The sequence below is a fragment of the Lucilia sericata genome, unplaced genomic scaffold, assembly GCF_015586225.1.
Source record: "Lucilia sericata isolate MDLA Ls3-8-SP2 unplaced genomic scaffold, ASM1558622v1 Contig001972F_arrow, whole genome shotgun sequence".
NCBI classification, from domain to species: Eukaryota; Metazoa; Arthropoda; class Insecta; order Diptera; family Calliphoridae; genus Lucilia; species Lucilia sericata.
Genome location: NW_023995843.1, coordinates 1 through 60,000, shown reverse-complemented (window position 1 = coordinate 60,000; position 60,000 = coordinate 1). Strand labels below are relative to the sequence as shown.

The following is a 60,000-nucleotide window of genomic DNA, read 5'->3' as shown; positions in this document are numbered from 1 at the left end:
TTCTTCTTCTTAATATCAACATGACATTGCAATTTCTTATGTTTAAAGAAAGCTTTTTAAAAACCTTGAGTTTTAAATGTCAAAGTATCTACTGGGAATCAACTTTTTAAATACATTTGCCTATTTTAATTTATTATTATTTGCTGCACTTTTATATAAAATAGAAGAAAAAAATCGAACAAAGTTCTAGTTATAAAAAAATATATATTTTTCTTTAAATTAAACATAGACTATAAATAGGAAATTTTCGCTATCAATACGTATGAGTAGTTAGATATTTACTGAGTCAAAAGAAAACAACAATCATACATGTGATTCATGCCAAACAAATATATGACGTATTTGTTTATGAAAATTATGAAATCATAAGAAATTTTTTGATTTTTATCATAGGGTGACCTTTAAATTCTCATTTTCATTCCGTTGGAATTGAAATTAATCTCATTAAGTTGAAGCTAACTACCCTATACATTACTTGAAGGCATTAAACTGGCAATTGGCCCTAAGTTAGATTACTTAGTCAGCGTAATGTAAGCACTTGACTTCTAATTTTATGACAGAAAACTTAATAAACAAAATACTGATCGTTAAATCAGTTTTAAAGTAACATTTCTTCATCGTTCAGTTCAAAATGGGTTAATTTACGGAAAAATTGCAAATAGCAACAAAATAATCCAACACAATATGATCTAATCACAAACAAATTATGCATGACTGCAAAAATTACTATGACTACTTATTAGCTGACTCCGTATGAAGATGCTTATGGCGATCATCATCATCATTATTATTATTATCATTATATTAAAGTTGATTATGATTTTGATTACGTTTGATGACCCACATATATATGTACATAAATGTTGTTATTTTTTTTCTTTACGCATTTATTTTTTTGTATATTATTCAATTAAAATTTTCCTCTTATTTTCGTTGAACCCAAAATATAAAAAAATTTTCCATTTCAATGAATCAACGATTTTTTTTTTCAACATTCTCTCTTAATTGTGTTAAAAAGAAGAGGGACAGAGGGAAAATAAACGTTATTTGCAGTATTGTATGTAACTAATGTTATTCATTTTAAATTTACGAACATATAGACATAATTTAATTTATTAATAATTTGTTCAGAAAGAGGTTACTTAAGTCCATTTATATAAAAATTTTACGTTTTTTTCTTTGTTAAATGTTTAGATACAAAGTTTAGAAACAGAATTAAGCAAAGATGGATATTTTTCTATATAAATATGTAGTATAACAGTTTTGAATATTGAAATTTTCTTATATAAAGTTTTTTTTTTCAGGGATATGTTCCACTATAAGAGTTTTTATATAGAAATATTTTGTATAACAGTTATTTTATAAAGGAAAGTTTTTGTATAACAGTTTTTTCTATTCAAATTTTCAGTATAACAGTTTTGGAATGGAATTTTTCGGTATACATTTTTGTATAACAGTTTTTTTTTGAAGAAAATATACAGTATAACAGTTTTTTAAGGAGAGAATATTTTGTATAACAGTTATTTTCTATGGAAAAGTTTTGGTATAACAATTTTTTTTATAGAATTCATCTGTATAACAGTTTTTTTTCTATTCAAATTGTCAGTATAACACTTTTTCTATAGAATTTTTTCGGTGCAACAGTTTAGTATAACAGTTTTTTAAGAAAATTTTCAGTATAACAGTTCTTTAAACAGAGAATATTTTGTATAACATTTATTTTCTATAGAAATGTTTTTGTATAACAGTTTTTTGTATTAAAAATTTCAGTATAACACTTTCTATAAAATTTATTCGGTTTAAATTTTTGTATACCATTTTTTTGTAAAAAAAAAAAATTCAGTATATCAATTTTTAAGCAGAGAGTATTTTGTATAACAGTTATTTTCTATACAAAAGATTTTGTATAAGAATTTTTTGTACAATTCTTCTGTATAACAGTTTTTTCTATTAAAAATTTCAGTATAACACTTTTCCTATATAATCCCTTTGGTTTAAATTCTTGTATAACAGTTCTTTTAAAGAAAATATTCAGTATAACAGTTTTTAAGAGAAGAATATATTGTATAACAGTTATTTTCTAAAGAAATGTTTTTGTAACAGTTTTATAGGAATATGTTTTTTCAGGAATATGTTCCAATATAACAGTTTTCCTATGGAATTTTTCGGTTTAAATTTTTGTATAACAGTTCTTTTTTAAAGAAAGCATTCCGTATAACAGTTTTTTAAGCAGAGAATATTTTGTATAACAGTTATATCTATAGAAATGTTTTTATATAACAGTTTTTAAGAACATTTTCAGTATAACAGTTTTTTAAGAAGAGAATATTTTGTATAACAGTTATTTGCTATAGAATTCTTTTGTATAACAGTTTAGTATAACAGTTTTTTTGTAAGGAAAGTTTTCAGTATAACAGTTTATTAAGCAGAGAGCATTTTGTATAACAGTTATTTTCTATAGAAACGATTTTGTATAAGATTTTTTTATAGAATTCTTCTGTATTACAGTTTGTTCTATTAAAATATTCATTATAACAGTTTTCTTATAGAATTTTTTTAGTTTTAAATATTTGTATAACAGTTTTTTGCAAAAACAATATTCTATATAACAGTTTTTTAAGCAGTTTTTTTTTCTATAGAAAAAATTTTTTATAACAATTTGTTCATAGAATTCTTATGTATAACAGTTTTTCTATTAAAATTTTTTGTATAACAGTTATTTTTTCAAAATATTACAGTTTTTATGCCTAAAACTAGACTGTATAACAGTTTTTTCTATAGAAAATTTCTTTATAAAAGTTCTTTTCTATAGAAATTTCTTTGCATAACCGATTTTTCTACAGTTCAGTTTTGTATAATAGATTCTACATAAAACTTTTCACATAACAGTTTCATTCTGTAGAAAAGTTTCAGTATAACAGTATTATTTCCAGTATAACAGTTTCTGGTATAGAAAAGTTTCTAAAAATAGTGTAAAACTTGTTTTCTTTTGTATAACAGTTTTCCTGCTAGAAATGTTTCAGTATGGAAGTTTTTTTTTTATCTGTATAACAGTTTTTTCAATATTCTGTAGGTATAACTGTTTTTCCTGTAGAATTTGTTCTACTTTACAGTATTTTGCTTAATTAGTTTCAGTATAATAGGTTTTTACATATATATTTCCAGTATAACAGTTTCTGATATAGAAAAGTTTCTATACAATAGTGTAGAAACTGTTTTCTTTTGTATAACAGTTTTTTTGCTAGAAATGGTTTCAGTATGAAAGTTTTTTGTCTGTATAACAGTTTTTTCAATCTTCTGTTAAGTGTTTTTCCTGTATAATTTTTTCTATTTTATAGTATTTTCCTTAAGTAAGTTTCAGTATAACAGTCTTTAATATAAAGAACAGTCTGTATAACAGTTTTTTCTGTAAAAATAGAAATTTTTCTGTATAAGAGATTTCTAATGGGTATTTCTCTGTATAAACAGATTTCCCTAATTATATTATCAGTTTTCTTTCTTTAGACCATTTTCTGCATAAAAGTTTTGATAACAGTAGTTCTTTAAAATTTTTGTTTAGAAAGATTTGAAGGGCGAAAACTAATCATGAATTCTATGTAAAAAATCATGTTGTCATTTATATATAAATACAGTTATTTATGCTTTTATATATTCACAAACATAAATTTATGTTGCGCACATGTTTCGTTACAATTTTTTCATTATTTTCGTTTATTTCGTTTTATGTTGCTTCTGTTTTTTTTTTCTTTACTTTTTAGTTGCTATTTCAATTATTTCTCCTTGTCTTTTTTTTTCATTTTATAATAAATAAAACTAAATTACGTTTTAACTATTTAAAAATAAATAAAACAAACTAATAACAATATCAAATAGTTTTCAATACGTGTTTAGTTAATTAATAAAAAACACAAAATCATTCTTTTTTTTCTTTACAAAGTTGTTGGTTTTTTAGAAAAGCTTTGTTGCTGTATAGCTACAACAGCAACAACAACATAATTTATTTCGTAACAACAATAAATAAACGTCAAGATAATAATATCAATAAATATTAATAAGAAGAAGAAGAAGACGACAAGAGGCAAACAATAAAATAAAAATGATCACAAAAAACAGCTGATTGAGAATATAAATAAAACGTTATTAACACATATCCACATACACTTCCCCGTTTACATTTATACTTCCATATGTCTATTATGTATGTAGGTACAAATGTGTGCTTTATTTGTTTTCATTTTCAATTTTTTTTTCTTCTCTGTTATTATTTTTATCTATTCACTTTTTTCTCCCATCTCCTACTAGTCTAGCAAAAACCTACATACATTCACACTTGTATTAATTTTTTAAAATATAACACTTTGTATTTGCTTGAGTGTGGGGTTTTATTTGATTTCATTGTTGTTGTTCTCCTTATATCAGAGAGTGTTAATAACAATACAAAAAAAAGTATCCAAACATGTGAATTTGTTGCTGTTAAAAAAAGAAGAGTGTGGTTAATGAAGCGTTTATTTTATTTACTTTTTAGGTTAAAATGTTAAAAAAATTGTCATTCAAATATATATTTTTCTTTACTCAACGTTCTTTATGACAGTTTTTTCCTATAGAAACCCTCGATGTAACAGTTTTTTTGTAGACAATTTTTCGGTGTACCATTTTTTTCTTAAAGAAATCTTTAGTATAATTATCCTTTCTTAAGAAGAAATCCTGTATAACAGTGTTTTCTAAAAAAAATCTTGTAAATAACAGTTGTTTTATCTAAATTTTTAGTATTGCAGTTTTTCTATAGAAATTCCTTAGTATACAGTTTTTTTCTATAGAAATATTATACAAAATAGTTTTTTCCTTTGAAAATGTTTTGTATTACGGGTTTTCTATAGAAATCTTCTTTATAGGGTTCTATAGTTGAAACAAAAAGTCGACTTTTCGACTTTTTTCATTTAGTTAAAAGTCGACTTTTCGACTTTTTGCATTTTATGAAAAGTCGATTTTTCGACTTTTCGACTATTTTCATTTAAATAAAAGTCGACTTTTCGACTATAAGTATTTTATAAATAGTCGACTTTTCGACTTTTTTCGACTTTTTTTGACTTTTCGACTTTTTCGACTTTTTTCGACTTTTTCCGACTTTTTTTCGACTTTTCGATTTTTTCGACTTTTTGACTATTTTCGACTTCTTTCTACTTTTTTCCGACTATTTTTTGACTTTTTTCGAGTTTTTTCCGACTATTTTAGAGTTTTTTGACTTTTTTTCCACTTTTTTAAAATTTTTGACTATTTTGACTTGTTTCTTTCTTCTACAATTTTCGATTTTTCGACTTTTTCCCGACTTTTCGACTTTTTACGACTTCTCGACTTTTTTCGACTTTCTTCGACTTTTTTCGACTTTATTCGACTTTTTTCGACTTATCGACTTTCAGACTTTTCGACTTTTATTCACAAAGTCGACTTTTCGACTTTTTTCACAGACGATAGTCGAGTTATCGACTTTTTTGGAACAAAATAGTCGACTTCGACTTTTCGACTTTTTTCGACAAAAAGTCGATTGTTCGATTATTCGAAAGTCGATTTATAGAACCCTACTTCTTTATATCTAATTTTTCTTAAGGCAAATATCTGTATAACAGTTTTTCTGTGGGAATGTTCTGTGTAACAGTAATTTTTTCTACAAAAAATGTCCTGTATAACAGTTTTTTTCTTTAGAAACAAATTTTATTTAAATGTTTTGTTGACAACACTTTTTGCCTGTTCCCATTTTTAACAAAGTAGCGATTTTTTTGTACTTCTCTTGTAAATATTTGTTGCTGTTGTTGTTGTGGTTCTTTGCTTTTTGAATTAAGTACACAGACAACTTTTAAAACCTTGAAACATTTTGTTGTTGCTGTTTTTTTAACATAACAAAAACCAAAAAGTAGAACATTTCTTTTTTCTCTGGTCATGTCAACAATGTTATTATTGTAAATGTTGCGAGAGTGCAGTATGTTGAAGTGAGTGTGTGTGTATATGCTTTCAGTGCTTATCTTTTGTTCATTTTACTTTTATTACATTATTATATTACCTTTACCCTATACTCAGCATTAAAGCACTTATAAGTTGACTTTATCATGTTTCATAAAATTATCACGTTTTTTTCTTCTTTTAGGAAAATGTGTATAATTTTCCCATTAGTGTGTAGTTTTTTCCTAGTGTTCATTTCTTTTTTACATTGGTTCTTATACTACCTGTGTCCGTCTAATGGGATTTGTTGTAGAGATTTTTATTTCCTTTTATATTTTTTGTTTGTTTTTATTTTGTGGGCAAAATTATCTCCAAGGTTGTAGAATCTACAATGTAGATATTTTGTGTGTGTTTTACCAAATGTGTTTCTTATGATTATAGAATTGTTTTTAAATTTCAATAAAGATTAAGACCACGTGAAATGTTTTTTTATTATTTATTACATAAAATTGTAAAAAAGTATATTTTATTAATACAGTGGACGTCCAATAGTACGTATACTCTTTATTACGAATATCCAATAATACGAATGGCAAAATTGTTGCATTGTCTACTCTATAGTACGAATAAAGTCACAATTTTTTCTGTTCGATAGTACGAATAGCGCATTTTTTATGGGAATTTTGCTTTTATTTACGTATGAATGAAGTTTTTATTATGTTTTTATTTTATTATTTCGGTATCATTCACCTTAAGCTCAGTAATTTTGAAGTTTTTTTGTATTTATTACAAGTGTTTTGTATTTTTAAAAATCCTATACACACAATTTACTGCATGTATATTTACAAATCAACAATTATTTAGTGTTATTAATTTATTTTATTGGAATTTTGATGACCCAAGAGAAGAATTAAATTGGATGATAACGCCAATGAGGAAAGTATTTTATTAGTTCCCGACAATAACTCTGCTGAGAACAATATTGAAGCCTCAAAAGTGCTGTTATTGAAAAAGCTGTAAGAATCATTTTACAATGTAATAAACATCGATAATAAATGATGGATTTTTTAATAAGTAAAATGATATTTATATACATATGTATGTATGAACTGTTAATTTTGAAAGTAGTGTGACTCCACATTCCAAACAATGGGTTTAAGGATAACTATTCTAATTTTAAGAGAAAATTATAAATTAGAGAATTGTGGTATATTCCATTCAAGTTTCTAATAAAAGTTTTATGTAATCTGAACATTTTTATACATTTTAGAACGCATATGTAAATTGCAAATTGTCTTTGGCACACATCTTTTTAAAAACATTAAAATTTAAAACCTTCTACATATATCTCATTCATCAACCATTGGACTCACGATACTTTCAAAATTAACAATTCATATACGTAAATATGTCCCTTTTATGCCTGTTTATGTACAAGAAATTTATTTAAAATAATACACATTTATTATATTTTGTTCCGTTATGTAATTTTTCATGAAAAATAAAACAAAAATAAATAAAATCCAATATTTTATGTGTATTATTTGAATTTAAACATACAAAATGTGTTGTTCAATAATACGAATTTTTCGGTATTACGAAAGGGCCTGACACTATATAATTCGTACTAGTGGACGTCCACTGTATGTAATTAATATGTAATTAAAAAAATTTAAAAAAGAAAAACAACTTATTAATGAAAAATAATAGAAAGCTCATTTTTAAAGTTTTCATAAAAAAACTGTTATATCGATCTTTTCAAAGAATACAGGAAATGTTTCTTAAAAAATGTTATATAGAATGTAGACTAAACTATAGACTAGACTATATACTAGACTAAAGACTAGACTAAAGACTAGACTATAGACTAGACTATAGACTAGACTATAGACTAGACTACAGACTAGACTATAGACTAGACTATAGACTAGACTATAGACTAGACTATAGACTAGACTATAGACTAGACTATAGACTAGACTATAGACTAGACTATAGACTAGACTATAGACTAGACTATAGACTAGACTATAGACTAGACTATAGACTAGACTATAGACTAGACTATAGACTAGACTATAGACTAGACTATAAACTAGACTATAGACTAGACAATAGACTAGACTATAGACTAGACTATAGACTAGACAATAGACTAGACAATAGACTAGACTATAGACTAGACTATAGACTAGACTATAGACTAGACTATAGACTAGACTATAGACTAGACTATAGACTAGACTATAGACTAGACTATAGACTAGACTATAGACTAGATTATAGACTAGACTATAGACTAGACTAGATATAGATATAGACTAGACTATAGACTAGACTATAGACTAGACTATAGACTAGACTATAGACTAGACTATAGACTAGACTATAGACTAGACTATAGACTAGACTATAGACTAGACTATAGACTAGACTATAGACTAGACTATAGACTAGACTATAGACTAGACTATAGACTAGACTATAGACTAGACTATAGACTAGACTATAGACTAGACTATAGACTAGACTATAGACTAGACTATAGACTAGACTATAGACTAGACTATAGACTAGACTATAGACTAGACTATAGACTAGACTATAGACTAGACTATAGACTAGACTATAGACTAGACTATAGACTAGACTATAGACTAGACTATAGACTAGACTATAGACTAGACTATAGACTAGACTATAGACTAGACTATAGACTAGACTATAGACTAGACTATAGACTAGACTATAGACTAGACTATAACTAGACTATACACTAGACTATAGACTAGACTATAGACTAGATAGACTAGACTATAGACTAGACTATAGACTAGACTATATACTAGACTATATACTCGACTCTAAACTAGACTCTATACTGGACTATAGACTAGACTATAGACAAGACTAAAGACTAGACTATAGACTAGACTGTAGACTAGACTATAGACTACACTATAGACTAGACTATAGACTAGACGATAGACTAGACTATAGACTAGACTAGACTATAGACTAGACTAGACTATAGACTAGACTAGACTATAGACTAGATTATAGACTAGACTATAGACAAGACTATAGACTAGACTATATACTAGACTATATACTAGACTATAGACTGGACTATATACTAGACTATATACTAGACTATATACTAAACTATATACTAGACTATATACTAGACTATATACTAGACTATATACTAAACTATATACTAGACTATAAACTAGACTATACACTAGACTATAGACTAGACTATAGACAAGACTAAAGACTAGACTATAGAATAGAATATAGACTAGACTGTAGACTAGACTATATACTAGACTAAGCTATAAACTAGACTATAGACTCTAATATAGACTGGACTATAGACTACACACCATAGACTGGACTAGACTATAGACTTGACTATAGACTAGACTATAGACTAGGCTATACACTAGACTATAGACTAAGCTATACAATAGACTACAGACTTGACTAGCTACATTATAGCAGAAACCAAAGATCTAGTATTTAGAAACGTTTATATGTATGTAAGTAGTAAAGTATGTATAAAAAGTACAATAAAAGTACAATAGAAATACAAATGTTCCATGCCTGGTACAAAATATCCCCTAAATTACAACCAATTGTAATTACATTACCTTTGTATAGAGTACTCTTTTAATTCGTTAATATTTCTTCTAAAGAAAACCTGTTATTTTCATTAAAATAAATTTGTACAACAAACAAATACCTACGAGTAGTTTTCTAAAAACAATTTTCTCTGATTACTTTGCTTTTGAATAACCAATTCAAAAACAGCACTTTAACGTTGCTGGGGTCTATTTTTTTTTTGTTTTTGCCTTTTTAAAACAAATTTATGCAGTTGGTTTTGGGGATTTTACTTTATGTTTTTATTATTTTTGTTATTTACAAGCTGAGTGGGTATGTAACTAATGTAAAAAATAATAATATTTTCATTCTTTATTGTATACAAAAAATAACAACAAAATATCTACATTAAATTATATACAAAAAAGGAAAATGATAACACACACACATACATATTAATATTTGTAAACTTGAGTGTGTTTATCTGCAAAAACAATAAACCATATGATTTTCTTTCTTGTTTACAGCAACATTTTCTTGAGAGAAAGATTAAAAGAGATTATATACATAAATGTTTATATATTAATCAGTATATGTACAGCAACATGTTGCTTAGAATATGACAACACTATAAACTGCAAGAAGAAAAACCTAAATAAATAAACAATATTGTTGTTATAGTTGTTGTTGCTAACATAAAATTTTACGAGCTAAGTGATAAGTGTTTTTTTTCAGTTTGTTGTTGGCAACAACATAAGAGCATAAAATCAAGAGGAAAAGAGAAGTGATATGATTAAAAAATAAGAAACTACGTAGTAGTTTTTAAATTTAGCAAAGGGTATGTTTATTTATTTATATTATGTTTTGTAAGGTTGTTGTTTTTGTTATGAAACCCTCATATGTTTTTTATTATGATTTCTTTATTGTTGTTTTCAGCTTTTTCTATGAAATTATTAGATAGGTATTAAGTTATGCGTTTGCGTGTATTTATGTGGAATGTTTTAAAAAAGTATCTAAAAACGTTGTTAAATATAGTATATAATTTATCTAGTATATAATATAATGTTGAAAATAGTATCTATTATACATATACTAGTTTTATTGCTATATGCAAGTACTATATGATATAAATATTAAACAATGTTGACAATTGCGTAATTTGATAAAAGCTTAATTTTGAAAAGAAATGGGAAATGTATAAAAAGTGGTAGATAGATAGATAGATGGATAGATAGATAGATAGATAGATAGATAGATAGATAGATAGATAGATAGATAGATAGATAGATAGATAGATTAGATCGATAGATAGATAGATAGATAGATAGATAGATAGATAGATCGATAGATAGATAGATCGATAGATAGATCTCGCTCGCTCGCTCGCCTCTTTCGCTCCTCGCTCCTCGCTCGACTCGCTCGCTCGCTCGCTCGCATAGCTCGCTCGCTCGCTCTCGCTCGCTCGCTCGCTCGCTCGCTCGCTCGCTCGCTCGCTCGCTCGCTCGCTCGCTCGCTCGCTCGCTCGCTCGCTCGCTCGCTCGCTCGCTCGCTCGCTCGCTCGCTCGCTCGCTCGCTCGCTCGCTCGCTCGCTCGCTTCGCTCGCTCGCTCGCTCGCTACGCTCGCTCGCTCCTCGCTCCCTCGCTCGCTCGCTCGCTCGCTCGCTCGCTCGCTCGCTCGCTCGCTCGCTCGCTCGCTCGCTCGCTCGCTCGCTGCTCGCTCGCTTGCCCGCTCGCCCCCACTTGGCCCTCGTCTTCCCCCTTTCCGGCCGTGCTTCCGCGTCCCCCCCCTTCCCCTTCTTTCCTTCCCTTTGTCCCGGCTATTGGGGTTGTACACGCTTAGGTTGGCTCTTTATCACCTGCATCTTTAATATAATGCCACCAAAGAGAAACACATGCCAAAGAAACCGAAATAACTTACATATTTAATATTACCCCCCAAAAATGGTGATTTTTTAAATTTTATGACACGTTACCACGAAATCCAGATGTGCTGCATAAATTCTGAGTTCAGATTCGGATTCAGAACTACGCAATCCTTTAAAAATGTCCCTGTTGATTTAAGAATTACTGATTTATTAACGATGTAACCCCTTCAGTTAATATTTTCCTATAAAAACAGCTGTTAAAAAAACCACTACAATTGTTAACACCCATATTGACGTAGTCGGCGTTTTGGTTGTTAGTGTAGTTTGTTATTTTCTGTTATTTTCGTATACTGGTCGCTCAGCTGTTTAGAAAGTCATGGTACTGGCACACCATCAATGTATAGTATACATTTATGTATGTACATTTGTATGTGCGAATGTACGTAAATATGTATATTTAATGTAGATTTGTTATAGCGTATTCTCCTCCGTCACACACCTCTTTTATTTGTACATACAAATGTACATAAAAATGTTGATAGGTATGTAAGTAATGTTCGTTTGTTTTTGTATGTAGATAGAGATATAAACTTTTTATACATATTTAGACTGGTTGACTGCCTGGTTGTTGTTGATTTTTTTTTTCTTGTATACAAAATTTTTGTATTTGCTTTTGGTTGTTGTTGCTGTTGCTTTTGGCTTTACAGTCAGTCAGCAGTTTTCAGTCACCGAGGCATTAGTTTTCTTTCCATATTCATCAGTCGTTTTAATAGCAACGTGAGTGTTCACAACATCATCCAACAATACCAAGTAGTCGTCCGAGTAGAAACAGGAACAAAAATTAATATAAAAATCATCTATCTCCTACGAGTACTTGGAACGGTACGCGGACGCGGAGTGTAAAAAATTTAGTTTATTTTTTTTTGAAGTAATTGTAGACCAACTAAACAAAAATAAACAAATGTAAGAAATAAAAAATCACTATCATCATTAAAATGTAGAGGAGCAGAGAGAGAATGTATACATATGTTGCTGTGGGTTTCTCTCTCTCTCTGTTTATCACTCTGTTTAAATGAGAAGAAGCAGAATTAGTAGCAAAGTGTTTGTGTGTGTATGATGATGATGGACTCTGTCCTGTCTGTTATTATATTTATTTTATAATAATAAAACAGATATAAAGAAAAAAAGTGCAATTGAGTTGTGTGTATTTTAAAACAGTGAGTGAGTGTGTTTATTTTTAATAATATAAAAAAAAATGAATAAAAGAAAATTACACACATTCACACAAACCTATAAAAAAAGCTCGTGTTTATGATGATAAAAGTTTTGATAATGAAGTTTCTTTCAAAATGCTTAATATAGAAGAGAAACATTAACTGTTGTTGTTGTTGCTTCTTTATAACATTAATAAGGAAGTGTGATAAAAATAATAAAATCAATTTATTTGTTAACAAAAAAAAATAAGTTTTAAAAGAAAATTTAATGTGTTTTAAATAAAAGAAAATTTCGAGTTGTTATTTGTTCAGGAATGAACAAAAAACTGCGAAAAAACTTGTTTAATAATCACGTTTCAATGACAGTTGCTATTAAAAATAACCTATAAAATTATTAAAATAAAAAAAAAATACAATAAAGATAAATGTTTCTAAGAAAAAGGGTTTTGTCAAGGCGATTTTATAAGTTGAAGTACAAAACTAATCCTATACTAGCTCAAGTCCAAGACAAATACAGAAAATTGGGGCAAATTCGAGTTTGACAGCCTTGAAATAAATTCTCTTGAAGTAAAGAAAACAATCAGCTGTCAAAATGACTTTACCTGAAGATAACATTTCAACAGCTGATTGTGTTTTGAAAGTATAGAATTTTAAGAAAATATCGGATTTTCATTTAGAATTCTAATTTGTGCTAAAATATGGCATTTTTTAAGAAAATTTGGATTTTGTGGTAAAAAATTAGATTTTCAATGAAAATTTTAATTTTTACTGAAAATTTGGGGGTTTCTCCTGTACACAATAAAAGTGAATTAAATTCATCCAGATCGCTTCCTCTAAAATCAATAAATATAAAAATTGTTTAATATAATAAGTTATTTATTTTGTTTACATTATTATTGTTGTCTTTTAGCCTGCAGCGCAATTATTTATTTGCAAACAAATCACTAAAATAACAAATTAAAATAAACTATTTCAAATTAAAAAAAAAATCGAAAAGAAAATATAAATTAAAAAAAACGCAATTAGTAAATGAGTGAAATAATTACAACAAACACAATAGTGACAATTGGAACAAATCCAATGTTTTTAAAAACTATTGTAAAACAACAACTCAACATTTGCAACATTAATTATAATTATACAACAACAAAACAGATAAACACAGTAAAAAATGAAAATATTACAATAATTTCCCTCTTCAAGTTTAAAACAAATTATTGAAAATTAAAAGGATTAAAAAAAAAACTTTGTTTTAAGTTTACTTTGGAATTTGAGAACTCACTTCTTTCTCTCTCTCTCATTCTCTCTTAAGTGATTTTTAAGTGAGTGTGACCTCAACGTTAATTATCACCGAGAAAAAGGAGCAAAGCGTAATGAAAACAGCAGCATGTAAGTTTGAAAAAAAAACTCATCAATTTGACACACATTTTTCTAGTTTTTATAAAAATTTCAATAAGACTGATAGATAGACAGACCCCTTGTTAGAATTTTATATTATTTTTAGGGTTTTGAGCAGGAATGGAAAATTCAATACTATTGAACTTTTTTAAAACATATTTAATACTTTTATTGATTAGTCTATAGTGTAGCCTATAGCCTAGTCCATAGTCTAGTCTTTCTGTAGACTATAGACTAGTCTACATACTAATCTATAGTCTGGTCTATAAAATAGTCTATGTTCCAGTCTATTCTATAGTCTAGTATATGGACTTGTCTATAGTCTAGTCTATAGTCTAATTAATAATCTAGTTAAAAGTCTAGCTAATTGTCTGGTAAATAGTGTAGGCTATAGTCTAATATATAGTCTAGTCTATAGATTAGTCTATAGACTACAGATTAGACTATAGACTAGAAAATATACTAGACTATAGATTCGACTATTAACTAGACTATAGACTATAGTCTATGTTCCAGTCTATTTTATAGTCAAGTCTATAGACTTGTCTATAGTCTAGTTAATAGCCTAGTAATAGTCTAGTTAATAGTCTAGTAATAGTCTGGTCTATAGTCTAGTCTATAGTCGAATATACAGTCAAATCTATAGTCTAATCTAGTCTAGTCTATAGACTATATACTAGACTATAGATTAAACTATTAACTAGACTATAGTCTAGTCTATAATCTAGTCTATAGTCTAGTCTATAATCTAGTTTATAGTCTTGTCTATAGTCCATAGTCTAATCTATAGTCTAGTCTATAGTCTAGTCTATAGTCTAGTCTATAGTGTAGTCTATAGTCTAGTCTATAGTCTAGTCTATAGTCTAGTCTATAGTCTAGTCTATAGTCTAGTCTATAGTCTAGTCTATAGTCTAGTCTATAGTCTAGTCTATAGTCTAGTCTATAGTCTAGTCTATAGTCTAGTCTATATCTAGTCTATAGTCTAGTCTATAGTCTAGTCTATAGTCTAGTCTATAGTCTAGTCTATAGTCTAGTCTATAGTCTAGTCTATAGTCTAGTCTATAGTCTAGTCTATAGTCTAGTCTGTAGTCTAGTCTATAGTCTAGTCTATAGTCTAGTCTATAGTCTAGTCTATAGTCTAGTCTATAGTCTAGTCTATAGTCCTAGTCTATAGTCTAGTCTATAGTCTAGTCTATAGTCTAGTCTAGTCTAGTCTAGTCTATAGTCTAGTCTATAGTCTAGTCTATAGTCTAGTCTATAGTCTAGTCTATAGTCTAGTCTATAGTCTAGTCTATAGTCTAGTCTATAGTCTAGTCTATAGTCTAGTCTATAGTCTAGTCTATAGTCTAGTCTATAGTCTAGTCTATAGTCTAGTCTATAGTCTAGTCCTATAGTCTAGTCTATAGTCTAGTCTATAGTCTAGTCTATAGTCTAGTCTATTAGTCTAGTATAGTCTATAGTCTAGTCTATAGTCTAGTCTATAGTCTAGTCTATAGTCTAGTCTATAGTCTAGTCTAGTCTATAGTCTAGTCTATAGTCTAGTCTATAGTCTAGTCTATAGTCTAGTCTATAGTCTAGTCTATAGTCTAGTCTATAGTCTAGTCTATAGTCTAGTCTATAGTCTAGTCTATAGTCTAGTCTATAGTCTAGTCTATAGTCTAGTCTATAGTCTAGTCTATAGTCTAGTCTATAGTCTAGTCTATAGTCTAGTCTATAGTCTAGTCTAGTCTAGTCTATAGTCTAGTCTATAGTCTTAGTCTATAGTCTAGTCTATAGTCTAGGCTATAGTCTAGTCTATAGTCTAGGCTGTAGTCTAGTCTATAGTCTAGTCTATAGGTTCGTCTATATTCTAGTCTATAGTCAGTCTATAGTCTAGTCTATAGTCTAGTCTATAGTCTAGTCTAGTCTATAGTCTAGTCTAGTCTATAGTCTAGTCTATAGTCTAGTCTATAGTCTAGTCTACAGCTAGTCTATAGTCTAATCTCTAGTCTATAGTCTAGTCTAGTCTATAGTCTAGTCCATAGTCTAGTAGTCGAAAAGTTTGTTTTTAATGAAAAAGTTTTCTTTTTTAAACAGTTGTTAGTTCCATGCCTGGTGTAGAGGCACTAAAAATTCTCTATCTATTCGCTTATTTAATAAATATTATTTATGTGATAAACTATTTAGTCAATATATAGTTTTTTTATATTTATTTTACATGTGTTTTTATCTATTTTTTTTTTCTTTCTTTATTTTCATTACATCAAACGTGTCGTTTAAATATTGAACATGAACATGCCAAGTGCTTGTTTTTTCTATTTTTTTAAAAATTATATCATTAATTTCTCTTGATTTCTCTAAAAAGAAAAACTAAAATATTCTTTTAATTCTGTTATGATTTTCTCTACTTTTATTTTTGTTTATTTTTATATCACACTTACACTCTCTCTCTCTCGTTTTTCATTTACTTGCATATGTTCGTTTGTACATCAGTCTATCTTTTGTTTATTATTATTATTTTTTTTATTTCGTATTTTGGTTTCGATCAGTTGTTTTTTGTTTATATTTTTTTCCACTTTATTTATGTTTTATCGTGTTAGTGTGTATGTATGTATTTTAGCTAAATACGTGTTATTATTTTACTCATTATAGCACTGACTCTCTCCTCTTTGTATTAGTTCTGTTTATTTCTCTTTCTTTACTCCAGCCTGTCGCCCTCCTCCTCCCCCTTCCTCTTTTATAGTGGTTTAGTATGTTATGGTTTTTTTATTTTATTTTGTTTTCATTTAATCAGTCAGTGCAATGCCTTTCTTGGTCATACACATGTATCTATTTTTGTACATACATATTTACATTTGTATGTAGTACATACGTATGTACATACTTATGTTTTATAGTGTATATAATGACAAAGTAACTGGTTAGTAGTTTTAACCCATTATGAAATGTTAGATGAATAAAAAATGTAATTTATGTTATTTAAGAGATAAAATAGGGACTCAAAACCTATTCTCGTGTTTAGTTTTATGGGTGCAGAGCATACCTAGTTATACCTAGTTGTTACACGAAAATGAATAAAAAATTCTTTAGACCAATAAAGGAACTCTGTAACAAACCCTAGAGAGAACAGACTTAAAACTTGTTCTGTATTTTGGCGTCCCTCACCTTAAAGAACAGCTCGTAAACCGATTTCTCTAGCTCCTTGGAGTCCGTTCTTAGGCGTCCCTCACCCCCAAAGAACAGTTGAAAACCCAATTTTTCTAGTTCCATACAGCCTGATACCATGTTGTTTGGTAAAGGGATCAGTTTAAGACTTAAACCAATCTTATGTATAGCCATTCTTAGTGATAAACTTGTTGAAAAAAACCGGATCTGGATTGATTCAAGTGAGAATTTATGAATAGTTTTTTTGAGTGTATTAATAAACCTCTATCTGATTTAAGTTCCAATCTAATCCAAATGGTGGATTGGATTGGTGTGGATCGATCATTTAACAGGTAATAGTCCCTAGCTCGGTATGGGTTTGTTCTTTATATAATATTTTCGTTCTGACAACCATAAGTTTCTTTTGCTCTAGTTTATGATATTTTCTTGAGTATTTTGAGGGTCCCTATTAGGGGTTAATATTTGAGAAAAGCTTATAAACACCTAAACACATCTTAATTAACATAATAGATATTTGAATTAAAAATCACATGTCTACTCTCCAAAATATGCAGTTGAAGACATGATGATGGAACTAAAGTAGCTTTAGGGGATGTACATTTGGATATGGATTAGATCGAGTTCTCATATAAAAATTTTTAGCGAAAATCAGTTGATAATCTTAATGATTAGCTAATTTCGTCAATATCTTTATTAATCATTTATATACATATATGCTGGTTATACATTTTATTTCTTAATCTCTTATCATTTTCGTTCCATTTTATCTCTTCTCCTTAAACATTATTCTGTCATTAAATGAGTCAAATAATAAAAAGGAAATGATATTTTTAAAATGTGAAATTTTTTCTTTATAAAAGTATATGCAATGGATAAATTTAATTAAATTAGGTTGGGGCTTTTATTTAATGGTCAATTTACAATGTAAATTGTAGTTTATTTGTGGCATTCAACAGAATCATAAGAAATTTTTAATAGAAATTATGAAATTATATTTTATATACACCCGCATGTTTTGAATAAATGTTCTTAAATGAAAGCAATAATTTTATAAATTTGTATAATTTGTTTTATTAAAAAAATTGCGTCACTCTCTCTTTGTCTAAAGATTAGTTTTATACACATTTTTTAAAATACGGTAACCGTTAAATTATTATTAATGACGATGTTGATGATGTATTTTTTAAGCTTTTTATGTATTCAGAAAAAGAGAAATATGTATGTATGCATAATTTAAAAGTCAAGGAACTAAAAGTATTTTTTTGGTGTTTAACTCGCCCAAATTTAAAAACTCTTTGTTTTCGGTGATTTTCAATTTAAAAAACGGTTATTTATATTCAAAATGTTTTGTTCCATTTGTGTTCTTAAATGATGACACATATTATTTTCTAAATGTATGTAGGTCTTATAAGTAGGAATTGTATATTCATTTAATTTTATTTTGTGCCAATAATCCAAATGATTAATTTGCTTTGTTTGACCACAGAACCAGATTTCTTATTTGAAATAATATTTGAAATATCTCAAAATATCTTAGAATTGTGATTATACCTCCTCAAAGTTTTTATAATAATAATATTTTTTGTTTACGTCTCTTAATATTTAAACCCAAAATTTTGAATATTAATATTTTAGAATTCCAAAAATAAAGATATAAATTATTCGGAAATAAAAGAAGTACCTATACTTTGTGCGATTTACCCTAATACTAATTTCTATTTTTCTTTATCTTTATAATTTCAGAATGTTTCAATTTATACTGACAATGGTTGTTATATAACCCAGTTGGCCGTTTAATTGCAGGCAGCAAGTTTACAACAAAAGATTGTGGTGAGTAGAAATTATTAAATGATTCTGATACAGAATGTCTAGATAGATAGATAGATAGATAGATAGATAGATAGATAGATATAGATAGATAGATAGATAGATGAGATAGATAGATAGATAGATAGTGATAGATAGATAGATAAATTGATAGATTGATATAGATAGATAGATAGCTCGATAGCTAGATAGATAGATCGCTCGAGATCTCGCTCGCTCGCTCGCTAGCTCGATCGCTCGCTCGCTCGCTCGCTAGCTCCTCGCTAGCTCGCTCTCGCTCGCTCGCTCCTCGCTCGCTTCGCTCGCTCGCTCGCTCGCTCTCTCGCTCGCTCGCTCGCTCGCTCGCTCCTCGCTCTCTCGCCGCTCGCTCGCTCGCTCGCTCGCTCGCTTCGCTCGCTCGCTCGCTCGCTCGCTCGCTCGCTCTCTCGCTCGCTCGCTGCTGCTCGCTCGCTCGCTCGCTCGCTCTCTCGCTCGCTCGCTCGCTCGCTCTCTCGCTCGCTGCTCGCTCGCTCGCTCGCTCGCTCGCTCGCTCGCTCGCTCGCTCGCTCGCTCGCTCGCTCGCTCGCTCGCTCGCTCGCTCGCTCGCTCGCTCGCTCGCTCGCTCGCTGCTCGCTCGCTCGCTCGCTCGCTCGCTCGCTCGCTCTCTCGCTCGGTCGCTCGCTTCGCTCGCTCGCTCGCTCGCTCGCTCGCTCGCTCGCTCGCTCGCTCGCTCGCTCGCTCGCTCGCTCGCTCGCTCGCTCGCTCGCTCGCGCTCGCCTCTCTCAGCTCGCTACGCCGATCGCTCGCTCGCTCGCTCCCGTCGCTCAGCTCGCCGCTCGCTCGCTCAGCATTCGTCCTCGCTCGCTCGCTCCGCCTCGCTCCTCGCTGTGGCCCCACCCGCCTTGTCCTTTACCTCCAAACCCATTTCTCCCCCCTCCTTTTCCCTCCCCCTTTTTTCCCCCCTTCCTCCCTCGCCACTGTCCCTCCGCCCTTCCCTCCCCTTGCCTTCTCTTTCACCCTCACTTTTCCTCCTACTTTTCCTTATCTCTCTTCCATCTTTCCCCTCTCCCTCTTACCCTCCCTTTGCTCTCCCACAGTACTCTCGTGAAAACATAAATAAAAAAACTCAATGTATTTGCAAAATTCTCAATGTTTTTGTTATTGTGATTTTCCCATATTTTTTTCCCCCATTCTCGCTCAAAGTAATGAGATTTTCTCAATATGTATATGCGTAGGTATGGAAGTGTTGCTGTAACTTGAACATAAACACACACACACACTTACAAATTTATGTTGTTCTAGTTTGTGTATGCAGGTCAAGACTTTAAACGGAAAGTAAAGTAACGAAATACAAAATCAACAACAACAACAATATTAAACATTGTAAATATGTATGTATACTATGTATATAAACAACAACCTTGTTTCAACATAAATGTTGCTTGGCAACATGCAATTGTATGTATGAACGAATAAAACAACAACTGAAAATGTCAGCAACATGTTGTTTTTTACATAAAAAAATGAACATTACGTAGCTACTGCATAACAGGGTTGGAAAACTATAAAAAAATAATTTATGGCCTTATTAGGCTGTAGACTAGACTAGACTATAGACTAGACTATAGACTAGACTATAGACTAGACTATAGACTAGACTATAGACTAGACTATAGACTAGACTATAGACTAGACTATAGACTAGACTATAGACTAGACTATAGACTAGACTATAGACTAGACTATAGACTAGACTATGACTAGACTAGACTAGACTAGACTATAGACTAGACTATAGACTAGTCTATAGACTAGACTATAGACTAGACTATAGACTAGACTATAGACTAGACTATATATAGACTAGACTATAGACTAGACTATAGACTACACTATAGACTAGAGTATAGACTACACTATAGACTAAACTATAGACTAGACTATAGACTAAACTATAGACTAGACTATAGACTAGTCTATAGCCTAGACTATAGACTAGTCTATAGCCTAGACTATAGACTAGACTATAGACTAGACTATAGACTAGACTATAGACTAGACTATAGACTAGACTATAGACTAGACTATAGACTAGACTAAACTATAGACTATAAACTAGACTATAGACTATAAACTAGACTATAGACTAGACTATAGACTAGGCTATAAACTAGACTATAGACTAGGCTATAAACTAGACTATAGACTAGGCTATAGACAAGACTAGACTAGACTACAGACTAGACTATAGACTAGACTATAGACTAGACTATAGACTAGACTATAGACTAGACTAGAGACTAGACTATAAGACTAGACTAATAGACTAGACTATAGTACTAGACTATAGACTAGACTATGACTAGACTATAGACTAGACTATAGACTAGACTATAGACTAGACTATAGACTGAGACCTATAGACTAAGACTATAGACTAGACTATAGACTAGAACCTATAGACTAGACTATAGACTAGACTATAGACTAGACTATAGACGAGACTATAGACTAGACCTATAGACTAGACTATAGACTAGACTATAGACTATCCTATAGACTAGACTATAGACTAACCTATAGACGAGACTATAGACTAACATAGACTAGACTATAGACGAGCCTATAGACTAGACTATAGACTAGGACCTATAGACTAGACTATAGACTAAGACTAGAGACTAGACTATAGACTAGACTATAGACTAGACTATATACTAGACTATATACTAGACTATAGACCTAGACTATAGAATAGACTATAGACTAGACTATAGACTAGACTATAGAAGACTATAACTATACCTATATATAGACGAGACATAGACTAGACTGTAGACTAGACTCTAGACTATGATATAGACTAGACTATAGACTAGAACTAAGACTAGACTATAGACTAGATCTACTAGACTATCGTACTACTAAACTAGACTATAGACCTAGGACTATACTAGACCTAGACTAACTATGAGACTAGACTATAGACTAGACTATAGACTAGACTAATATAGACTAGACTATAGACTAGACTGTAGACTAGACTATAGACTAGACTATAGACTAGACTATAGACTAGACTATAGACTAGACTATAGACTAGACTATAGACTAGACTATAGACTAGACTATAGACTAGACTATAGACTAGACTATAGACTAGACTATAGACTAGACTATAGACTAGACTATAGACTAGACTATAGACTAGACTATAGACTAGACTATAGACTAGACTATAGACTAGACTATAGACTAGACTATAGACTAGACTATAGACTAGACTATAGACTAGACTATAGACTAGACTATAGACTAGACTATAGACTAGACTATAGACTAGACTATAGACTAGACTATAGACTAGACTATAGACTAGACTATAGACTAGACTATAGACTAGACTATAGACTACACTATAGACTAGAGTATAGACTACACTATAGACTAAACTATAGACTAGACTATAGACTAAACTATAGACTAGACTATAGACTAGTCTATAGCCTAGACTATAGACTAGTCTATAGCCTAGACTATAGACTAGACTATAGACTAGACTATAGACTAGACTATAGACTAGACTATAGACTAGACTATAGACTAGACTATAGACTAGACTATAGACTAGACTATAGACTAGACTGTAGACTAGACTATAGACTAGACTATAGACTAGACTATAGACTATAACTAGACTATAGACTAGACTATAGACTAGGCTATAAACTAGACTATAGACTAGGCTATAAACTAGACTATAGACTAGGCTATAGACAAGACTATAGACTATAGACTAGACTATAGACTAGACTACAGACTAGATTATAGACTAGACTACAGACTAGATTATAGACTAGACTATAGACTAGACTATAGACTAGACTATAGACTAGACTATAGACTAGACTATAGACTAGACTATAGACTAGACTATAGACTAGACTATAGACTAACTATAGACTAGACTATAGACTAGACTAGACTATAGACTAGACTATAGACTAGACTATAGACTAGACTATAGACTAGACTATAGACTAGACTATAGACTAGACTATAGACTAGACTATAGACTAGACTATAGACTAGACTATAGACTAGACTATAGACTAGACTATAGACTAGACTATAGACTAGACTATAGACTAGACTATAGACTAGACTATAGACTAGACTATAGACTAGACTATAGACTAGACTATAGACTAGACTATAGACTAGACTATAGACTAGACTATAGACTAGACTATAGACTAGACTATAGACTAGACTATAGACTAGACTATAGACTAGACTATAGACTAGACTATAGACTAGACTATAGACTAGACTATAGACTAGACTATAGACTAGACTATAGACTAGACTATAGACTAGACTATAGACTAGACTATAGACTAGACTAGACTAGACTATAGACTAGACTATAGACTAGACTATAGACTAGACTATAGACTAGACTATAGACTAGACTATAGACTAGACTATAGACTAGACTATAGACTAGACTATAGACTAGACTATAGACTAGACTATAGACTAGACTATAGACTAGACTACTATAGACTAGAGCTATAGACTACACTATAGACTAAACTATAGACTAGACTATAGACTAAACTATAGACTAGACTATAGACTAGCTATAGCCTAGACTATAGACTAGTCTATAGCCTAGACTATAGACTAGTCTATAGCCTAGACTATAGACTAGACTATAGACTAGACTATAGACTAGACTATAGACTAGACTATAGACTAGACTATAGACTAGACTATAGACTAGACTATAGACTAGACTATAGACTAGACTAAACTATAGACTATAAACTAGACTATAGACTATAAACTAGACTATAGACTAGACTATAGACTAGGCTATAAACTAGACTATAGACTAGGCTATAAACTAGACTATAGACTAGGCTATAGACAAGACTATAGACTAGACTATAGACTAGACTATAGACTAGACTACAGACTAGATTATAGACTAGACTACGGACTAGATTATAGACTAGACTATAGACTAGACTATAGACTATACTATAGACTATACTATAGACTATACTAGAGACTATACTATAGACTAGACTATACACTAGACTATAGCCTATACTATAGACTAAACTATACACTAGACTATAGACTAGGCTATACATTAGATTATACACTAGACTATACACTAGACTATATACTATACATCAGACTATAGACTACACTATAGTTCAAAGTCCTGTTTTTACGTTTAACGTTTTCCATCTCTGTTACATATTGCATTTTGCTGGTTGGATACAATTTAGTAGATTTTTTTATGAATATTTGTGTTTAGTATTTTTTTTTTTTCGTTCGTTCGTATTTGTATTGAACTGGTTTCTTTATACTACATTACGAAATTACAAAATTTGAAATGAGGGTTTTAGACTGACTTTTTTGTGTTTGTTTGTCTATTTTAAATGCATTTGAATGAAAAACCTTGTAATACAAAATAAAATTACAGAAAAAAAAACAAGAAATATGACGTCATATTACTAAGTTATATGTTACATGTAGAGAGAATGAGTTTCTATGGGGGCTGGTAGATTGTTGTCATGTTCTGTTTTTTTTATATAATATTTTTCAAATTGAGGTTTATAGGTCACGCCCCCTTATTTCGCAAAAAAAAAAAAAATAGAATAAAGAAACATTAATTTGTTGCATTCTTTATGTATTTTAATGACCAAGAACTAGATTCCTAACATATTAACCTACTTGCATTTCGTATAATACTGTTCCAAGTAATCAACAACAACCAATTTTGACCTTAATTTTCTTGCTCTTCTTCTGCTTGAAATGATTTTCCTCTTCCTTTTTTCCATTATGAATTTATGACTCAATAAAGGAAGTAGGTAGACGACTACAATACTAGTACATATATTTAACAATTAAAATATCTACTATATATTGTATATATGAATTATTTTTGTTGTTGTTGTTAACTATTTTTCATGTTGACCTAGTTTCAAAAGTGGGGAGCACTAAAAATAATTGCATTATTTAAAGAAAATATTTTATTTTTTTTTATAAATTTATTGTGCACATGATAAATACAATGAATGACATTCATACATCTCCGTGTTTAGATTCAACAAGGTTTTCAATATAAAAATTCATTTATTCTCACAATTAATTTAATTATGTATTTAATTTGTTATGAAAATTGGCGGGTATTTAACTTTGAATAGAAACTTTTTAAAAAGCTATTTTAAATGTTCAAATATTTAAAAATTGTTTAAATTGTTTATAATTAAAATTGGAAAAACTTTATATTAGAAAAAGCTTTCAAAAACTTTTTATGGGAAAAAACGCGAAAAAAAAACTTTTGTGAGAAAAATCGTGAAAAATATTTTTATGAGAAAAAGCTCTTAAAAGCTATTTATAAAGAAAAGCTCTAAAAAGCTTTTTATGAGAAAAAGTCTAAAAAAGCTCTTTATAAAAAAGCCATAGAATGCTTTAAATAGCTTTTTAATGAGGAAAAGCTGTTAAAAGCTATTTATGAGAAAAAGCTCTTAAAAGCTATTTATAAAGAAAAGCTCTAAAAAGCTTTTTATGAGAAAAAGTCTAAAAAAGCTCTTTATAAAAAAGCCATAGAAAGCTTTAAATAGCTTTTTAATGAGGAAAAGCTGTTAAAAGCTATTTATGAGGAAAAGCTTTAAAAAGCTTTTATGGCAAAAACATTTGTTTGCGAATAGGTTCTAAAGTAAAATTTCTTTAAAATCTTTTCACTTGAAGAGACTGTAGGCAAGACTTATAGCTTAGCTTGCAAATTAGACTAGACTTGTTCTATGATAAAAACCCATTGAAAGCTCTACACTTTTTGGTTATAAAAATAAATCCAAAAGAATATAAACTTTCAAGCCTTGCTAAAAATAAAAGGAAAACTTAAAAAAAAACAACTAAAAATCTTTTTTTTTTCTGATTCTTTTGCTACCATTTCAGTTCTATAGTTGGAAAAGAAAAGCCAGACAGACAGAAGGCCTCTTCCGTTTTGAGCGAGATTGACAGAAACAACAAAACAAGACAACGAGACAAAATTCGTTTTGTTAGGAAATTGTTTAAAAAGCTGCCATTATGATACCAACAACCGCAACAAGTTCTTCACCACCCATTGCCTCCGTTGGAAGCATTGGTAATCAATTAAATAATTCACCCCCTATACCCGGTAGTGCCAATGCCAGCAATGGAGCCAGCGCAGCGGCTGGCATAGGACAAGGAAATATAAGCGCTTTTCTAGGTATAGCATCATTGATTTTGGAGGGTAGAGCCTTAGCTGAAGATGAATATGCCATACAGACAACACGTAATGAGTTTAAAACATCTTTGGGCGCCAATACGGCCGACTGTGGTCGACAATCACCCAAACCTTCAACATCAAGAGCGGCTTTTGGCGAAAACATGGGCAGTTCGATGGGTCCAATAGCTACTAGTACATTTTCCATTGATTTGGCCAATTATTTGGGACGTAAGTCGTCAAATTCACCCGATTCAACAACTTCTTCATTTTTGAGAGACTACTACAGCAGTAGTAGTGAGAGTGCTTCGTCGTCTGTGGAGAGTAATCATAGTCGTTGGTCGCAAAAACTAAGTCAATTGAGACAAGAATCTCCTAGTGCCCATCATCATGTTTTGGCGCCCAGACAGCGTATAGCTGTTGAATGCCCCAGAGGCTCAGATGCGGAATATGTGGCCTTGTCCATAAATACCGAACATCATGGTACGCATGAAGATAGAAGAGGTGGCGATTTTGAGATTCTACGCAGAATGTCCATTAATCAAATGAATTTTTATAATTCTCCCAATTCTATGGGAGGTGGTGGTGGTGGTGGAGTTGTAGTAGGTGGTAGCGGTAGCGGTGGTTCTAGCGAAAATTTCATGTGCTCTTTACAATCTCTAGCCAGCAATACTTGTCTACGTGTTGGCAATCCCCTATTAGTCAACAACACTTCACCTCCCAGATATTCAAATAATAGACAAATTTCTTCCTCCTCACCTAGATTTTCCACACCACCACAACATCAACAATTAGATATTTCAACTGGTTCAGCCAGCAGTAGTTCTAGTAGTAGCAGTGCTGGTGTGGGTGGTGCGATTTCAGCCAATTCCTGGTACAATTCTTCAACTCCCCATCTGGCCAATAGCAGTAGCAATAACAGCTCAAACAATAAAGAATATTTATTACGTCGAACTAGTACAACAACCCAACGTATGGCTATACCTTCTGCTCAAACGGCCAGCAATAATAAAACTATTAACTCTTCTACACCCAACCAAAATTTACATTCGAATATTTTTAGTCGAAATTCTCTTATTATACCTTCGGTTACTACTACAAACTCAAACTCTGGAACAGTAATAACAACACTATCGCCGATGACATCATCTCCAGCCACTGCAAGTCGTAATCAAACATACCCGCAACAGGGTCCACACTGTGATCAGTTCCTTAGAAAAATGGGACTAGCCAAAGGTGATGCCTTAGAAACTGAGGAACACCACTGTGATATGTCGTACGTTAACATAACGGTAAGTAATGAGAGAACGTTTTAGAAAGTGAATGAACATTAACATTTTGTTGTTGTTTTTGGTTTTTTTTCTATTGCAGTGCACACGTTGGCGTGCCTATTGTATTAAAATGGAAAATATTTTAGCTCGTGGAGAGCCCATATGCATTGAAGTATATTTGGGCCCAGTCGGTAATAAAATCTTACTGGAACAATGGATAATAACACAAAAAGAAAAGTGAGTATTTTGAGATTATATTTGACAAGGTTGGACAGCGTGGCAACCATTATGACATTGGGAAAGCTTGTACTTTCATATATACTAGTACGAGTATAGACTAGAGTATAAACTAGACGGTAGACTAGATTATAGTCTTGTCTAAGGACTAGACTATAGTCTTCACTAAGGACTAGACTATAGTCATAACTAAGGACTAGACTATATACTAGACTACGACAATAATATAAATGTCATGCTGGCAAGGTCAAACATTGTTCGATTTTATTTAATAATTGAAACAAATGCTTCGATTTTCCATTAGTTTCTCTTTGTTTAATTGCACAACTGATAAATAATCCTTTGTTTTGAATGCATATTTCTAATATTATTTATTTGTTTTTTTAATAATTATTATAACTATGCAGACAACCACCGCCTACAATGACGCTGCCCTCATTGTGTAGTGCCATACGCAGTCAATTGTATTTTTCGCAAATCAGTGCCTGGTGTGATCTTATTAAGAAATCGGACAAGACCATTTATGAAACCGGTCGCGTTATCTACACCACACCACAACAAACAACAACAAGTGCAGCTGGCGATTTGGCAACTACAACAGCAACAACAAACAATGCAATAACAACAGCACCGACAGCAACATCAACTACCTCAATGCTGCAACACCCCACAGCCATAACACCATCATCAAATAGTGGAAATATTGGCAATGTTATTGGTGGTGGTGGCGGGGGTGTCGGTATTACAGCAGGAGTAGGGAGCGGTAAAAAACGACCATCAGCACCACGTTTAAATATTTTCTATCGTATAAAACAATACGATAGCACTGCTTGCTTTAATTCAAAACCGAATGTACACAATTTTCCAAATGTCAATATTACGGAAAATTGTAGCGTATCGGTTTGTCTAAAAAGTCTTCCACGTATTACGGGGGGTATACCAAAAGTTGGCACATTAACAGCAACACAACAGCAACAGAATCCAACAACAAGTGGATTGACAGCTGCAACAACGGCAACACCACCCGTAAATTCTGCAACACCAACGTGTTTAGCAGCTAAAAATAAAACAAAAGCGGCAACAGCGAAAGCAACAACATCAGCAAACGTTGCAGCAGCAGCAGCGACGTCTGCAACAACATTAACAACAAATGCCAACAACAAATCAACAATTTTAATAATGAACTGTGATAATAATTTAAAGGAACATCAGCAACAAAAACAATTAACTGCCTCCACTTCTTCTTCACTTTGCTCCTCCTTTTCTGTGAATGGTAAAAATTGCAAAAAATCTTCTGGCCAACAGCTAGATTTTCAAGATGCAGATTTTGAATTTGATGATCAGCACATTGATTTAAGTGCCGGTGGTGATAATAGCACAATTTCATGTGGGGGCAGTGCCAGTGTTGGTGATTGTGATAGTTCCAATTCCTCATTTAGTACAAACAACTATGGAAATCTTTCACATCGTGAAAAGCAACTCCTCAAATATCGTAAACGCATGTTGAAACGAGACAAAAAACAACAATTGCGTAGTAAAACCAATGAAATTACTTCCGCAACAAATCAAAAACAAGAAGATACGGATAATAATGTTAATAATAAAATGGAACAAGGAGAAGATGATGATGATGATGTGGATGGTGAAGGTGAAGGTGATGATAGGGTTGATGATGTGAATGACGATGATGATGATGGCAATAATAGTGATACCGCCGATCGTATAGAAAACAAATCTAGCATTAATAGTTTAGCAGCAAAAGGCCAAAGACAACAACAATTACCAAATAATCATATAAATAGCATTCCTTCTACAAATCAACTACAATTGCAACAGCAGCAGCAGCAGCAACATCATCACCAACAAGTCAAAATGATCTCAACTGGTACTCAAACTATCACCAACACTTGTACAGCTTGTGGTTTCGAAAAGTCAATGATATGTCTAAAGTGTAACCCTCTAATAAAAGTTAATAGTGATGAAGAAATCATGGATGCTGAGACCTCATCAGCCAGTAGTTTAAGTAGTAGTGATATTATACATACACCACGTAATAACGCCGAATTATTATTACAAGCCATACAACGTACACCGAAGTCAAATAAGAAACATAAACATAAATCCAAAGACTCAAATCAAATGGCTGCCATAAAACAACCAACAATAAACAGCAATAGTAGTAATAATATTAGAATTTCATCTAGCCAAAACTCCAGCACTATGAATGGTAATGGTGGCAACAACAATAGCCATAGTGGTAGTGGCGTCATCAATGGTAGCAGCAACAATCTTAACAATCTAGTGGTTGGCTGTCAGTTATGCAAACGTCAAAAGACCCAACATCATTTTAATCAGCCGTCAGGAGAGGATTTGTCTTCAGAAGATAATAATTCTTCCTTGAAGTCTGTGGATAAAAATATTAACTCATTAAATGAACATACGGATGCTGCTGGTGATGATGCCGAAGATGGCGATGGTGGTGATAATGAAACGGATGGTGGGAAAGTTTTTTCAGCTGATTGTGTGGATAATGTAGCGATTGTGGTGGACGCACAACATGCGGATGACTATAATGTGAGAAAAATGTCAACATCAGAAAAATCGTGCAGCGATCATGAAGTAATGGAAGAAGTAAGTACAGTTTAGTTAATAAATGTTCTTTCTATTAGTATCTCGTTTACTCTTAGTGAAGGCATAAAACTTTGTTATTAATAAAACTCTTCCCTTTTCTACAACAGGAATATTTTGAAACCTCCACAAAACTAACACCCCACATAGATCGCTGTTCTTTGAACAGCAAATCGTATTACGCTCAAATTCCCCGACCAAGTGCCAATGGCAGCACGGATAGAATAGAATATCAGCAACAACGTTCATGCTCAACACCACCCTTACAAGAGCAAACAGAAAATTCTTCTTGTAGCAACAACGATACCACCAATTCCTCGATAATGATGATGGCACAATTTAAAACTCCCACACCAAGTGAACAATATCAAAATGCCATGAAAAATAAAATGCAACAACAACAACAACAACCCCATAAACATACACCTAAACCGAATCTTTTGCATATCGCTTGTAATTTTAATAAGAACGAAGAACAGCCACAGAAAAACAGCAAATTGAATGATAATAATACCCCCACTACTCATAATCCATTATTGTTAAGACGTAGTTTACCTAAAGTAAATCTAACACCCATATTTTGTAATCCCAACTCAATGTTGGTGGTTTCTTCCTCACCCATACCCATAGGAAATGGGGTGTGTAATGGTACGGGGAATTCTATGAAAACAAAGTCGGCGGATATTAATATTACAGAAGCTTCACCTACATTTTCATTTGAATCACCTTCAAGTCCAGCAACTCCATCACTGACGGTACAAAAATCCAACTCAGCTCCCACCCTACCAAATTCTCCCTCTCTCTCGCCACGTTTTATTAAAGCTTCAGCCATATATAAAAGAAGATCTCGTCACTTGTCCGATCGTTCGGATCGTTCTTCCTTGGGTTCAGATGAGCAATTTTCCGATGAGGATATTGATTCTGGTATGTATAGTCCCTTTGCCACTTCACCCGTCAAGTTGAGAACACGTTTGGCGGCGGTATTTGGTCGTAAACCTTTGTTGGGTAACTTGGAAGAATGTCTGTTGCAACGACGTTTGGTGCCTAAAATTGAAGTAATGGGTTTTAAATTGCTATTGGGCGCCTCGGGCGGTTTTTGTCCCACTCAATTAACCATACCAGCGGCTGCCTATTTTTATGAACTTAAGGGTGAGACCTTAAGTACTCCTTATCTGGTGAGTTAGCAAAAGGATGTTGAAAAATGTAAGACTTATTTTAATTTTGAATATTTTTCTTTTCTAGTGTGAAATACGTTTGCCACGTAAAGGTTATACGGTGCCACGTTGTGGCACTGTCCAAGCTACTTTATTAAATCCCATGGGTACTGTGGTGCGCATGTTTGTTATACCCTACGATATGCGTGACATGCCCACTTTACATCAAACCTTTATACGGCAGCGTATTTTAGCAGATTCGGGTATGGAAAGCAATAATGATGCAAAGTCAAATGGTGTGGACCAGCAGTTTAATACAAACGAGGAGAATACTCCCATGTGTGTAAACAATAAGCAACAGCAGCCAGAAAAGCCTCAACCTATGGAACAACCACAACAACAACAACAACGCTCACCTCAAAGTAACAACGAACATCATTTAGGACACTTTATATCAGCTGAGAATATGAAAAGTCTAAGATATTCCATACATTTGAGGTAAGTTTAACTTACTAACTTAAGATAATAGTTTCCACGACGAACCAGTTAGTATTTGTGGCAATCTACTAGGTTTAAGATTAGAGCATTTTCTCTTATATTTCCAATACTTACTTTTTAGGATATTGATCTCCCATTCACCTTTCTGTTAGTACATTACTTATCTAATGTTTTTTTTTTTTTTCTTCATTTATAGATTCCAAACATCACGTTCCGGCCGTCTAATGTTACACACCGATATACGTTTACTGATATCCAGACGCACCGATTGTGATACTGCTGCAGCTCATGCCAAAGGGGTATTGGAAGCACCAAATGAACTTATTACAAATACTGTGATGCCCACAAATCCCAAATATAGTGCACGTCAAGATCAAACCAGTAGTAAAATTTAGTAGTTATTAAAAGCTGCATGTGTGCCAGTCGATATGTTTCAACAGCTGCAACAAAAACTACAACAACGCTGGCAAAGAATATGGGTCTAATTAAACAATAGAAAATACCTTCATAGTATAATAATAATTCAGAAAAAATTAATAATGGAGTTTATGCTTATGTTAACAAGAAATTTAAAATTTTATCAACAAAATGTTTTTTTAATATTTTTCCCTCTCTCCACACACACACACACCAACCACGCTGAAACACGCCTGTTTTATCTATGTCACCAAAATGCCTTTTTTTTAATTATAATTTTTTATTATTATTTAAATGATCTGTATTTTTTTATATATTTTTTTTTAGTTATTACAAATTGTTTTATGTATATAATATATTTTGTTATGTATTTTTTTATTTACAAAAAAAGCAAAAAAAAAACTTTGAAATTTTAATAGTTTATGCAATTCTTTGAATATTAATTCAAATTAAAACCATAATTCTTGTAAACATTTAAAAAAAAAAAAATACCAAAATTTATATTGAAACCAAAAAAGTTTCATCTTTTTTTTTGTAATTTTCCAATGGCAGCTTTTTGTTAAGTTTCCTCTTATTTTATTTTAGTATAAAACGAATTTAAAATTTTTAAAAAAGAACATATTTACTTGGTATTTAGTAGCTTTTTTTTTTTTAAATTTTGTTTAAACAAAAATACTTGTTATAGTCCACTCTGTTTTAATTTTTATATTTTTCATTTCCCCAATCCCGCCCACTGTGTATAGCAAAAATGTTTATGTATATTATTTATTTTATTTTTATTTACTTTATATTACAAATATACATCATACATACGTACGAATACATACAATTCAATATATAGTATATAATAGATATTTAGTAATTTTAAATCAATATAATCAATTTATTATGTTGTTTTTTTTTTTTAATGAGTATTTTGAAATATGTTTTTTTCTTTTATTAAATGAATTCAATGTAATTACAATTGTTTTTTTTTTTTCTTTATTTTGATCTTCAAGTTTTGTATTACGGCTTTTATAAGCTTTTCTTTGGTTTGCTTTTTGTCAAGTTTGCAAACAATTTATGTTTATGGGGAGGATGACCAACTAAAGTTTGTTTCCTAGTAAAAGAAGAACCATTTTAAAGCATTTAAATGTTGCTATCAGGAAATACCTTATTAGCAAATGTTTTGCAAAAAGAGGTTTTAGAAAGGAGCCAAGTTTTGGGAATATCCTGATGACAAAATATGGAACCTTTAAACAAGTATTTGAAAACACAAGGACTTGAAGATGATGCCTTGATAGTTGTAGAACTTTAACTCGGAGACCATAAGGTCCATTGTAATACCCTTCATAGAGAGTGAAGATCCAAATATAGAGAAGAAGAAGAAAACAAAAAAAGAAAATAGTTAATGAGGAGAGATGAATAGAAATAGGTCTATTCTCAAGGGGCTTTAACCCAGAAGATTTACAAATTCAATTCCCTAAAGATAGAAATGTAAGAGAAGATATTACTTATTCCCTTGATCAAACCTAATAGACTGCGAGGGTTAAGTCGCACAATTTCCACCAGTTCGTCATGGAACGTATTCCTCAGGCATTTCAACCTACGATTTGGTATTCTAGGACAATAGCAAATTATGTTATTGTCGCTCTTACTGATAAAGACCCTTTAGCATCGCTATCAGAATAGACTGCATTCCACATCAAATGTTTGTCATAAGGTCCTTGATATTTTGCCATCCATTCTACTATTCCAGGACTTCTTAATGATGTCACGGATTCTCTCAAATATCAATCTATAATAGTGACAGATGGGTGCTTTTAACATCCTTTCCCTGTCAACTATAACAAGGTTTGAATAAAAGGTATATATGAGGCATTGCGGAACGGAACGCAGAAACAAACAGCATTTTGTTTGCCGTTCCGTTACTTAAATAATAGTGCAGAATGTCCACATTCTCAAAGCACTGATACGAAATTCCGATTGCGTTTGCTGTTGGAATACCTTTTTTCAATCGTTGCGTAACTGAATGAGGAAACATAAACGAAATGATCCAATTGAACTGTTTCTTACAAAATCGCTGAAAAAGAATAAGTTACAGAACTTTTATTCTTCTTTAACTTCTTCTTTACATTAGAACCTAAAGAAAGATGCATATATTCTCTAAAGCTTCTCTAGAACTAGCTGCGAATACGAAATGTGTTTAGGATTTGAAGGCATATTCAAATCTCTGTTTTCATAGCTGTTCCAAAGAACGAATGTTGATTTCTTAACACTTTCACTGAATGCCTTCCGAAGTTGACAATTTTGAACAAAAATCCCTGGACTCAACGTCAAAATAGAACAACTACAGGATATAGTGATGAGTTCCAGAATTAGTTGTGAAATTCCAACAATTTTCCTGGGAATTAATCGAAATATACAGAAGCTTAAATAAATTGAATCCATTTCGATCTAAATGTGTGTCAGGCCTTTATATAAGGAACTATAGGAAGATTTTTACTAAATAGTCGTTCCCAGGACAATTGGATCTTCGCTCCGGAGCGACCCGATTATGACGCGACAGCTATATCAACTTCTTTCCCCAGGAAAGAAGTATCGTATCAACATCTAAATATCAATAAAGTAGTCGCTAGAGTTTTTAATCCAAACTGGAAACAATTAAAACTCACTTTAGTTATATCTGAGTTTTATATAAAAGTTTACCAGCTGTTGCAAGATTACTATTTAGATTTACATCATCATGATACTTATTATTAATACATACATAGGTAGAAAAAGGTTTTTTTGGAAAAATGGTAGCAACATTTATAGATCTTTTACTTATTTCTACTATAATGCTTTAAAATTGTTCTATTTGCTTTTCTAATATTTAACCTTCCAACTCCCTATTCAGGATCTAAGGTGTGAGTAAAATGAAAATAAAATGTCTGCAAAAGGCTCATATCGCCTTCAAAGTTTTTATTTATTATTTACTCAATCAATTAATTTTAAGTACAATAAATCCATAACAAAAACATTAACTAACTAAATTTAGTTTAATTAAATATATAAATAACAATAAAACATATATTTTGTTAAAGCATTACTGTGATGCTATCGATATGAGCCTTTTCACAAGCAATAATAATAAAAAACTAATAAAATAACTTTAAAGAACCATTGTACAATACAACAAATAATTATTAATAATAATTACAATTAAAAAACCATATGTACTTTACTTTAGTAAGGAAATTACAAATAAAATAAACAAATCAATAATAGTATTTCAACAAAAAAAAAAAAAAAAAAAATAACTAAAATATATTGTACTATTTTAATCCTTTAATTAATTACATATAAATAATTTAATTTAAATTGTTTATTCAATAACAAATGAAAGAGCTGTACTATGTATGAAAGAGAAAAAAACGCCAGTCCTTTAAAACAAAAAAACAACTTTATAAACATATTTTTAGAAACTGTTTGTAGTAGAGTTTTAAAATAGTTAACTTTAAATCAATAGTAGGGAAAAGTAAACAATATATCATTAAACAAAAACTGTGTTATTAATAAATTTAATTTGCCATAAAACTAATAAACTAAAATAAACATAAATCTAAAATTAATAAAAAAAAATTTTAAGGATTCTATTAATATAATAATGTTTTTGAAGAAAAGTTTAATTGGATTTTAAAGAAATTTTCTTCAAAATTATATTTACTTACGAAAAGAAAAAGGATTAGTTTTACAACTAGTTATAGAAGATTGGTGTTAATACCTACAATTTTTGTTCCAAATAGTCAACTTTGGAACTGGTTCTGTAAAAGCAATATTGAGTCGACCCTGCTTCTATTGAAAGCTTCAGAACACGAGCCAGTTCATTAATCAATGAACTATTTTTAGGCCAGATTTAGAGAACATATACTCCTACTTTAGAACTGCTTACGAAATAGTTCTTTTTTCCACGATTTTTATTGAAATTCTTAAAATTTGGAGCAATTTATAGAAACAGTTGATGAATTACACAGGACGTAAAACGTGTAAACGGAAAAGCCGCACAGATTCCAAATCTAGCATCAAAATTTCTCCATCCTATTAAATTTTTGAGATTTCGTGTCCTAAAGTTAGAAAAAAGTCCCTTATAGAAACGGTTGATGAATTACACAGGACGTAAAACGTGTAAACCGAAAACCCGCACAGAATCCAAATCTAACATCAAAATTTCCCCATCCTAATAAATTTTTGAGATTTTGTGTCCTAAAGTTTAATAAAAGTCCGTTATAAAACCTATTTCAGAGCAAATTCTATTATGTTATCTGAAGGTCCAATCTGTTGACTTTAAAATAAAGGCTTAACATCTATCTTCTTCCTTTTTTGTGACATCCTAACCTAAAAATGTATGATATTTTAAAATCATTCAGCATCACTCATTTCTGTTTTAAACGATTTTATGCGGAAGATGTACGGTGTCGCAATTCAGGCTCCGAAATATATATGGAGTTAAATGTATCGTTTCCATAAGCCAGAAACGTACGGAACGTAGAAATTAACCTTTTGGTTGAATGTTGTTGCATTCGTTTTACCTCAATGTGAGATTATGTTTTCGACAGATGAAGAAAATACTCCAGATATAAGTTAGAAACCATTGAAACTCTTGAACTTTATACTGATGGAAACCAAATAATACTTTTGATTTATACTCTGTTCTCGCTTTCAACTTCATAGAATAAAGTAAGGGACGAGTGGAGGGATTTATCCAAATCCAAGTGCGATAACCTAGAATCATTAAACGAAAAGTTGTCGTTTTACTTTCAATGAAATAATTCAAATTTCCATTAATCCTTAATTTTTGTAATAAATTATAGAAAATTTCTTTTTATTCAAAACAGTTTTTATTTATCTTGTATATAGTCTAAAATCATAACAAAACACCAATTATCTAATAGAGGAACTTGTCTAGTTTTATTAATTTAAAATTTTAAAATTTTAAAAATTTGTTATTTTGTTTTTATAAATTACTAGTTTAATTATAATTTTGTATATTTAACCATAGTATGAGTAGTTGAGAAATAACAATAACAAAATAAGCAATCAATTTGAAAACTATAAAAACAAAATGGCTGGCGTTTTATTGTACTAAAAAAGAAAACCAGAAAACTATAAAAAGTAAATAAAGTGTATTTTTCGCGTTAAATAAACAAAAAGTAGTTTTATTTAATAAGTTCTATTCCCATCAGAGACATGGTTAAAGAAGCTTACAACAGGTCCGGGGGAGGCCTAGGTTTATAACTATGTTTCACAAGAACATCTAAACACAAATCTAAATGTCACTTCCACAAAAAAATTTGTTCCTTTCCATTTTTTATTAAAAATTCAAATTTTTACTAAAAATTCCAAAATTTCTCTAAAAGTCCGATGTTCTGTATAACTAAAGTGAAATTTTTACTATTTCAATTAAAAACACATTAATTATATTAAAATTTTCGTACAATAATAGTACATTTTTTTATTTCTTTTAATACAAACCTATTTTTTTCTATTTCTTATTACAAAAAAAGTTTTGAAACATGTTTTTTTTTAAATCCTAAAATATAACCTTAAAAACTAAACAAATAATAATATATAGTTTATATAAAAAAACCATAACTAAATGAACCTCAAAATCAGTAAGTTGTTTTAGGCATTATGGAAAAAGTTTCAGAGCAACATATGTTATTATCCTGCAGTCTGTTTAAGAGTCTAAACTTTACCACACACGATCAATCATGGTATTATCTGGTGGTTTTTGATTCATGGTAGCCATTTGCTGATGATAATTACGCATTTGATTGGTTCTTCTAGGTTGAGCCAAATACTCGAACATACTTTGCAAATGTTGCGACAACATTTTGCCCAAATCACAAGGCATAGGATCAGTCCAAAAGAAATCATGATTTAGAGCTGTATCGGCATCAATACGTTTCTTCGGATCTAAAGTTAAAAGTTTGTCCAACAAATCACAGCCATTGGGATCTTTGACATAGGGACGCAAACGTTCTTTAACACGTCTCTTTTGATTTTTAGGCAATTCAACGGATTTATACAATTCCAATTCTTCTACGCCGGGCCAGACGTCGGGTGTAAAGGAACCACACAATTGTGAGATTAAAATCAATTGCTGTTGTTCTGTATTACCCTGCATAATGGGGGAACGTGTCCACATTTCCGCCATAATACAACCAGCACCCCACATATCGACAGGTGGACCATAGTTGCGATCTCCTAACAAAAGTTCGGGAGGACGATACCAAAGTGTTACCACACGATTTGTATAACGATTTTTGGCATCATTCTTTGGTATACTAAAGGCGCGAGCTAAACCGAAATCGGCTAATTTTAAAACACCATGTTTGGTTATTAATACGTTGGCAGCTTTCATATCACGATGAAGAATCTAAATAAAGCAGGATATTAATACAAAGAAATCTAAGAAAAGTTTTTATTCCTTACCTTATTACTATGTATATAATAAAGACCATTCAGCAGTTGTTGCATGACTTTTTTAATTTCTCCCAAACTGAATTTCACATTCATATTCGACAACAAACCAGCCAAATCATGCTCACAGAAATCAAACACCAAATAAAAGGTTGAACGATAACCATTATTGGCCGTAGCCTTGGTGCGACAAATTTCTATAAGATTAACCACATTCTCATGTTTGAGAAGTTGTAAAATTCGAATTTCTCTCAAGGCAGTAATAGGAAACTAAAGAGGAACGATAACAATTATTTAAAATAACAACCAAGACAACAAACTTACCCCTTCCTTTTCATTATCCATTAAAACTTTTTTCATGGCTACAAACTTTTTATTGGATTTCTTCTCTCTCGCCTTAAACACCTCACCGAAAGTGCCCTGACCAATTTTGGCCACTTTTTCATATTTAGAAGATTCATCACAATATGGGAAATCATAGTCTTCTATATATTTCTGTTTATCAAATAACGACATATTGCGGGCCGAACTGGTTGGTGTACTCGGTTGTGGTTGCCCAACACGTTGCATCATCTGTTGTTGCTGCTGCATGTTGGTTAGATACTGACTAAATATTGCAAAAATATTTTGGCAATAAGAAGTTTTGAAATTGTTTACTAAAGAGTTTTACAATTTCAAGGAAATTCTAGACAGCAAAATTTGGCCTGCAAATTGGTAAATTATTAATACCAGCAGGAGTGATTAAGACAAGAAGAAGACTTACCATAAAGTTAAACAATATGTAGGCTCAAGGGTATTGCTAACAAACTAAAACAATTAACAGGTAAAACTATTAGAATTTAGTTAACTATTTAATTATAATCCAATAGTTTTTAGTAACAACAACCTGCTGGAGTTACTAATAACTTTCACAATAGAAAAACACCACTCCACTAAGTAGACAATTGTAAATGTATTATCCTTGGAATTTTAAGTATTCCTAGTTTAAAATTATATGTTTGTTTACATTAGAGTGGTTCTTTCTTATTGCTTTAGAAAAATAACTTACTTTTGCTTAAATAATTCCTATAAATTTGCTAATAATTGTGAAATTTATTTAAATTTTCTTTATTTTTTCGATAAATAAAACAAAATTGTAAAAAGTGTTTTTTCTTTGACAGAGAGTGAAAGAAAATCAACACATACATAGTTGTATTTTGTGTTTGCGTATAACGTGACGTACACTGTAAAAAATGTTTATTAACAGAAATGGCAATGCGAAAACTACAGTGGATAAATATATATTAATTTTAATAATAGAAGCAGTTTTCAGAAATGGTTTTAGAAATGGGAAAATTTAATCGAAATATATCCAGAACAGCTTTAAATACTCAATTATTAGTATATATTTTTAAAACCCATATCTACAATACTAAAAATTGGCTCAATATTGCTAAAATGTAAATTTTATTTAAAAACAACATGTAATTTTGGAGTATTTATGAAAATATAAATTTTTTTTTTTATTTATACAGTTCCTGTTTGTCACTAAAAATCCAATTTTTATCTAAAAGTACGAGTTTTCACTAAAAGTATGAGTTTTTATTAAAAGCTATTTTCATTCTGAATTAGTAAAAATCCAATTTTATATATAAATCTGACTAAAAATCCAACATTTCGTATGTTATTATTGCTTTTTTATGTATATTTATACCCTACACCACTTTAGTGCGGAGGGTATATTGGATTTGTGCTGATGTTTGTAACGCTAATATTGGTCCTATACCCACCTTAAAGTATACCAATCGGCTTAGAATCATTTTCCGAGTCGATTTAGCTATGTCCGTCCGTCTGTCCGTCCGTCCGTCTGTCCGTCCATGTAAACCTTGTAATCAAACTACAGGTCGCAATTTTGAAGATAATTCAATGACATTTGGCACATGATCTTCTATTGGCCCAGGGACGAAGCCTATTGAAAATGGTTAATATTGGTCCATTATTTCACCTAGCCCCCATACAACTGAGCCCCCGAATAGGGCTTGTAAACCTTGTAATCAAACTACAGGTCTCAATTTTGAAGATAATTCAATGAAATTTGGCACATGATCTTCTATTGTCCCAGAGACGAAGCCTATTGAAAATGGTTAACATCGGTCCATTTTCTCACCTAGCCCCCATACAACTGAACCCCCGAATAGGGCTTGTAAACCTTGTAATCAAACTACAGGTCGCAATTTTGAAGATAATTCAATGAAATTTGGCACATGATCTTCTATGGTACCGGAGACGAAGCTTATTGAAAATGGTTAACATCGGTCCATTATTTCACCTAGACCCCATACAACTGAAAACGACGAATAGGGATTTTAAGTTTATAATTATGTTTAATATACTCGTATCTCGACAAAAAGCTGCAAAACCAAGTTCTATACTAGCCTTGATGTCTCGCATGAATTTTATAATTATAGGGTCTCATTTGACCATAGCCCCTATACAAATCCCCCTTCAAAATTTGACTTAAATGTCCACAATTTTATTCAACAATAAATGGCTTAAGTATATGTATCTGACACAAGTCAACTTAAATGCTTTATTATGAAAACTAAATCACATTTTATTTTTGTAACAGGTGTAGGGTATTATATGGTCGGCCTCGCCCGACTATAATTTCTTACTTGTTTTTAAATATATTCACTAAAAATAATTTCACTTTCGCTTAGAATGGAATTCTATAATAGGACTGATAAATAGACAAAATTTCGAATCACCAGAAACTGATTTTACTTATCAAAAAAATGGAATTATCACCAAAAAACAAAATTCCGTTTATCCGAAACTTAATTAAGAGCTAAACTTTCAAGAAGTTCTCACTAAAAGTACTGTTTATTATTAAAAATATAGTAGGCAATATACATTTTTCCTTCATTCAAAAAACTAAAGTCTAATCTAACTTTTCGCTATACATATCGCTTTTTTAATCAATCTTTCATTAATTAAATTATTCGATTATTCTTCAAAATTTCGTTTATTTTTTAGAAATCCAATTTTTTTACCAAAAAAAAAACTGGTTTTTACTAAATATCAAACATATTTTTAATTAAGATCTGGCTTATCGCTAAAAATCTTATTCTCTTTAACAAAAACAAACATTTTTACTAACAATTCGTTTACGGCCTTATTATTAATTGGCAAAAAATTGTATTTTTTACTAAAATCCAAATTTTTGCTAAAATCCAATTTTTCACCAACTATACAATTTATCACAAAATTTTCGACTTTTTACTAAAAATATAAATTTTTACTAAAAATTCGATTTTTCACTAAAAATTCGATTTTTCACTAAAAATTCGATTTTTCACTAAAAATTCGATTTTTCACTAAAAATTCGATTTTTTTACCAAAAAAAAAAACTGTTTTTTACTAAATATCAAACATATTTTTAATTAAGATCTGGCTTATCGCTAAAAATCCTATTCTCTTTAACAAAAACAAACATTTTTACTAACAATTCGTTTACACCCTTATTATTAATTGGCAAAAAATTTTATTTTTTACTAAAATCCAAATTTTTGCTAAAATCCAATTTTTCACCAACTATACAATTTATCACAAAATTTTCGACTTTTTACTAAAAATATAAATTTTTACTAAAAATTCGATTTTTCACTAAAAATTCGATTTTTCACTAAAAATTCGATTTTTCACTAAAAATTCGATTTTTCACTAAAAATTCGATTTTTCACTAAAAAATTCGATTTTTCACTAAAAAATTCGATTTTTCACTAAAAGTTCAAATTTGACCTAAAAATCTATTTTTTTTCTATAAAAATATGATTTTTACTGAAAATATGATTACTAATCTAATTGTCTACCTAAATATTATTCATCAAAAATGCAAATTTTCACTTATAGTTCGATTATTCGCTAATCATCATATTCTTCAAAAATTCAATTACAACTAAAAAACAAATTTTAACAAATAATGAAAATTTCACTAAAAATCAAGGTTTTCATAGTTTTGGCACCGTCATCGCATTTTTTACTTGTAATCAAAATTTTTCACTAAAAATCATACTTAAAATTCTAATTTTCACTATTTTTGTACCATTTTCGTTATTAAAAACGCATTGCCAACTACTTTTTTAATTTGCTAAATTTCACTTATCAACTTTTTACACCAACTGTCAACCTACACGTGCATTGTCAAAAAATGTAAACATTGAGTAGAAATAATTTTTATTGTTTGTAACGTTTGGAAAAATAATAAATTTTAAAAATTATCTAATTTACTTTAAAATATTAAATAAAAAAAACTACCTCGAGTTAAAACACAACCGATTAAATAAAATCCATTCAACAAAATGGTGAATAATTTTGTAAAATTCCTGTAAATTTATGTTTTTATAAAATTTTATTTTCAATAGGATTCTTCATCGGATAGTGATTACTGTGTGGAGGATTTTGTGAAACCCGATAAGATACGCAAACCCGTAAATGATGATTCTGCCGATTTGTTGGGAAATTTCGATGATGTCAAAAGACAAGAAATCATGGATGGCACTTATGAGGATAAAGACCAAAGTGATGAAGAAGAAACAACAGAAGATGAATCTGAAAGTGAACAAGACATTGAAGAGGGCCAACAAGGTGATGAAGAAATGAAGGATTCTACTGAAACTGATAAGGTAGAAGAAACAGATAATACTCCCGTGGGTAAAAATGGTCTGTCAAAAGCCCAGTTGGAACAATTAAGAAAGGGTGCCTCAAAAACCAATCGTTATGTTTTATATGTTACCAATTTAAGTTTTGACACCCAAAAAGGAGACTTGGAAGATCTATTTAGCACCAAAGGTTCTGTAAGGTCGGTGCGTATACCTAAACAACGAAGGGGAGGTTTTGCTTTTGTCGAAATGAACGATTTGGAAAGTTATCAACGTGGTTTTGAACTCCATAATACTGAATTGCAGGGGCGTTTTATAAAGGTACAATTTTCGGAGGCGGGTAAAAAGAAATCGGCCAATAAGAAAAATATAATGAAACAGAAAAATCGTAAATTAGCTGAAATGCGTAATGAACATAAAACCTTTACAAAGAGTGGTAAGTTTTACGATAAAAATATTAAGAAAGAAATTGCCCATGTGGTGGAGGCCAGTAAAAGATGGCGCAAGAAGCCGGGTCCCGGTGGTGGTGCACCAAGACGTAAATAAAAAGTTATGTTTAAAAACAAAGTCAACAGGCGTTTTATTATAATTATTATTTACAATTATTTTAACCATTTTACTATATAAAAGTTGCGTTTTCCCACACGCAGTAAAGTTAAACCGTTTTTAAGCACATGTATACCCTGGGTAACAAGTTCCGCTATATTTTGACTACGTTTTTGATTGACATAAAAACCGCCGGCTGTGATAATTCTAATAGCATCAGCTGGAATGTGGAAAATATTAGTAAAATGTAAAATTTTGAATAAATTGCATTAAATACCTTCTGTGGGAAAACATTTTGCTTTCATGGCCATTTTTAGCATGCTCATATCAGGTTCTGCTAGTATTTCTACTAAAGTGGCTCCTGCCAAAGTCTGTTTGATTTCATTGTGATCTAATTCCGCCAAACCTTCTACATTGCCCTTGTACAAGGCATTTGTTATGGTTTCAGCTTGTTTTAAACCCTTTTCTAAAAGAAAATAAGTTTTTAAAATAAATTGAAAATAATTTAAATAGTTTTCTGGAAACTTACCGCCATGAACCAACAGTGTTATATCTTCGGCCAAAATGGTTTGAGCCTTTCTTTTCTCTGGCTCTTTTCTGTGTTCCTGCATAAGAAAATCGATTTCTTCTAGAGGCAAAAAGGTGTATAATTTCAACAATTTTTCCACTTCTGAATCGGGTCGTCTTACAAAGAATTGATAAAGAGCAAATGCTGAAGTTTTATTACCATCCAACCACACGGCATTGCCGGCTGATTTACCAAATTTATCACCCTCCTCATCGGTTACTATGGGTAAAGTTAAGCCGAACACATCTTTTTTCTCAGCTCTACTTATTAATTCATGGCCCGACATTAAATTGCCCATTTGATCGGAACCGCCCAATTGAAAACGACAATTGTAAGTACGCAGTAAATGCAACCAATCATAAGCCTGAAAAGTTTGATAAGTAAATTCGGTGAAACTCATGCCACCTTCGGCTTCCAATCGAGACTGCACTGAAGACCTAGAAAGCATTTGCCCCAAACGAAAATGTCTCCCTGTATGAGCTATGAAGTCTATAATGTTAAGACTTTTATACCAGTCGGCATTATTAACTATTCTGAAGGAGATATTAGAATAAATTAGCTATAAATCTTGCCAAGAGTGTGAAGTTGACATGTTACCTTAATTCCGGCAGAGGATGTTTGTGTTTCTTATCATCCCACAAACAATCTAAATGATTTTGGAATACCTTTTCCAGTTGCTTTTTAATCGCCTCCAAATTGTGTTCCACTATCGAGTCTTGCAATTGACTACGTTCTGTTTTACGTCCACTGGGATCGCCTATTAAGCCGGTAGCTCCTCCCACCAAAGCTATGGGGTTATGGCCAGCTCTTTGACAGTGCAATAGACCCATTATAACCAATAAATTACCCACATGCAAACTGTCAGCGGTAGGATCAAAGCCCGCATATATCGTTTGAGGAGCAGAATCGAATATTTTTTTCATTTGAGGCCTGTAAATAGTCATTGCATTAAGGTTAGGTTAAGAGGTTCCAAAAAAACTACATACCCAGCGCTATCCGGAAACATATCTTGGAAAAAACCTCGATCACTTAAGGCCAAAAGATTTCTTTGTGTAAAGCAACGTTTAAAATGTAAGGCATTATTCAGTTTTTGCTGAAATTTTAATAATTTTCGGGAAAACATTTTGTTAACATACATAACATGTATGAAAAATGCAAAAAAAGAAGAATGACTGAGAAAAGTCTACACTTTTGTCTCCAAAAATAAACAGCTGTTTAATGTTTTCAAAACAAATAACAGCTGTCAAAACAGCTGTGTTATCACTTCATTAGTACTGCTTTATCAGCTTTAAGGAAGAAGAAGCAGAACAGTGTGCATTTTTTAGCCAATAGAATTACGTGAACTTAAAAGTTTAATAATTTATTAAATCAATTAAAAATGTTAAATATAAATAAAAGCAAAAGTTTTTTCAACAAAACTTCCTTTAATTTAATAAAAAGATGTGCCTCCAACTACAAATCTTTTGGCAGTCAAGCCACTTCTTCCTCTATTACCGATGCACCCGAACATGAGGAACAAGTTGCAGAACAGCCCTCCAGCAAACTACCCGCCCGTTTGCCTTTAGTTAAAAACTTTTTCGTGGGCTTAGTGGATAATGAATTGCTGGCCTATCCTGAGGTAATAAATCGTGAAGACATGGCCCGTCTTCAAAATGAATTGTTGCCTTTGAAAAACTTCTTTGCGGAAGATTTTGACAGTCAAAAGGCCAGTGCTACTCACACTATGCCAGCCGATTTGGCTGATAATTTAAAGCAATTGGGTTTGTACGGAGCTAATGTAAGTCTGGATTTTGATGGCAAAGGCTGGGGTTATAGTGAAAGCTTGATGGCTTCCGAGCCGGAGTCACAGGCAACAGAGGTGGCTTTGGGTCTGCTGGGACATCGCAGTATTATTGATATTATACAAGAAATGGGTTCGGCAGAGCAAAAACAAAGATTTTTGCCTAAATTGGCAAATGGTAAGTGGTCTTCTCCTAAGAATCTTGACAGCCAATCTCATTTACGTTAATTCTAGGTTCCCTAGTGGCCTCCGAAGCCATTTATGAATGGGAAGCTGCTGAGGATGAATTTTTCCATACCAAAGCACAGCAAGAAGTAGAATCACACAGTTGGGTGTTAAATGGCAGCAAAGCTTTTGTTGTTTCCCCACCAAAAACCTCAGATGCTTCACAATTGTTCTTAATCGTTGCCCAAACTCAAAAAGCCAATATACAAAGTGAAGCTGGCCGTTCCACAACAATATTTCTGATCGATTCTTCTACACCCGGTGTAAAGTTGGGTGAAAGACACCAAACTTTGGGCTGCAAAGCCACCACAACACAAACTTTAACTTTGGAAAATGTGCGTGTTTCGGATAGTTGTGTTCTGGGTCATGCTCATGAGGGCAATGTGGTAGCCGATACTTTATTAAGATCCAGTCGTTTACGTAATTCTATGTTGGGTTTAGGTATGGCGAAAAATATTCTCAATGAAATATCTCATCATTGTATAGACAAGAAACAATGTGGTGTAGTGCTCAAGTAAGTTTGAGAAAGACAAAGATTTGTATTTATTTAGTATAATGTTTATCTGTGCTTTCTACAGAGATTTGGAATCGGTGCAAACTCATTTGGCTAGATCTTGTTTATCAATATATAGCATTGAAAGTATGATTTATATGACAGCTGGTTTGTTAGATGAATTTAAATCTCCTGATGTGGCTCTAGAATCGGCTATAACCAAGGCAAGTGTTATGTAAATTTTGTTAATGAAAGTAAATTAATTTTGTTTTTAATCTCTAGTATCACACCCTTAAGGAACTTTTTAACATTTGCACTACATCTTTAGATATCATTGGACCCAAATGTTTACACGCGGGACAAAAAACTGAAACCTATTTCCGTAATGCTGCCCAACTTTATACGCTAGGAGAATCAATTGACAACTTAAGCATTTATATAGCTTTAACTGGTCTACAACATGCGGGAGTAAGTGCTTAATTTTCTTAAAAGTAATTAACATTTTGATTAAAATTTAAATTTTCTAATTTAGACTCTAATGGGCGATAATATACGCATGCAGCGTAATCCCCTCTTCCATCCGGGACACATATTCTCTAAATTCATGGAAAGATCAAGTATTGATAATCCCAAAACCGAAATGGATCTTAAGGAAAATGTTCACCCCACCCTTGAGCCGGCGGCTTTGTGCATAGAACATTCTGTGGCCCGTTTACAAATGTCGGTAGATCTTTTGTTTACCCGTTATGGCAATGGTATTGTTGAACGTCATAATGAGGCGAGACGTTTGGCTGATATGGTCACCACAATTTATGCCATGTTTGCCAGTGTAGCTCGTGCCTCTCGCTCCTATTGTATTGGTTTACAATTGGCTGATCATGAAATGTTAACGGCCATGACTATTTGTTGTGATGGTCGTGATAAAGTAAAGACATTGGCTCAGGAAATCTTTAATGGACAATTTGTTAATAATGATAACAATTTGCAGCGGTTATCGAGACAAATCGTTAAGAGTAAAGGCTATTTTGCTACTCACCCATTGACGTATAATTTTTAGGATTTTGTTAACGAAAAATTAAGTTTATTTTTGTAAAATAATATGTTGAGCTAAATAAAAAGTAATCGTATAGACAAAAAACAGAAAAAGTAATAATGAGCTGATTTTAATTTATTTGTTATAAATTAGTTTTTAAATCCAAGAAAAATAACAGCAATAAAGTAATTGCAGTTCCTTATAAATTACATACAGTTTAATTACGGCTATCATTTTCCTCTGCATGAATTTCTAGATGATAAAACAGTTGCTCAAGCCGTTAAAACGGTTTATAGCCTAATCTAAGCCTAACCGTCGAACAAAATGTCAAAGCCACCGCCGTCGAAAATTTTTCATTTTTTTGGTACTTTTTCGTTCTTCAAAAGGTACTTTTTGAATTTTTCGTTGGTCTTCGCGGACCCCCTAGGATTTTGGTTACGGCAAGCACTTGAATGGCAATGTGTCTGTAAAATAATGCAAGTGGATCTGCTGGTTGCCATGTTAACGCCGACTGCTATTGAAAATAAATTAACTTTTGTCATCTCGTACTAAGGTACTGACGTTCACGTAAAGGAATGATAATTAATTTTGATATCATGTGACAGTTCTTTGAGAGGCGCTTTTAATGGTGTATTACAAATTAAGGTTAAAAAAAACAAATTAAAATGTTATATAGATTATTCAAAATTTTATTATATAGATTACACAATGAAGCAAAAATAAATACCTGGGAAAATCATCATCAATTTTTAAGAATTAATCAAATTTTTTTAAATATTTTTTTATTTTTTTCCATCCCTGCAACTTAAGTACATACTTTGTTGTTATAAATTATATACAAAATCCCACATATTTATCTCTCGGATTCCGTTATTAATTAAAATCTTTGAAAATTTAAAAATTAAGCGTATTTGAGAACTTAGCCGGCTTACGGTCGATTTTAAACCGCCGCCGATATTTTTAGTGTCAGCCGCCACCGCCGCTTTCGTTAATATTTGTCGGCGCAGGGCTCGGGTAGAGATTCGCTATCAGCGAAAAAAACTTATTGTTTAAAATATTGTGTGAAAAGGAAATAAACAAAAAACAAACTAATGTGAAGTGTATAACAAATAAACAATCTATTTATAAAATAAAAACAAATAAATAATTCGTAAAAATAAAGTGTAAAGTGCAAGTGAACAAATTCAAGCAGCAAAGAAAAAAATTCGCCGAAAAAAATCAATATGGATGACGCTGCAAAGAAAAAAATGTGTATGTAAATGCAATAATTACAACAACAATACGCAAAAAACTACACGAGAAAAAACAAGTTTTTTACAGACAAAGCTGTTGTATCAGCAATTAAAAAAGTAATTTTTATTTATAATGATTAAAGTTTAACTAATAACTACAACAATAAAATAAAAATATTAAATAAATGACGCAAAAAAGGCAGCTAAAAGAAAAGATAAACGCAAAACAAATTTTCAACCAACACAAACACACACATTTAAACATGTTGCAAATAAGAATTAAACTACAATTTTTTGGAGATTCCTTTTAACGAACTTTGTTTCTGAAGGTCTGTTTTTAATTTTCAGAATTGCAATTTTTTTGTGAAGTTTTTAAAAACTTTTGTATAATTATTGATTTACAAATGAAAGTTTTCTTTTGAGTTCCATTTATATTCTGAATTAGAACCTGTTTAAGGAACTAGAACTGTACTAGAAATGAACAAAAACTGAACTAGATCTAAACTAAACCGAATTAGAACTAAACTAGAAATGAACTAGAACTGAACTAAAACTAACCTGGAACTGAACTAGAACTGAACTAGAATTGAACTAGAACGGAAGTAGAATTGAACTAGAACTGATCTAGAACTAAACTAAAACTGAACTAGAACTGAAGCAGAACTAAACTAGAACTGAACTAAACATGAACTTAAGTAGAACTGATCTGTACTAGAACTGAACCAAAACTCAACCAGAAATCAACTACAACTGAAATATAACTGAATTAGAACTGAACTAGTATTGAACTAGAACTCAACTTGAACTCAACTGGGACGCAACTAGAACTCAATCAGAACTCAACTAGAACTCAACCAGAAATCTACTACATAGAATAGAAGTAGAACCATAACTGATCTAGTACTGAACAAAATCTGAATTAGAATTGAACTAAAATCGAACTATTGTACTATAGAATATAAAAAATGCTTTAAGATAAAAAAATATTTTCACACGCCATAGCCAAAACAACAGTTAGTTAAACAAAATTATTAAATATTTATAAAATACAAGACAAAAAACTGCCACAGAGATACTTTCTCAATTGCGTTTGAATATTTAGTGACTTTTGGTGTTGTTCATTTCCACCGTCAGTTAAAACAGTTCGTTGCATTAGCACCAAAGTCATAGCATTAGTATGACATTTACAAAAACGAATATATTAGTAAAATATACCTAAGGCAATCGTTAACAATCGTATGTAAAATACTGAGAAGAAATGAGCAACTAAAATTGTGAGAGTCAACAAAAATTATGCGTTTTTTTCATGAAGTGCAAATTTGTAATTAAAAATAAACACAAATGTATGAATTACTTTTTTCTTGCATATTTTTGGTGAATTTATTGATTTCTTATTAATTTTTCTTGGGCTGTTGGCTAATACCTCCCTCCATTCTGCTCTGCTTGTGTTATATATTTAAAATATCTATACTATATAGATTTGTATGTTTAAAAAAATGATAAATTTGTTTTGCGTTGCTCGTCATTTGTCTTAACATTTATACATACTTGTTGTTATTTTTATACTTTATTAATGCGCTATATATTTTTTGTTATTTAGTTGTTGCAGTTAAATGCTTGAAATTGCAAATGAAATAAAAATAATAATTATTTAAATCGTAATTTTGTACTCTTATAAAAGAAACTGGTGTAAAAAATAAAGTACTATTTTTAAACCCAGTATTTCGAGTGTGAAAACTAATGTAATTTTTCGCTGTAAAATAATGTGGAAGCAGTAACAAGTATTAAAATTAGCAATAAAACTAAGGTAAGTTTTTAAAAAATGTTTGTTATATGAATGAACTTACATAAATTGAAGTTTTACTATTTAATTTATTATATTGTCATAAGTACATAATAAAAAATTGGAATTTGGAAAAATACCATAGAAATAAAAAGAAGTTAATTTTGTTTACTTTAATAGTTTGAATAGGGAGAAGATTGTCGGAGAAGACCACAGTCGATACTCTAAACGCACCAAATAGACAGACTGAATCCCAGTGAACTACATCTCAACTAAAACTTACCTAGAACTGAACTAACTAGAACTGAACTAGAACTGAACTAGAACTGAACTAGAACTGAACTAGAACTGAACTAGAACTGAACTAGAACTGAACTAGAACTGAACTAGAACTGAACTAGAACTGAACTAGAACTGAACTAGAACTGAACTAGAACTGAACTAGAACTGAACTAGAACTGAACTAGAACTGAACTAGAACTGAACTAGAACTGAACTAGAACTGAACTAGAACTGAACTAGAACTGAACTAGAACTGAACTAGAACTGAACTAGAACTGAACTAGAACTGAACTAGAACTGAACTAGAACTGAACTAGAACTGAACTAGAACTGAACTAGAACTGAACTAGAACTGAACTAGAACTGAACTAGAACTGAACTAGAACTGAACTAGAACTGAACTAGAACTGAACTAGAACTGAACTAGAACTGAACTAGAACTGAACTAGAACTGAACTAGAACTGAACTAGAACTGAACTAGAACTGAACTAGAACTGAACTAGAATTGAACTAGAACTGAACTAGAACTGAACTAGAACTGAACTAGAACTAAACTAGAATTAAACTAGAACTGAACTAGAACTGAACTAGAACTGAACTAGAACTGAACTAGAACTGAACTAGAACTGAACTAGAACTGAACTAGAACTGAACTAGAACTGAACTAGAACTGAACTAGAACTGAACTAGAACTGAACTAGAACTGAACTAGAACTGAACTAGAACTGAACTAGAACTGAACTAGAACTGAACTAGAATTGAACTAGAACTGAACTAGAACTGAACTAGAACTGAACTAGAACTGAACTAGAACTGAACTAGAACTAGAACTGAACTAGAACTGAACTAGAACTGAACTAGAACTGAACTAGAACTGAACTAGAACTGAACTAGAACTGAACTAGAACTGAACTAGAACTGAACTAGAACTGAACTAGAACTGAACTAGAACTGAACTAGAACTGAACTAGAATTGAACTAGAACTGAACTAGAACTGAACTAGAACTGAACTTGAACTGAACTAGAACTGAACTAGAACTGAACTAGAACTGAACTAGAACTGAACTAGAACTGAACTAGAACTGAACTAGAACTGAACAAGAACTGAACTAGAACTGAACTAGAACTGAACTAGAACTGAACTAGAACTGAACTAGAACTGAACTAGAATTGAACTAGAACTGAACTAGAACTGAACTAGAACAACTAGAACTGAACTAGAACTGAACTAGAACTGAACTGAACTGAACTAGAACTGAACTAGAACTGAACTAGAACTGAACTAGAACTGAACTAGAACTGAACTAGAACTGAACTAGAACTGAACTAGAACTGAACTAGAACTGAACTAGAACTGAACTAGAACTGAACTAGAACTGAACTAGAACTGAACTAGAACTGAACTAGAACTGAACTAGAACTGAACTAGAACTGAGCTAGAACTGAACTAGAACTGAACTAGAACTGAACTGGAACTGAACTAGAAGTGAATTAGAAATTAACTAAAACTTTAATATAAATATTTGACTTATGTCAATAGACATGTTAACTATTTTATAAAATGTCATCAAAATAGTGCAAATATTTTTCATTGATTGAAAAATTCCATTTTAAACCCATATTACTTAGCATGTTATTACATTAATCTCTATTAGATATAATAATAACAAGTTATATAAGTGATGTGTGATTGAGTCTGTGCCATTATTGCTTCACAAGACTTTCATCTTTAAGCTGTACTGATACCAGTTTAAAATGTTGATTATTATCAAAATAAAATAAAAATATTGTTGTCTTTATGTTTGAGATAAATAAAATTTATGAAATGAAAACTTTTGCATGCTTTTTTTTTTGATTTTTAGTTTTGTTACTGTTGTCATTTTTCCCCTATTGACTGTGTGTATAAATTACATTAACTTCAAGTAAATGTTTCGTTTTTATTCGGGTTTTTTTTTTTTGTTAATTGTGGGTTTAGTTTGAGATTGAGGTGAAACTAAGTGTGCATAGATATGTGCTTTATTTGTAATTTCGCGACAACTTATGTTTTAATTTATACGACTATTTCTTTACGATTTACATTATTAGTAGTACTTCTAGTAATATTTTGTAAGTTTCTCTATTTCTTTTTTTATTATTTATTTGTGACTTTAGTTGTTTCTTTTAAGTTTTTGATATCATTTTACATTCAATGGCTTGACTGCCTCAAATTTCTTTTGAGTTTTTCGTTTATTTTAAAAAATTTGCCTCCTCATTTTGTTTCTCATCAGTGCGCATTATTTTTCTTGTTATTGCCTTTTATTTTATTGTCTTCGTTTTTTTTTATTTTATGATTGTTTTATGCTTTTTTTCTTACTCTTCTTTTGGTATTTAAGTCAAAGAGATGTATTCTTGAGGGCAGCTAAAACATCCCGACAACTTTCCAAACAACAATATCAAAAACCAATTCCTAGCAACCTAACAACACCTAGTCAATGTTACCTAAAGTATGTATGTATGCTTGTATGTATATATAAAACATAGCGAACCGACTACAACAAAACACACAGTGTACGTACTACTCAATGATAATATACAGAAATAAAAACTTTTGCAATTGATTGAAAAATTTAGAGGATTGGTTGTTAGCTATAGATACTCAACCAAACTCGCACTTTGAAGCTGTTTAACTGAGTGGTAGTAGAATGAAGTTTATTCGTTTGTTCTTCGCCTCTCTGTGTAATATGTATATTGTTGTCATATGTTTGTATCCTTGTTATATGAAAAGGATACTCATATGTTTAATGGTTTTTACTAGTTCCTTCTTTATTCATTATAATTTCATTTTGAGAGTATGTGTTTTTGTTAAATTTTTGAAAATTGTTGTGTATCCTTTGACACAATATGTTTTGGAAGAAATTTGTTAAATGTTTTTTTGTAATATTATTTCGATAAAAAACTTTTATATTAATCTTAGTAGGAGGATAGTAATTTCAGTTGAGAAAATTAGTTTGCTAAATAGTGTATAATACATAGAAGATTTAAAAGTTTTAGTACACAGACAGAGTGTTTTATTCTGTTTATGAACTTGACAGTAGACACCATCAGCATTTTGCTTAGGAAGACCCAAGCGTAATAGTCTACTTTTGGACAGAAGATTTTGTATAGTCGATAGTATGGATAGATGATAGCCAATAATCTTAGAAGTTTATAATCAATGGCCTGAGATTTTAGTCGATAATCTAAGTGGATTATAGTCGATTGTCTGGGTAGACTATTATCGGTAGTCTTTGTATATTGTAGCCGAGTGTTGATTAGACTACATTTGATAGTCTAAATAGACTGTAGTCCATAGGGTTCTATAAATCGACTTTCGAATAATCGAACAATCGAATTTTTGTCTAAAAAAGTCGAAGTCGACTATTTTGTTCCAAAAAAGTCGATAACTTGACTATCGTCTGTGAAAAAAATCGAAAAGGCGGCTTTGTTAATAAAAGTCGAAAAAAGTCGAAAAGTCGGAAAAAGTCGAAAAGTCGGAAAAAGTCGAAAACTCAAAAATTGTAGAAAAAAGTCAAAAATAGTCGAAAATTTAAAAAAAGTGGAAAAAAAGTCAAAAACTCGAAAAAAGTAAAAAAATAGTCGAAAAAACTCGAAAATAGTCAAAAAGTCGAAAAAAATCGAAAAGTCGAAAAAAGTCGGAAAAAGTCGAAAATTCGGAAAAGTCGACTATTTATAAAAAAGTCTTAAAGTCGACTTTTAATTAAATGAAAAAAGTCGAAAAGTCGAAAAATCGACTTTTCATAAAATGCAAAAAGTCGAAAAGTCGCCTTTAAATTAAATAAATTATAGTCGATAGTCTGACTAAATTAAAGTGGATAGTCTGATTAGACTTTAGTCGATAAATTGACTAAATTATATTTGATTGTCTAAGTTTATTCTGAATAGATTATCCGACTATATTCTAATCGATATTCTGCCAAGACTATAGTCGATGAATAAGTATACTATAGTCTATATTATGACTAGATAACAGCCAATAGACTATTGTTGTTAGTCTGATTTGACTATAGTTGATAGTCTGACTAGACTATAGTCGATAGTCTGACTAGACAATAGTCGATAGTCTGACTAGCCAATAGTCGATAATATGGAAAAACTATAGTCGATATTTTTGATAGACTATAGTTTTTAGTCTGAGTACAAATTAGTCTATACATTGACTGGATTATAGTCGATAATTTGACATGCTATAGTTGATAAATTGACGAATAGATTGCATTTGAATGGTTTTCTTGGGGTTTAGAAAAATATGCGATTTAACCGTCTTATTGCCAATTAAGGTCTAAGGAAGTTCTACATAAAATAAGAAAAACTAAAACTATTTAAAACTGTGAAATACTTCAAACTACCTTTTCAGGATTAAATCAATTTATTCATGTTAAAAGGGTGTAAAAAAATCGACCTTGCTATATGTGATTTGCCAATAATTGTATCTTTTAGATCTAGTTTTTTTGTTCGTTCCCAGTTGCAAAGTACTACATACATATGTATGTATGTACATTAGTGTGTTTGTATAAGTATCTATCTGTCTCGCGATATGTTTTGGGCTGCGATATGTGGTACTGAAGTAAATTGGAATTGGAGTATTGTTGTTGAGGTGGTTGGTTGAATGGTTGTATTTACTTGTTCTGTGTTCATTTTAGTCCAGTCGGTTGATACTTTAAAAGTTCCTTTTTTTATTATTCAATATTGTTGTTGTTATTGTTGCTTCTGCTATATATTTGCTGTTCACCAATTCATTTAATGTTCTATCCATATGTATGTATATTTGTATCTGTGAGTGAGTGTGTGTATGTTTGTTTTTGTGGTGTCGTCGTCGTTTTCGTCGTCTTGAAAATGTTGCTGTCGTTTGGCAGTCAGTTTTAGTTGTTGGATTGTTGGGCTCTTAAAATTTATGGCTCTTGAGTTGTGTTGTATTTGCTATTGTCGTTCTTGTATTATAATTCCGTACTGTTTCAGTTGTTCGACAAAAAAAAACGTACAAACATACATATGTATGTATGTACAATAAATAAGTATATTTGTGGTAATTTGCCATAATAGACTAACTGGAAAATCATAGTAAGAGAAAAGTTACATTTTTGAAAACTGAAAAGGTGATTTAAAGTAAATCTATAATATTGTTAGCGCAATATGCTTTAGTCAACTTAGGGTATTATTGCTTGTGACCACAGTTATATATTTCGGTTTTGTGAGGAGTAAATACGCCTTATACACACTTGTACTACACGTTAAATTGTACGTGTATGAGTACATATTTGCTTTGACTTTACCGTGTCGTTCCTTGTTCATCGTTCGTTTACTGCATTGTTTTCCACTACTATTACTACTACTACTCCTCCGGTACTTTTTCTTAAACATTCACATCGCCTGTTATTCATATCAGGGATGCGTAAGGAAAATTACAAATTGTTATGGAAAAATAACAATAAATGTACTTTTGCGTCGTGAATTGTACCAGAAGTTGTTGCTTATGGAACATAAAGAGTTTTTGGGCTCAAATTGAAGTCAGTTCTAGTTTAGTTCTAATTCAGTTCTAGTTCAGTTCTAGTTCAGTTCTAGTTCAGTTCTAGTTCAGTTCTAGTTCAGTTCTAGTTCAGTTCTAGTTGTTCAGTTCTAGTTCAGTTCTAGTTCAGTTCTAGTTCAGTTCTAGTTCAGTTCTAGTTCAGTTCTAGTTCAGTTCTAGTTCAGTTCTAGTTCAGTTCTAGTTCAGTTCTAGTTCAGTTCTAGTTCAGTTCTAGTTCAGTTCTAGTTCAGTTCTAGTTCAGTTCTAGTTCAGTTCTAGTTCAGTTCTAGTTCAGTTCTAGTTCAGTTCTAGTTCAGTTCTAGTTCAGTTCTAGTTCAGTTCTAGTTCAGTTCTAGTTCAGTTCTAGTTCAGTTCTAGTTCAGTTCTAGTTCAGTTCTAGTTCAGTTCTAGTTCAGTTCTAGTTCAGTTCTAGTTCAGTTCTAGTTCAGTTCTAGTTCAGTTCTAGTTCAGTTCTAGTTCAGTTCTAGTTCAGTTCTAGTCAGTTCTAGTTCTAGTTCAGTTCTAGTTCAGTTCTAGTTCAGTTCTAGTTCAGTTCTAGTTCAGTTCTAGTTCAGTTCTAGTTCAGTTCTAGTTCAGTTCTAGTTCAGTTCTAGTTCAGTTCTAGTTCAGTTCTAGTTCAGTTCTAGTTCAGTTCTAGTTCAGTTCTAGTTCAGTTCTAGTTCAGTTCTAGTTCAGTTCTAGTTCAGTTCTAGTTCAGTTCTAGTTCAGTTCTAGTTCAGTTCTAGTTCAGTTCTAGTTCAGTTCTAGTTCAGTTCTAGTTCAGTTCTAGTTCAGTTCTAGTTCAGTTCTAGTTCAGTTCTAGTTCAGTTCTAGTTCAGTTCTAGTTCAGTTCTAGTTCAGTTCTAGTTCAGTTCTAGTTCAGTTCTAGTTCAGTTCTAGTTCAGTTCTAGTTCAGTTCTAGTTCAGTTCTAGTTCAGTTCTAGTTCAGTTCTAGTTCAGTTCTAGTTCAGTTCTAGTTCAGTTCTAGTTCAGTTCTAGTTCAGTTCTAGTTCAGTTCTAGTTCAGTTCTAGTTCAGTTCTAGTTCAGTTCTAGTTCAGTTCTAGTTCAGTTCTAGTTCAGTTCTAGTTCAGTTCTAGTTCAGTTCTAGTTCAGTTCTAGTTCAGTTCTAGTTCAGTTCTAGTTCAGTTCTAGTTCAGTTCTAGTTCAGTTCTAGTTCAGTTCTAGTTCAGTTTCTAGTTCAGTTCTAGTTCAGTTCTAGTTCAGTTCTAGTTCAGTTCTAGTTCAGTTCTAGTTCAGTTCTAGTTCAGTTCTAGTTCAGTTCTAGTTCAGTTCTAGTTCAGTTCTAGTTCAGTTCTAGTTCAGTTCTAGTTCAGTTCTAGTTCAGTTTAGTTCAGTTCTAGTTCAGTTCTAGTTCAGTTCTAGTTCAGTTCTAGTTCAGTTCTAGTTCAGTTCTAGTTCAGTTCTAGTTCAGTTCTAGTTCAGTTCTTAGTTCTAGTTTAGTTCTAGTTCAGTTCTAGTTCAGTTCTAGTTCAGTTCTAGTTCAGTTCTAGCTCAGTTCTAGTTCTGTTCTACTTCAGTTCTAGTTCAGTTTTAGTCCAGTTCTAGTTCACTAAGTATTATTGGTTATCTCTAAATGATAAAGTGACCAACTGACAAATTGTACCTGAAGAAAAGTACTATAGTACCATGGCTATCATCCCAATTTCATTCTTGGATGTTTTTAGCTATTTCTTGTTCTTATTTGAGCTTTTTTTCCATTTTCCACATTTTATTGTATTATTGTTATATATTTTTTATTCCTGCTGTTTTTGTTGTTGTAGTTTTTGGTTTGTGCTGCTTTTTTTGCACCATTATTTTGTTGTTGTTCCTTTAACAAATGTAATTCTCATTTTTTTCATTTATTATTTTTTTCAAAATGATTTTCCTTGTTTAAGATGGCAAAAAATAGAGAAAAAATAAATATAATAAAGAAAAGACTCCAAAACAGACATATAGAGAAAATTTTATACTATTTTATTTACATAGTATTTGTCAAGTCGGAAAAAATGGGAAAATGGGATAAAAAATTCGAATAAGGACAAATGCAGTAGTTACATATAGAAATATTTTATATGCATATGAATTTAATAATTAATTAAAAACACTTTTATAAAAGAATCTTAAAGGAAATGGAAGTCTTTCAAAAGAAGTAGAGGAAATACTAAAATAGAGTAGAAATTGAGTAATAATATTATTATTTGCAGCCTTTTTTATTTCCTTTCTTTAGGAAAATATTCAATTATAAGAAATATAAAGCATAATTGGGGAAATAAAACTATTTTGGATTATTGACCAGGTCAGGGACTTTTCATAAAATTATTTTAAAATCTTGTCTTATACGTACCATCATATTTTCTCTATAGTTTTACCAATGCGTAGATATACATATTGTATATATATTTACATACATACATATGTATGGATACATGTATTTCATTTTAAATTTTGTTTAAATGTTATGTAATTTAGTTTTAGGATGTCCTTAGAAGCATTTGATATTTTGGTGTCTATATTCTACCACCTTAATCACTAGTATGTACATATTCCTTTATAGTATATGTATGTTAACCATTTAACCATATAATACAAACATATTCTGTGCTACAATTACATTCACACTTCTTTATACAAATACCTACTCGGTATCCGTAAACTTACATATTTCAACGACAAGTTCTAAGTATTTATGTAGTATGTTCGGTACAGATACATCAAAAATCTTAACATTCATTTAGTTATTTTGAGATACATACTTATTCTACATATGTATATACTTATGTATGTTTATGTGTGTGGAAGCTAGTGTTTGCTTAAGAAAATGTGATCCTAACATATTTTGAATAGTTGGCGTAAGTGTGGACATTTTAGGGACACTATAGACATTTAATGTTTTTGGGTAATGTGGTTTCGATTTCCAACTGGTTTTCTTTTTCTATAGTCTAGTCTATAGTCTAGTCTATAGTCTAGTCTATATTCTAGTCTAT

The 60,000-nt window shown here is 31.2% G+C and overlaps 5 protein-coding genes across 6 annotated transcripts; 3 read left to right on the top strand and 2 right to left on the bottom strand.

Moving 5' to 3' along the window:
* Nucleotides 1-12,157: 12,157 nt before the first annotated feature.
* LOC119613089 (serine-rich adhesin for platelets) lies at nt 12,158-36,574 on the top strand. 2 transcript variants are annotated; one of them, XM_037969024.1, is made up of 9 exons: nt 12,158-12,368; nt 13,530-14,008; nt 18,905-18,991; nt 25,949-27,532; nt 27,612-27,748; nt 28,156-30,379; nt 30,487-31,551; nt 31,619-32,028; nt 32,225-36,574. In XM_037969024.1, the coding sequence occupies exons 4-9, from the start codon at nt 26,081-26,083 to the stop codon at nt 32,421-32,423; spliced, it is 5,487 nt and encodes a 1,828-aa protein (XP_037824952.1). In that variant the 5' UTR covers nt 12,158-12,368; nt 13,530-14,008; nt 18,905-18,991; nt 25,949-26,080; the 3' UTR covers nt 32,424-36,574. The 2 variants fall into 2 exon arrangements, with proteins under 2 accessions (XP_037824952.1, XP_037824953.1); XM_037969025.1 differs by lacking the exon at nt 12,158-12,368 and adding an exon at nt 12,750-13,186.
* Nucleotides 36,575-37,950: 1,376 nt separating this feature from the next.
* Nucleotides 37,951-40,064, bottom strand: LOC119613091 (cyclin-dependent kinase 9). The gene is made up of 5 exons (XM_037969028.1): nt 39,938-40,064; nt 39,653-39,696; nt 39,214-39,593; nt 38,902-39,159; nt 37,951-38,845 (listed from the first exon to the last, which is right to left on the bottom strand). Exons 3-5 carry the CDS (start codon nt 39,478-39,480, stop codon nt 38,159-38,161), a joined length of 1,212 nt encoding a protein of 403 aa, XP_037824956.1. The 5' UTR covers nt 39,481-39,593; nt 39,653-39,696; nt 39,938-40,064; the 3' UTR covers nt 37,951-38,158.
* Nucleotides 40,065-43,045: 2,981 nt separating this feature from the next.
* Nucleotides 43,046-44,096, top strand: LOC119613088 (nucleolin). The gene is made up of 2 exons (XM_037969023.1): nt 43,046-43,232; nt 43,293-44,096. The coding sequence occupies exons 1-2, from the start codon at nt 43,230-43,232 to the stop codon at nt 44,073-44,075; spliced, it is 786 nt and encodes a 261-aa protein (XP_037824951.1). The 5' UTR covers nt 43,046-43,229; the 3' UTR covers nt 44,076-44,096.
* LOC119613087 (tyrosine--tRNA ligase, mitochondrial) lies at nt 44,085-45,815 on the bottom strand. Its single transcript, XM_037969021.1, has 5 exons — nt 45,630-45,815; nt 45,241-45,573; nt 44,605-45,176; nt 44,353-44,541; nt 44,085-44,295 (listed from the first exon to the last, which is right to left on the bottom strand). The coding sequence occupies exons 1-5, from the start codon at nt 45,779-45,781 to the stop codon at nt 44,132-44,134; spliced, it is 1,410 nt and encodes a 469-aa protein (XP_037824949.1). The 5' UTR covers nt 45,782-45,815; the 3' UTR covers nt 44,085-44,131.
* Nucleotides 45,816-45,916: 101 nt separating this feature from the next.
* LOC119613090 (complex I assembly factor ACAD9, mitochondrial) lies at nt 45,917-48,285 on the top strand. Its single transcript, XM_037969026.1, has 5 exons — nt 45,917-46,601; nt 46,658-47,162; nt 47,227-47,365; nt 47,424-47,609; nt 47,674-48,285. The coding sequence occupies exons 1-5, from the start codon at nt 46,022-46,024 to the stop codon at nt 48,196-48,198; spliced, it is 1,935 nt and encodes a 644-aa protein (XP_037824954.1). The 5' UTR covers nt 45,917-46,021; the 3' UTR covers nt 48,199-48,285.
* Nucleotides 48,286-60,000: the final 11,715 nt, after the last annotated feature.

Bases quoted from the DNA above. Each gene is read 5' to 3' on its own strand.
- LOC119613089 (XM_037969024.1), top strand. From the start codon at position 26,081: ATGATACCAACAACCGCAACAAGTTCTTCACCACCCATTGCCTCCGTT. The intron at 27,533-27,611 runs GTAAGTAATGAG...TTTCTATTGCAG, and splicing joins TGTCGTACGTTAACATAACG to TGCACACGTTGGCGTGCCTA. The intron at 31,552-31,618 runs GTGAGTTAGCAA...TTTCTTTTCTAG, and splicing joins CCTTAAGTACTCCTTATCTG to TGTGAAATACGTTTGCCACG.
- LOC119613091 (XM_037969028.1), bottom strand. From the start codon at position 39,480: ATGCAGCAGCAACAACAGATGATGCAACGTGTTGGGCAACCACAACCG. The intron at 39,160-39,213 runs GTAAGTTTGTTG...GTTCCTCTTTAG, and splicing joins TGGATAATGAAAAGGAAGGG to TTTCCTATTACTGCCTTGAG. The intron at 38,846-38,901 runs GTAAGGAATAAA...TGCTTTATTTAG, and splicing joins ATTATATACATAGTAATAAG to ATTCTTCATCGTGATATGAA.
- LOC119613087 (XM_037969021.1), bottom strand. From the start codon at position 45,781: ATGTATGTTAACAAAATGTTTTCCCGAAAATTATTAAAATTTCAGCAA. The intron at 45,574-45,629 runs GTATGTAGTTTT...GACTATTTACAG, and splicing joins ATGTTTCCGGATAGCGCTGG to GCCTCAAATGAAAAAAATAT. The intron at 44,296-44,352 runs GTATTTAATGCA...TCCACATTCCAG, and splicing joins AAAATGTTTTCCCACAGAAG to CTGATGCTATTAGAATTATC.
- LOC119613090 (XM_037969026.1), top strand. From the start codon at position 46,022: ATGTTAAATATAAATAAAAGCAAAAGTTTTTTCAACAAAACTTCCTTT. The intron at 46,602-46,657 runs GTAAGTGGTCTT...CGTTAATTCTAG, and splicing joins TTTGCCTAAATTGGCAAATG to GTTCCCTAGTGGCCTCCGAA. The intron at 47,610-47,673 runs GTAAGTGCTTAA...TTTCTAATTTAG, and splicing joins CTGGTCTACAACATGCGGGA to ACTCTAATGGGCGATAATAT.